This window comes from Podarcis muralis, chromosome 2 (genome assembly GCF_964188315.1).
Source record: "Podarcis muralis chromosome 2, rPodMur119.hap1.1, whole genome shotgun sequence".
Taxonomy (NCBI): domain Eukaryota; kingdom Metazoa; phylum Chordata; class Lepidosauria; order Squamata; family Lacertidae; genus Podarcis; species Podarcis muralis.
This window is the reverse complement of record NC_135656.1, coordinates 45319874-45391962: the sequence shown is the minus strand read 5'-3', so window position 1 is coordinate 45391962 and position 72089 is coordinate 45319874.

The following is a 72089-nucleotide window of genomic DNA, read 5'->3' as shown; positions in this document are numbered from 1 at the left end:
CACATTGTGGCTGCCTCTGTCTTGTTTGAAGCGCCTTGATTTCCTGAGAGATGTTCCCTTGGAATACCATGAGGGATGCTTCTCCCCTGAAGGACTTTGCATAATTAGAATCTGCATAATCCATAAAGAATGGTGCATTGTTTTGATAATGTGTGCTGCATAAATGCTGCCCATGAAAAACACTGTTTTTCAATGAAGCCATTAAAATGCTAACAAGCTTGCTTAAATAAAGTAAATTTGTAGGCACAAAGTTAACAAATATTTTAGGATAGTAAAGAAGTATTTCTTTCAAGAAAAAATGAAAAAATATGCAGGTCCAGTTCCTTCTCAAGTTGATATTTAAGTCTATCATTCTCAAAAGTATTATGGAACAAAGCATTTAATACACGTGAACTAGGCTAGGTGAATTTCCTGTAAGATCAAACCCTGGCTAGCTGCTCTCTAATAATCTCCCCCTGTCCCCTTCCTTTTTTTATTTTCCTGCTTCAGATGCCACCTCTTGCTGTTTCTGGTTTTTGTTTGAGCTCTGAACATATTGCTAAAGTGCAACTAATTGCTCAGCGTCTTTGTCCAAATCCAGGGAAGTCACCAGGGAACACAAAGAGGAGGAAATAAAGGTGGCACAAATCTATCCATACCTTTTAAAATTAATTTACAGGGAGGTTTCAAAATACTCTTTATATTATTGCTGTAAGCTTTATGTTAGAGGATAGGCAGCGGTGGGTGGCGTCCATTGGAACTGGTAGGGTGGAAGGCTGGGAGGTCAACCGTTGGTGAAGCCACAGGCAATAACAGGAAGAACCAAGTAACTCTGGTTTTGACCCCATCCTCCTCTCTGCTGAATCCTAGAAGGGCAGCACACATTAAGAAGGAAGAGGTTGACAGTCAGAGCCACCCAAGGAACTGGCTGGTGGATGGCTGGTTCAGATAGATGTTGGTGTGTCAGTGTCTCATTTGCCCTAATGGACCAGCTTCCACTGGGGGTAGGGAACATCAGGCTCACAGGCCAAATGCAGCTGTCCAGGTTCTCTATCTGGCTCCCAGGATTCTTCCCAGGTAATGTGATTCACTAGCCTCCCTGGGTTCCTTTTTCTGGCTGGAATCTATCCTTGAACTGTGGTGATGTCTTTTGGTTGCCTGGGTGAAGGATGGAGAGATGCATATGAGTGTGTAGAAGCCCAGGAGCAGGTGGCTTACCTTGCCAACCAGCAGGTGGGTCACTGCTGCTTACTGGCAGGGAGCCAATATGCACAGCAGTGACCTTGCCACTGACTTGCCCCTTCCCCTCTCTCTCCTGATAAGTAACAGTGACTCTTCTGCCAGGAGGTCATGGAAGCACCACTGCCCTGCCCTATGGTCAACTACTGTAGAAACCTTTGACTTTGGTATGGCCTTCTGTAAAAAGAGTGACCTCCATTGCTCCACCTACTTTTGGTTCTAGCCCTAATTACTTGGCCCCCCAAAAGGTCACCCACAAAGACATTTATTAATTACTTTATTTATTGAATTTATATTCTGCCCTATACCCAAAGGTCTCAGGGTATGCAGTCCTCAGGTAAAAAAGGGTCCCCCAGCCCTGCCTCATGTATATTATTTAAAATAGTAATAATAATACTTATGAAGCATCTAGTTTTCCAGGTGCTGCACAAACAAGACTTTCAGAAAAAGTTAGTCCTCTGCATTAATTTAAGAAGATCAATGTATGTTAAGAGAGAGAGAGAGAGAGAGAGAGAGAGCGCGCACAGCAAGGTTGCTTTAGGCTGTCGCTTTGCATAACGCAAGGCAAATAAAGAAAGAGTTAATCAAAGTAAGATTTATTTCAGAAAATAAAGGATGAGTTTCTGGATTTAGTTTCCTAAGAATTCCCAGGTTTCTACCTGATGAAGAGATAGATACTCCTGAGATGGTTTTGCAGGTAGAGCATATGCACGGCAAAAGCTGACAAGGCTTAGAGAATAACTAATGATTGCATTGGGTGATGGGTCATTACGCATGGTAATTTGTATATCTGTACCTCAATATATTACGAAGATTAACATCCATCAGTTTGAGGCTGATGGTGCTCACCTGTCTCAGGAGGACTGTAATCTTTTTTTTCTTGTACATTTACATGGGCCTTGATCAGTTTGTTGACAAATGGTTACATTTTTAGCATTTAGCATTTTGCTTGGTGCCAGGGATCTTCCTTGTCCTTAGTGTACTAATCGGAGATGACCAGGGAGAGAGTCATTCATGAACTGGAAGTTTCAAAGGCAGGCAGTATTGATTTCCAAACCAGAGGGACTTGCAGCACCCTTCCCCTCTAGATGTTTGGTGGCTTTGAGGTCAGCACAGTGCAAATGCACTAGCAGGAACTCCAGTTTGCCCCTGTCATTGTGCTTGCACAGTGCAGAACTCCCCCCTGCCCCTCCCTTCTCTCTACAGTTCCCTTTGGGAAACCAGCAAATTAGTTTTCCAATGATATCTAAAAACCCAGACCTTTGTTGCCACCTAAGTTCACTGCAATTTTGTTCACAGCAAAATATTTTCCAGTGCAAAGAATGCGAAGGAATGAATCCTAAACTAATTAAGTAGATTTTTAAAAAGTGAAAATAGAATATATAAATAATGAAATAGTGTAATTAATGTTATGATTTTGCTGAGGCAAAATACTTTCATAATTCATCTTTATTTTGATATGTATTTCTAAAGTTGTCATTGAATCCATTTTTAATCACTTCCTGCCTAGCGGTTTCTGATTGCACTTGACTCTTAAGATCACCCTTCCTGATTATAAAACCAACTTCATCAACTCAGAAATAGCTGCCTGAAGAACATTATCACAAAGATTATTTTTGCGGGGAAATGAAATGGGCAAATAAAATGCCAAGAGACTGTCTTTGATATATCCTTGTAGTAAAAGCTCATTTATTTTGCTCTTGCAAAATACTTCTATGATTTATAACATTGTTCGGGGGCCCTATAATTTAAACTCTTAAGAGGAGACATGTTGTTGCTTATTGTATTTCTTTCATGTATTAACAAGCAGTTTAATCTCACTCAAGATGCAGAAAATTAGCAGGTCTCTTTGGTTAAGTAAAGAACTTTTTCAAAAGCAGAAGACAGCTGCCTAGATGATCTACAAGCAGTTTATCTGAGTTCAATAGACTTATTTGTCTTCGGTTCATACTTCTATGTTAACCACACATTAGAAATATGCACAAGAATTTTTTTCCCTCATAACCTCTTCTGGAACACATTTTGAAGTTTTAACAGGTGGGAGGGTACCTTATCAGATTCACAGGACTTTTATTCAGTTCAGACCAGATAGCAGCTATGTGTAAGCAGAGAAGGCCTGCAGAACTTTGGACTCACCAAACCAAACACTATCTAGGGATGATGTTCCTACTTCCATTCCATTGCAATTTTGCTGGTGCTCAGTCATATAGAATTCATTAGAAGTCTGCTCATAAATTGTATGCACTTTGTATGGAACTTTTACATCAAGCGAACATTTTTCAACACACCTTCTCTGGAAAAACATATCTATTCAATAAAACAGTATTTTGTGTGCATATTTTGTACAAGAAAACAGCATATTAAAATCTGGAGAAATGCACAATCCAACTGGGAGTTGTTTTCTGATCTGTCAGCAACTATGAGTTTGACCCACTGTAAAACAGCAACAAATTTCTCCTCCACCTCTAATGCTGTCTACCAGCCACGGATGCAAACACTAATAATTCAAACCTTCAGTGGTTCAACATTTGTTGAATTATGAAAATAAATGCACAGTGAAAATAAATGGGTTGTACACAGTGTAAGATCCACTCAGAGTAGACCCATTGACATACCTACTCTGACTAAAACTTAGTTGAAAACAACCACTTTCTATAGTTACCAAAGCCTCTAATCAGATTATCGCCATTAGCTGCTCACAACAAGCAACAAAGGAAGCAAGCCCAGGAAACAATGCATTATTTGAGTTTTTCAACAATGCACTACTGTCTTCAGACTGGTGTTTTGTTTTTCTGTGAGTGTATTTGCAATGTCATTTACCCAATAATAGTGCTCTAATAAAGGATTTATAGGGACGCGGATGGCGCTGTGGTCTAAACCACTGAGCTTCTTGGGCTTGCCAATCAGAAGATTGGCGGTTTGAATCCTCGTGAAGGGGTGAGCTCCCGTTGCTTGGTCCCAGCTCCTGCCAACCTAGCATTTTGAAAGCATGCCAAAAATGCAAATAGATAAATAGGTACCGCTCCGGCGGGAAGGTAAATGGCATTTCCGTGCACTGCTCTGGTTTCGCCGGAAGCGGCCTAGTCATGCTGTCCACATGACCCGGAAATACGGTCTGCGGACAAACACCAGCTCCCTCTGCCTGTAAAGTGAGATGAGCGCCACAACCCCAGAGTCGTCTGCGACTGAACTGTCGGGTCCTTTACCTTTACCTTTTTAATAAAGGATTTATACTGCAACGTTGATGCATCATTCTGCTTTTTAAGTTGTTCTGCAGTGCTTCCCCAATGTTATCACATTATTGCCACCTGGAAGGGCACTCATGCACTAGAGCACAATAAGAGAAGGACAAAAGATAAACTCAAACATTTGTGGTATTTAAGTCAGTGTTTTAGCAGGACATGCAATGATAGGAAATGAAGCAGTATGTCCACCACAAAAATTTTGCAGGCACAAATGGTATTAAAAGCTGGAACATGTATAAACTGACCAAAATGAGCGCAAATAGTCAGGAATGCACAATAAAAGAAAGGCTGTCTGGTGGGGCACCTAGAGTTTATTATGTCAAGTCCTACTAGATTAGCCATTTCAGACGTCCCACTTCTGACAATGCACATTTTAAAATACATTCCTAATGTAATCATCGCCGAAAGATGAATAAAGCTGTTCTTAAGCATGAGTTATAAAATGTTATGAGTGAATTAGAAGACTACCCAACCCTTACCTAGATGTGTTGGTTATTTCTGACGTGATGCTAAACCAGGGTTGCTTTCTAAAAGTGTCTGACTTCAGATCCCATTGGCCGAATCAGGACTGCCAATGGTCAGGGATGATGGGTGTTATACTTCATAACTCCCTTCCCAACTCTGGATGAAGGTTGAGTATTTGGTTGATTACAATTTAAGGACTGACTTGTGAACAAATCTTAGTGCTTATTAAAAAGCAGTATGAGCAACCCTTTTCTGTTCCTTGTTTCATTTTCCACGCCTTTCAAAATTCTGCAAGTCATTATCTGACTCTTCCTGTTTTTCAAAACATAAAAGTGCCAACTTCTTCAGCATATCTTCATAAGGAAGTTGCTCGATTCCCCTGATATTTCTACTTGCTTTTTCCTGTAACTTCTCCAGCTCTGCAACATTGTGTTTGAATTGACAGCACAGATAAGATCCAAGAAGCTTTCTGATTTAACTGGGTTGTGGGATTTGGCCAGGTCTTGTGACCTGCAGCCCAGTTAAGGTAGAGTATTTGTATTTAAGCTGATTCAGCACCACTGATGAACAGATCCAAATAATCCTACTTATCTGGGCTGTGAATTGGACTATAACTCAGTTTAATTCAAGCACCTGTCTTAAGTAGGTTTATTGGATTGTGGCTGCTCACATACTTCATGGTAAATAAAAACATGGGAAGCAATCCTTTGCAAATCATTCACAACCAAGTACTCTTCAAATTTATGGGGCTTTCATACTGAGAAGTAGCACAAAATTGCAGGCATTTTGCTTTGCAAAATGTATGTGGCATCCCCATTAAAAACAAATCAACTAGAAAGGAAGTGGAGAAATATTCATAGGAAGAGCATGTATTCTCTGAGGAAATATGACAAGAAAGGAACATTGCTAATGGAAATTTTTAATTCAGCTACTGCATTGGATTCATAGCCCATTCCACCCTATTTTTTTCTATTATATCCCTCTTGATTGCCGAACATGAAAAACCAATAGGACTAAAAATGTCTCCTGCTACTTCAGGAAGGAATTCATCTGGGCTTTGAGAAGTCACCAGGGCAAGAAAATTCCATACTTCAGGGGCTGCTACCTAGAATGCTACCCTGTGCTCCCTGGCAGAACTTGGACTAGATGGTTATCTAAAGAGAATGTTCCAGGTCAAATGTAAAAGTCATGATAAAAAGAGGGAGACAAAAACGGCTCACTTTATTTTATATTTTGTTTTTTTTTAAATAACCTAACACTTTTTTGACTGTGCATTTTCCTTTTGCATTGTCTGCCTTTGTGTAGGAAATCACACATGTATTTTAGGCCAGTGATATACCAAAGCTGTCATGAACAGTCAACTTGTCAGCACCTTGGAGAGCTCACAGTAACCAGTGCTTGCTAGGACTCAGTCAAAAAAAGCTGTTGCCTCACTATCCTGCTGATGCTTTGTGCTGGCTGGGTGACCTGAACTTTGTCTTTTTATCATATATATACTGTGTGTGTCTGTGTGTGTGTGTGTGTGTGTGTGTGTGTGTGTATTGCTATGAACTGCCCTGAGATCTACAGATGAAGGATGGTATACAAATTTTTAATAACACTAATACTAATAATGATAATGATAATAACCCCCATCCACTCTGAAGAGCTGACTGCTATTTTGAAGGGCCATTGACCTATTCTGCAACCACTGGCTCTTACAGTGTAGAGGCAGTGAGTTAGTGGGTGATAATGCTAAGGATGTGGTACTAGGAACTGGGAGACCAGAGTTTGAATCCCACTCAGCCATGAAGTTTACTGGGTGACATTGGGCCAGACACTCCCTGTCAGCATATTTTACCTCACAGGGTTGTTGTGAGGATGAAATGGGGAGGAGGGGCACCATGTATGCCACCTTAAGCTCCTTGGAAGAAAAACATGGTGTATAAATTTAATAAATAATTTAGCTGAAGGGGTGTCCTCCAAGCTGGAGGAATCTGATAAGCCACATCTTTGGGCCTGGAACATCTGGGAGCAGGGAGGAATGGCTCCCCAGGTGCTACCTCCTTTCTTTCCCTCCATGTCTGTCTCTGAGCCGGGTAGAGGAATGTAGCCACAGAACATGGCATTAAGGAGACAAGCAGAAAGACCTAATGGCAATTTTTTGCAGATCTGTGCCAAACAGTAAAATATTATTTAACTGTTCTTTTTGTCAAGACAGAATCCTACATGGGCCTCACAAATGTCCACATTATACATTACAACATCCATCCATTTAACACACAGAGAAGTGTGTACACACACTGAAAAACTGGCAAAAGACCAGTGACACCCACTATTCCCCCTACTCTCCCTTCCCCATGAAAGTTAACAAAACAAGTCGCTTGCCATTTTCTTTGAAAACATCTCTGGTGTCAAGGATGCCAATTATATGCTGCGCTAGCAAAACATGGAACTTTATCATTGCAGTGCAGAAGCAATTAGCATGCAAAGAAGTCTGTGCCCTTTTAGGCCATTTCTTTTTGAATCTGCTTCCATGCAAAGCCGACTCATGCAGCACTCCTTGGAGAATATTTTAACTTCTCAGATAGACAATTGTGGCATTTAGGGTTTCTTCTGCTTCCACCTCCTGCCCCCGTTAAAAATTACAAATACTTAAAATAAATAAATAATGCATAACAGCTGATTGTCTTTATCTTCTGTTAAATAAAAGGCATCCAGATTTGAAAGGGGTCCAGCAAAGGTTATGGAAACAAGTTCAGAGAATGGGTGGAAGAGATTGAGGCAGCCATGTCCATCACTATCAATCACCTGGTACGAAACAAATTCCAGTTGCTCCAGCAGGGAGGTGGGGATAGTGGGCAAAGGAGTAATGAAGAAAGTCATGTCATGTCCAGCTAAAACTAGGATGGTTTTATTTATATTTAATTGTTCACCTAGGTAGCCAAATTTTATCAGAATGGTTGCTGTTGTTTCTCAGTAATGCATACATATATTCATTTAAAACATGACCTATTAAGGAAGGACTTTTAAAAAAAGGTTTCTAGCAGTTAAAGACTCTTGATTGGTTATTAATTTATAGTTGTCAACCAAGTTTGAATGGGCACTGCTTCTGTGAAAAGATTTTCCCCGCATCAAGGAGGCTGTATGAGGTGCATTAAGCAACTTACCTGTGAGTCCTGTAAGACCACTTGCTGCTTTTTGGCCTGTTTCCACCTGGCCTGCTACTACTACGGAGGGGACCAGATACTGTCTTACCTGTGAGTCCTGCAAGAACTGCTGCTCAGGTAGCCTGGACACTATCAAGGTGGGGTATTGTTTAGGACAGGCATCCCCAACCTTCGGCCCTCCAGATGTTTTAGACTACAATTCCCATCATCCATGACCACTGGTCAAACATCTGGAGGGCCGCAGGTTGTAGGCCAAAACATCTGGAGGGCCGCAGGTTGGGGATGCCTGGTTTGGGAGTTTCTACTAGGGTCAGTATTGAATTTTGGAGATGGCTATTTTTTGCTGTTATTGGCATTGTTTTTGTGTTGTTATTGTTAGACCAGTTATGAATTATGAGGGGGTTTATTTTTAGTATCTTTATTCAGACATTTTCATTTATTGTTTATGGCTTCTTGGTTTTTGTCATATTTTTGTAACTGTTGGAGTAAGTTATGGCTTAACATACAAAGGTGGCATACAAATAAATGATGATGTTGACAGTGGCCTCCAAGCATCATGCTCCAGCTCTCACCACTGGTCAGCAGCAGCAGCAACATTAGGCAATGCATTCCTTGGAAGGTGGCTCTGTTGCCCCTATGGATTCTGCTACCTGAGGTGGTCATTTCACCTTGGCTCATGGGGGGTCTGGCCCTGCCATTGCCCAGGCAGCTTCTCCCCTCCTCTGCCATCCCCCATAAATTATGCTTTACGTTAGTATGAGCACAGACTTCGCAGAGCTATTGGAACTGGGCAGGGGTAGAATTCCCTGCTAAGAATAGGTGAACTTTAGAATCTTCATGAAATACTGTGAATTGGTCTAAGGGATCAATTCAGAACTTACAACCCCCATATGAAGTCCAATCAAAAATATGCTTCCACATGGAAACCATAACATTTGAGAGCTATTTTTCTTTTGCTTCATGAAGTCTTTATGCCAGCATAGTACATTCCTGGCAGTTACTTGGAGGGGCTGCAGCAGACATCTCCAGTGTAAACAGGGCAAATGACATGTTAAGTACCTTGCTAGTGTTACAGCCCCTGAGTGGAGCTGTTGCCACACATTTGCATTTTTCAGCAGTTTCCATGCGGGGACTGCAAATTAGTATTTGGCACTGCAGTCTGGAGATCAGCACAAATCACGACAGCTGCGTGTATAACATCCATATGGCAAGACAAGCTTATGCAATGTCATGGAGACAACGAAGGCTGAGCTGGGTTTGAGGCTTTGGAAGCTGTGGAAATATTGTTCAATGCTGGCTACCTCTTTCTGGAAACCTGATGTGGAAGCAGTGGGATTTTCTGCTGGAGTGTGCTCAACCTTTGTATTTGTAAACAAATATCATAAGCCTCCAGTGACCTCTTCCTAAAAGAAATGAAGCCTCTATAAGTGCTGCACCCCTGAAGCTTCTCAGAGCTTGGGAAAGTGAAAGAAATGCAACACTATGGGTTTCTGCATCTATTAATACAGAGAACAGAAGAACAAAAACAACAATCAAGTGTGGGACCAAGAGGCCCATGCCATCCACAATATCATTTCTGTGTAAAAGCCCAAATGTATCTAAAATGTGCAGAGGGGCCATTCAGAACAGGAGAAGAAGAGGAAGAAGAAGAAGAAGAGGAGGAGGAGGAGGACGAGGAGTTTGGATTTGATATCCCGCTTTATCACTACCCTAAGGAGTCTCAAAGCGGCTAACATTCTCCTTTCCCTTCCTCCCCCACAACAAACACTCTGTAAGGTGAGTGAGGCTGAGAGACTTCAGAGAAGTGTGACTAGCAGGTCACCCAGCAACTGCATGTGGAGGAGCAGAGACACGAACCCGGTTCCCCAGATTACGAGTCCACTGCTCTTAACCACTACACCACACTGGCTCCACAACTGGAGTAGTTGGTGATAACACAATCTTGTTTTAAGAACATAATAAGAGTCATGTCAGATCAGTGTAAAGGCTCGTATAGGCCAGCATCTAGTTCCCACTGTAGCCACTCAGATGCCTATTCAGATGCTTGCAAGCAGAACCAGAGTCCAAGAGCTCTCTCCCCACTTGCGATTCCCAGCAATTGGCATACAGTGGCATATTGCCTACAACAGTGGAGAAACAACATAATCATCATGGCTAATAGTCCCAAGTTCACTATGCTAACTTAATGTCAAAGGTGGTTGAGAACTCCTCTGTTTCATCTCAGCTCTAAACAAATAAAATCAACTGTTTTGTAGTGGAGTCCAAACCTGAAGTTAGTTGTTTGTTGAATACTGGTGATTTTCAGGTGAGCAGCAGAGTATCTGAGAAGACTCAAAATGTTTCTCGCTGTGTTCCCCCATCCCCGCCCTGGATGCTGCCATCTTTATGCCCAATTTGTGCCTGTTTATTCTTTTGATGACCCGTTTGCCCTGTTTAGACAGAAGAATGGCAGTGTTGTCATGAGATGCCTGAAAGTATTTGCATCAGATTGGAAGGACACATACTAGTCAGGAATTTGAAGCAGTTGTGGGGACTCATGTGCATTTTTTCAGCACTCAATCCAGGTATGAACATTAAATACAAACAGAAATTAAATGTGTTTAAAAGGAGTTTTAAACACAGATGAATCTAAGTTACAATATATACAATCATGGAGTTAATTAACCGCATTTATGATCATCATGATCAATAATGTTCCTTTTGTAGGAAACCCTGTTTATGAGACAAAACAGCCATTTGCAACAGGCCAGGGATAAATACCAATTACCAAGGGTGCATTCAGACATGGGGGATGTTGCATTAGTTTTCCTGATTACAATGCTAGGGCTTCTGTGCCATTTCCTATTTTTAATTTAACACTGAACCGATATACTGGCATGTCATGAAAAATTTCATTCACACCAGTGGCATAACAGTGGCTGTCACTAGACAACATCACTATTCCCTCATCCTTTCCACACATGCATGGTTCCATTCCCCTATGATTCACCCATGAAAACAGCAGAAAAGAACTGCATGCTGCTATATTCCCTCAGATTTTGTCATTTTACTCCAGTGGTTTTCAGGGGTGGCAAACGGATTTTTTTCTAGAACCAATAAACATGGAAATGAATGCTAAACTTCCACTATATTCAGCTAGATTTCCTGAAGTGCCTTTTACATCACGTGAAAGCTCAAATGTAATGTGGAAATTAACAGTTTGGGAAATGTGATGGGGGGAATGAAATAAACTGCTGTGTGAATGCAGCCTAAGACAGATTTACAGAGCAATCTTCCACATAGTAGCATTGTAAGAAAGCAATGTGGTCCACAGATGCCTGAATCAGCTTTGAAGAAGTTAGTTCAGGTTGAAAGAGGTGAAGAATAATCTGCTCAAGTTACCATGGTAAACAACAATGGTGTTGAAGTGCTTTCTGTTCCTGACAAAGTAATTTAAGTAAAAGAAAATATATTGCATTTTGAATGTAACCATGTGAAAAAATAGTTGTCTGCATCACAGGGTTGGCAGAGGCATAGTTGTGCCTTCACTGCTGGGGTTAGAAAGAGTGGGTGCCATTCACTAGGTAACAAAAGCTATGAGGCAGTCAGTGCAGGGAGGATGGGTGTTTTAAAACAGCTGCATTGGCTGCCATTTCATTTCCAGGTCCAAGTAAGCTTCTCATGTTAATGTTTAAAACCCTAAATGACTCAAGGCCCAAAATATCTGCAAGGCCACCTCCTTCACTATAGACCCACTAAGATCAGCAATAGGGGCCCTATAGCTTGTTCCACCAGCCTCAGAATCTCAGTGGGTGGTAGCCTGAGAGAGGGCATTCTCTGTGGTAGCCCCTAAGTTGTGGAACTCCCACTCTACTGAGGTGAATCTGGCATCTTCATTAAGCAGCTTAAACACCATTACAAAGGATGGTGGTAAATTCTTAGTTGTATTGCATTGTACAACATGTTAATATCAAAAGGTCCACCACACTCTGTTTTTATTTACATCTTCACATTTATTATATATCAACATTTATTTATACCTTAATATTGATTTATATCTACCCCCTTTCTTCCATTGTGGAACTGAAGGTGGCATACTTGTGGGTTCCTGGAGGTTTCCCATCCAGCACTGACCAACCCCAGTCCTGCTTAGCTTCAGCAAGGTGGTGGCCTGATGCTCCTTCAGACCATTTCCTGTAGTCTGAGTAGGTCTGCTATGCAAATGTCATCATTCTATTTTGCTTCTCAGATACAGCCCAGACTGCAGTGCCAAGGCTTATATACACAACTCATTGTACCTGTGAAAAGTAATATATATATATATATATATATATATATATATATATATATATGAATGCACAATTCCATTATGTGGTGTTCACAGGTCACAGCTGTAAAACTCCCAGTGAGGGGTTATATCTGATGACATGGAGTTAATAACACAAGTTAACTGCAATTTACTATACATGCAGTTAAGCACTGCCTCTGATTATGTCTTATTGGATTTACCATTTATCACAAGCTCACAGCTAAAGTTAGGAACCAACGAATAAGTTTGTGCTCACCAGTTCCTTCATACATTTCCTCCCATTGTCATTACACCTTCTAGTTCAAGCACTATATCTTCCTTAATATGGCACCCATTATTAGAGAATAGAGTGTCTCATCTACTCAAAAGCTACACATCGTAAATGCCATTATTTTTCTTCTACCTAATGATTAGTGGCGAGAGAGTATATTCTAAGTCCTTTGCTTTTTCTGTGTAACAATTAACAATTATGAAGTGTTAGCATTATCTTTAAGCACCGTCCTGGACCTTTATGTCCTTCAGCTGATATTCAAAATGCCTCAACTAATTTTGCATGCCTCTAAGCTGAATGCCAGCAGACACTTGGCATTTTTAAATGGCTGTCTAAATCCTGCATAATCCTTTTGGTGTCATCCTAGGTTATTTGATCAACTGCTTAGTATTGTGTTATCAGCAAATGTGTACATCTTTTTATTGATTCTATCAGCTAAATTGTTTTGGTAAAGAGCACAAGGACAAGGGATGGGACTAAAAATACAAAGCAAATTGTTAGGAATATTATCTAAACACTCAAGTGTATGCTTCATTATACACAAGGCATAAATTAACTGCAGTTTTATTTGTAGATTGTCCAAACAAAAGTTTTGCAAGCACAGAGGTGACTCTTAAGAAAGCACCTCATTCTCCTAATACATAAACACAATGTATGTTACTGTCCTATGTAACTACAGCACACAATATGACAACAGGCACATCTTATCTCCCTAACCCTTCATGCCTGTTGTGGCACAAGCAACAATTTTACCATGAACGCTACCAGCCTTCCACGTTGTGTTAGATGAGGTTGGAAGACTTTCCCATTTGTTTCTTTCAAAAGGCTGTGTTGGTTACAAAAGTTAGACCTGTAGGTCTTAAGCTAAGGTGCAGAGCCGTCCTTCCCATAGGGCTTAGTAGTGCGTTGTGCCAGGGCACCGGCCTCTCAAGGGCGCCCCAGCAAGTGGGGGAGCTGTGCAGCTTTGCCAGCAGCCTCCCCTTTCCCTGCACGCCCGCCAGCTGCGCCCCACCATCCATAAGGCTTCCACCAACCATAAGCTTCCCTCCCAAGCCTCCTCGGGAGGAGAGCGATCCCCACAGAGACTTAGGGTGGAACCTGTGCCCCGCCAACCATATGGCTGGTGGGTGCACAGCCTCTGTGGGGATCGCTCTCCCGCAGCGGCATGGGGGAGAGTTGCACCCACCTGATGGCTGGCAGTGTGCAGCTACAGCCACCCCAATACTATCTGTGGTAATTTGGGGGCGCTGGGTGGATATTTGCACCCCGTTGCCCCATCTGCTAAAGACGGCCCTGGGTGCAAGTGGTAGGTTGATGCAGTGCAAGCAAACCAGTTTGTTTCTACTGCTGTCCCCACACCACATCAACCTCTCCAGTACCTTGCTACTCCCTGTAAACAGCAGCATCCCCATTGCCAGGAAGCTAACACTGCAGCTTTAGCCCACTGGATGAGCCACTTCTGCATTCAATCTGGTATGATAAATAATAAGAGTGTCAAGCAGCAGCAGACTGATATGAGTAAAGCTCACACATCTTTAAAATTTAGATGGTTTGTAAAGAGAAAGTAATATGGTATATTGGTGTCCTAGTACTGCATCATAGTGCAGAGCGCTAACAATACAATGGTACCTCAGTTTAAGAACAGCCCTGTTTATGAACTATTCAGTTTATGAACTCTGCACAACAGGAAGTAGTGTCCCGGTTTGTAAATTTTACCTTGGTCAAAGAATGGAAGCTGAATGGTGGAAGGGCACCAGCAGCGGGAGGCCTCATTAGGGAAAGCACGCCTCAGTTTAAGAATGGTTTTAGTTTAAGAACGGACTTCCAGAATGGATTAAGTTCATAAACCGAGGTACCACTGTAAAGAGGAAATAGGATTATTAAAGTGGAGTTGGAAAGTGGAAAGAAATTACATTTTCTTCCCAATAATCTCAGGACTGTACTAATAAACTGATAGCAAATTGACCTATTATAAAAAGCAGACTAGGTTAAATGTGAGGTGCTGTTAATTTCTTAATAACAAGAGGAACGTGCAAATATAAATATATAAAGTGTTTTCTGTGTGTCAGCTAGTGTCAAGCCATAGGGATGTGAGATTTGTAAAGCCACAGAAGACTAATTAATACTCATCAATCACCCAGGCTGCCCACTATTTCAGCTGTGAATTAAACTAGCTCAAATCTATTCTGGAACATTGGTTCACACAGAAAATAAGACGTCTTTCAGAACTTCTCATGTTTCAAGTACCGTATTTTTCGCTCTATAACACGCACCAGACTATAACACACACGTAGTTTTTAGAGGAGGAAAACAAGAAAAAAATATTCTAAACTAAATAGTGGATATATGATTTTTGTGGTTCATGCTATGGCCACAGACATGTGATCTGACAGTGAGTTTGGAGTAGCCCAATGCAAAAATCCTGAGGATCCATGTGGATCCATGCTTTGTAACCACGGAGGAGAGAAGGAAGGGGAACCATGGATCCTCTGCTCACGACTGCAGTTCCCCACCACCACCACCCGCAGGTATTCGCTCCATAACACGCACAGACATTTCCCCTTACTTTCTAGGAGGAAAAAAGTGAGTGTTATGGTGCAAAAAATACGGTATATCTTATGCATCATGGTACCAGGAAATGAGTCAATGGAACACTCCTCCAGCAGAGGTCCACCATCAGATAACTCCTCACTGAGGAGTGGTGGGTACACAGCAGCCAAGAATCTCTCAGCAGCCCTCCTTTGGAATTTAGGATTACTCTCTTGCTAGGAATAATCCCCTCTGAGACAGTGGGAGAACAGTTGCTTAGAAGGTGATCCCTATGCAATTTATTCAAGGAGAATTCTATGAGTGAATATTGGATTTTCATTAGTTCCAGCTGGCAAGTTGCAGAATTATCTTGAAGAAGATACACGGATGGCTCATGGTGACATTTTTTAAGTGCCATATATCCATGCTAATCACTCCCTCAAGCCATCCCTGTGGGTGCAAAACAGTGCCTTAGGCCCAAGTCTATTTTCTGTGGGCTTGTCAAAAATTATTACCTGTCTACCAGAAATTGCAGATAATCTGTCCCTAACAGTGGGGTCATTTTAAGAAACTTTTGGACACTTCCTGACTTATTTAGGGCTCTTTTATCAGAGGGTTTTCCATAAGCCCTATTTCAGATGTTGTTCCTGTTTTATAAAGGTTGGAAGCTCCCTGCCATCCCAAAGAGATTTACCATCTCTTTGGCAGACAATAGTAAACTGCACTCATCCTGCTTTGTTGGGAACTGCTATTGCTCATTTGCAAAAAATTAAAAAAATAAATAAATTTCTGATGCTTCAGACAACCTGCTCAAAAATAAGTATTCCACTCACTAAAGGTAAAGGTACCCCTGCCCATACGGGCCAGTCGTGTCCGACTCTAGGGTTGTGCGCTCATCTCACTTAAGAGGCTGGGGGCCAGCGCTGTCCGCAGACACTTCCGGGTCACGGGGCCAGCATGATGAAGCTGCTCTGGCGAGCCAGCACCAGAGCAGCACACAGAAACGCCGTTTACCTTCCCACTATAAAGCGGTACCTATTTATCTACTTGCACTTAGGGGTGCTTTCGAACTGCTAGGTGGGCAGGAGCTAGGACCGAGAGACGGGAGCTCACCCCGCCGCGGGGATTCGAACCGCCGACCATACAATTGGCAAGTCCTAGGCACTGAGGTTTTACCCACAGCGCCACCCGTGAGTATGTTAAATGTAAATCAGGCTACTGAGAAGAATTCGCAAAGGAGGGACAGCAAATTTCCCCCACCCCAGTCTCATATCCAGACTTGGTTAATGACCCAGAAGGAAAATTCTTATAATGAGCAACAAACTTCTGAAATAATTCGCCAAGGAGAGCAGCACTCCAGCAGCCCTTCACTTTATAAGGTGGGTAAGATAGCTCCCAGGAAGACCAACACATTCCTCTTCTAACTACAGAAGCTGATGCGAAAGAGCAGCTCATAGACATCAAGGGTCTTAGAGCTGCTAATCATCCAGGATACTGAGCATGTCCAAAAGGCAGTACTGTAGTAACCTTGATGAAAAAGCTAGTACAGTTGGACTTGGGCTAGGCAGAAATGCAGATATGTTGCCAATGGTGGTGGTGAATTCTAATACTGCATAGCCCTTTTCCTAACTGAACAAATTAACCTTCCTTATCCTGAATCAGGACATTGGTTCAACTAGCCTTGTATTGTCTTCTTTGACAGCAGCTCTCCAAGGATTCAGATGGAGGTCTTTCCAGGCCTGCTACCCTGCTCTGTCACTGAGCAGTTGTCTTCTCCAAAGCAGGGGAAGAACCATTCAGGAGACAAACGCTATGTGGGATCCCTCTTCCACAAGGGCCATCACATGCTCTCTCCATGCCACTGTTGTACAATCATATCAAGGGCCAATCAGTGAGAGCAGCTGTGCTTGGAGTCAATGAGATTTAGTTCATTTCCCCTTTTTCTTTTATGTGCATATTATCTTAATTGTCTATTAAGGGACCACGGAACAGTGACTTGAGCTATAGTCATGCCTCTCACAACTCACACAGTTGGTCTCCCTTCTCATCGCTTCCATATTTTATTTTTACTGTTACAGGGCTTTTTAAAACAAGATTCTTTCAAGAACGTTATAGCTAATGATAACAGGAAGCAATAAAATTTCATTTAGTGGTTGGAGCCAAATTCATGCCTGGGGTTTGTGTGCTTATAAACTTGCGTGCTTTTAAACACCTAATTAAAACTATCATAAAAAGCTTACAATTAGTAATTTTACTCTCAATCAGTCATCTGAAAAAGCAGATTTTAGATCCTGGCCAAATCAGCATAAATGTTCTGTGAATGATCCTTAATGATTCCTTAATTCCAAATAGAAAGAAAGAGAGGGAGGGAGGGAGGGAGGGAGGGAGAGAAAGAGACAGAGACAGAGACAGAGAAAGAGAGAGAGAGTTCCAGGTCAGCATGACTACTGTTATGTTTAGTAATATGCAACTCGTTGTTGTTGTTGTTGTTCTTTGTTGGATTTTCTTCAAATTGTTCATGGTAGCATAACATATTCAATGCTGCCTTGACCTAGTGCTAATCATTATCTGCTTTTAAATCTAAGCCATGGATGAAAGCCTCAAGTCCAGGGACAAAATGTGCCCCTCCCAGGCCCTCAGGATTTTCTCCAGGCCATACCTATTCCAAGGCCACACCCCCTTTCCCCAGGCCACCCCCTTCAGTGTCTTGTTCTGTACCCTTTCTGGGTGCTTTTGCTTGGCTGGAATGTGCCCTTGAACTGTGTTAATGTCTCTCGCTTGCCTAAATGCAAGACACAGAGGTGGGAGTAGGCATCTGTGTGTAGAAACTTCTATCTTTAACTGTACAAATGTCTCAATCACACGTGTTGCTCCACCCACTCTGGCCCTGCCGATCACACGTATGTGGCCCCTGAAAGGTTGCCTGTGAGGTGATATGCTGCACAGACTGAAAATATTACCCATCCCTAATCTAGGTGAACAATTCATTTCCCTGCACTGGGAGGCATCGTTCTGAGTTTTGGTTTCTCACAATTACTGTCACTCATAAACAAGATGGCATCTACAGTTACTGCATTTTTACTTCCAAGTGATTTAACTGTTATAGGCTCAACATGCATGGCAGAGGGTGGGGGGTAGCATTGTGGTGACACTTTGCACCTTTGACTTAGACATGTTCATTTCCAGGCCAGACTCAACTAACTGATTCTGCTAGCGAAAGCCAGAACAAGGACTCTTGCTAAGACATTAGGGCTTTCACCCTCCCACAAAGCCACGCTGGAGGGTTGGAAGATCCCACATTGTGCGGGGGTGGGTGGGTGGTGGAGCAGAGCAGAGAGATCATTCCATTGGGCAGACAGAAATGATTGCACCAAAGGAATTACAGTGTTACCTCGGGTTACAGACGCTTCAGGTTACAGACGCTTCAGGTTACAGACTCTGCTAACCCAGAAATAGTACCTCAGGTTAAGAAATTTGCTTCAGGATGAGAACAGAAATCGTGCTCCGGCAGCGCGGCAGGAGCAGGAGGCCCCATTAGCTAAAGTGGTGCTTCAGGTTAAGAACAGTTTCAGGTTAAGAATGGACCTCCAGAACAAATTAAGTACTTAACCCGAGGTACCACTGTATCTCCTTAGTGCGAAGCTGAACTTCACCCTCTGAAGCTTCAGTATCTGTAGAAGCAGCTCTATATGGTAATTCAACAGTTACAAATTTCCCCATGTCTACTGTGCATCAGAATTTATTTTTGTCTACCATGCATAGGTATCCCAAGACACACCTGGAAGCCAAAATGATAGGCTGCAATTATCTAAAAATAATCATAAACGTGTGAGCAGTTAAGAAAATGCAAGGAAATACAGGCCCAACAGAAGACAAACTAGCAGAAGACTAAATACTGTTTCTTTCCAGTCCATTCTGGAAAACAAGATGTGAAACACCTCCTGTCCAGTGATCTAACCACTGCAGCCTTCCATGCCTTATGTACAAAAGAATATTGCTTCCTGCGATCATGATTAGTAGCATTTATTCTTGCGGAAATGTGGTGCTGAGATTTACTTCCTTCACCATTCATTCTGCAGAACCATTCAAGGGACTTTGTCCTTTGGTTGCATCTGTTCAACCTAAAAATATTTCCATTGCCTGGCAATAAAAACAGAATGGGCAGAGACAAAATCCTTTGCTCTCACTGTACCACAAATTTAAAACTGGTTCAGTTCTCTAAGCCCAGGCAACCCTGAGAATTCACATTTTTTGTGAGGGGTGTGGTCTAACAATCTTAATTAAAACAACAATGAGAAGAAGAACCCCAACTTAAAAAAAAAAAAGTTAAAAGGCAATTAAAACAATTTTGAACATTTTAAACAATTTGGAGAAATGATGTTATGGGATGGCCCTTGCCCTTGCCTCCTCCTGAAGCCAGTCATCCCCTTCAGGGATGCTGCCACTCCCATCAGCCCAAGTCTTGAGGTAGCCCACCCCCCTTCCCTGGTACATTGAGCCCAGGTGGGCTCTCAGTCAGTCAGCAGGGTGCCAACCAAAGGTGCAAAAAGGCTGGCTTTCTCAAGAAAAGGAGGCATTCTGGAGGTAGGCCAGGTTTACAGCTCACTTCCTCCACTGATGGTTTCTGGCTGCTGTGAAGCCTGAGAGCGGAGCGTCAGCTCATTCACTTTATTTGCAGGGAAACTGGACCAGTTGACTCTAGTTCTGCTCACTGTTTTTGTGTGCTCTGGTTTCCGTCACGGTGTTCCATTGCACCAGAATTGGTTTAGTCATGCTGGCCACATGACCCAGAAAGCTGTCTTTGGACAAACATTGGCTCCCTCTGCCTGAAAGCGGAGATGAGCGCCGCAACCCCATAGTTGTCTTTGACTGGACTTAACGGTCCAGGGGTCCTTTACCTTTTTACCTTACTGTTTATACATGGCGAAGCAGTTCCTTGGACACTCATACCTGATGATAGTAAGTTCCATCCTTTCTGTCCTCTTCCAAAATTCTTGCAGTGTTCCTTTTTCTAACTTTGCAAAAGGCACTTTATTGGCCACACAGCTCATAATTTTCAACATGCACTTAGCAATTTATTCAGGGAAGATTGGTATTTAAAAATTCAATCAATCTGTCAAGTCTTATACTGTTGTTAGAAGATTCCTTAATGAGTGATATGGTATACTGATCTGAAAAGTAATCCTTTAAGTCAATTATTAATATAGCTCTCACTGTCTCCTCAGTTTGCAAAGGGTCAGATCAATATTTTATTTAGATCTTTTAAAATATAAATCATGCTCTTTTAAAATTGATTTTTGGAACCAAGGTGGGGATTGGCTCTAATTTGCATTGATTAGGGCATGGTGTCATTCCTTTGGTTTAATCCTAATTTATATTGAGAGATAAGAAGAATTACGTGATTTAATATAGTTTAGTAACAATGGAGGGGAGTTATGAAACAAATATGCATGCAACTCGTCTCTACATATGTGTTGCTTTCTCTTCCAGAGAAATAACTGTAGAAAGAAACAAAAGTATAATTTGCATATGAATAAAGGGATATGTTTGATTTTTTAAAGGTTCCGGTTCTAAACACACATGCTAGGAAGTAAGTCTTGTGACTGAACATAGTGAGACTTACATGTCTAGTATTGTGCTATTAGTTATTCTCAGAAAGTCAATGACAACATGGTGATTTACTTTGTTTCAGACCCACCACATACATATGAAATGCCCTAAACAGCAAGACCGCAGGGGTCATTTCAGTCATTATATCTTAAAGATGTCTCTGCAGGAACAGTCATGGGGAAAATATTTTTATTCCATCTACCTGGTGGTTGTGGGCCTCTACACCCTGATTCTATGCATATTTATTTGTACTTAAATTCCATTTAAATTCATGGTACTTACTCTCAAATTCTTGTGTGTAGGCTTGCAGTCATCACTGAGCAGACCTTTTATTCATTTTCCTTCGAAAGAATGCAGTGTATATGGCTTCCTTGCAAAATCTAAATTCTGCACAACAAAGGTCTTCTCTTCAACCAACCCAACACAAGCACAATGGTGTGATATGATACTCAAAAACATAATAATCCAATACAGTATAAGTAATTATTTCTATAAACATATTGTTCTAACAATTGCTTATGCTGGAACATCCTATTTCTGAGTACAGTAATAGTATCATATTAAAAATATTAAGGTTTTGTGTCTGTATTGCGTTTATTTGCAAAAGATCCATCAGTGATAATAGCCTCTTCAAAAATAGGTAACACAAGAGGCTCATAAAAATTTTAAAGTGGTGGTTGCTACTGTTTCTAAAACAAACTTTATTTACCCCACCCCACCCATGGTTGCTTTACAATGATGTCCAACAACTATCTGTTTAAGGATCTTTCTACACTTACCATTTTTTGTGGTATAGTTGCTGATTTTTTGGCATGCTGCTTTACAGTATGATTATTTAGCTAATATTCCAGGAAAATGTGCTTTAAAATGCTTTTTCTTCACACACAAAATTGACATTCGTGAAAGATTCAGAATTGATCCTCGGTAGTTTAATTTGTGCTGCATGTGTACAAGCACCAACCTGCTTTCATTAAATGCTTTTTCCATATTCACAAAGCTGGTACTTTAAGGATAAACTGTTAAAGCAAATTTAGTCAAACAAATCTGGGTACTGTAGTTTAAGGATTGCTGGGATTTGTAACTCAGTGTGGGATAAACTACAGTGCCCAGAATTCTTTGAGTAAAAGAATGTGATTCAAAAGTGCTTTAAAGGTACACAGCGTACATGGCCTGAATGTTTATTTTGGCCTTTAGTATGAGCTGAGCAGTAGAAATTTGAAACACCGAGGCACTCAATAAAAACCATCATACAGGAATTTGAAACAGCTCAGGTACTAAATCTTAGGGCACTGCAATGTCAGCAACAAATCAACTGTATCTAACTCTTGAGAACCTTCTGAATTGAGAGTTTGGGGGACTAAGTGTGCTGGGAGGGGGTGAGGCAGAACTTTCTGCTGAAATGGTTGCTTGCTTGTAACCAAATACTGTTTTGTTTTTGTTGTGTGTTTTTTAAAAAAAAGATGGAATCCAACTATACCGTTTGAGAGTGTAAGATTAAATTGGGAAGAAGGGAAGAGAGAGGGATGTGGACAGTGAGCAAGGAAACCATGGGCAAAGAAACACAATCCCTGTGGGTGGTATGTTACACAATTTAGGCACAACTCATTCTGAAGGAAATCAGCCCTGAGTGCTCACTGGAAGGACAGATCGTGAAGCTGAGGCTCCAATACTTTGGCCACCTCATGAGAAGAGAAGACTCCCTGGAAAAGACCCTGATGTTGGGAAAGATGGAGGGCACAAGGAGAAGGGGACGACAGAGGATGAGATGGTTGGACAGTGTTCTCGAAGCTATCAGCATGAGTTTGACCAAACTGCGGGAGGCAGTGGAAGACAGGAGTGCCTGGCATGCTCTGGACCATGGGGTCATGAAGAGTCAGACACGACTAAACAACTAAACAACAACAACATTCAGTGATTTATGGTATGGAAATTTGATTGTCTTGTAAAGCTGGGCTGAATTACAAAGAGAAAGTGTCATTGCCCTGAGAGGTTATTCAGCTTGGAATGGAGATATTAAATGATACTCTTTCTTTCTTTCTTTCTTTCTTTCTTTCTTTCTTTCTTTCTTTCTCTCTCTCTCTCTCTCTCTCTCTCTCTCTCTCACACACACACACACACAAACACCTACCTTCCTGTGTGTTTACCAAATGCATGAGGGGTAAGGAGGAAGATCACACTGTTAGGCTTTGTACCTGGGCAGACCACAGCTGGGGAAAAGTGTTTCTGTCACAAGCATTGAGGATGACAGGGCTGCCTTCAGATGTCTTCTAAAAGTCAGATAGTTGTTTATTTCCTTGACGTCTGAAGGGAGGGCATTCCACAGTGAAGGTGCCACTACCAAGAAGACCCTCTGCCTGGTTCCCTGCAACTTTGCTTCTTGCAGTGCTGGAACCAACAGAAGACCCAAGGAGGGGGACCTTAGCTGAGCAATGAGCGATGAAGGCGAGACGCTCTTTCAGGTATACTGGGCTGATGCCATTTAGGGCTTTAAAGGACAGCACCAACACCTTGAATCCTTTAGGACTGGTTTTATATGGTCCTGGTGGCCACTCCCAGTCACCAGTCTAGCTGCTGCATTCTGATTAGTTGTAGTTTTTGGGTCACCTTCAAAGGTAGCCACACGTAGAGTGCATTGTAATAGTCCACGCAGGAGATAATCAGAGCATGCACCTCTCTGGTGAGACAGCCTATGGGCAGGTACGGTCTAGCCTGTGTACCAGATGGAGCTGGTAGACAACTGCCCTGGACACAGAATTGACCTGCACCTCCATGGACAGCTGTGAGTATAATGACTCCCAGGCTGTGTACCTGGTCTTTCAGGGGCACAGTTACCCCATTTAGGACCAGGGAGTGATTTTACAATGTTCTTAACCCCACATTAATTCTAGATTTTAATATCTCAAAATAATGTAAATTTATAACTTGTACTGGGTATGTGTTTTCTGGATCTGCTAGTTTCAACAAAGGTTTTTCTTAAACATATTTTGCTTTTGTTCTCCTTGTTTGCGCCTCAAATAGCAAGATAGTTTTGCCATTGTTGTGCATTTTTCATATCATTCTCTATTCAAAGCTATGGAAGACACTGCCTCCACTTTTTTGCATATATTATTCCAGCTATTGAATATGTAAAAGACAAATTATTTACTCCATTATGAAAGAAAACTGGATGTAATGGTATAGTATATCCTAAAATATGGATTATTTTTATTTCCCTCCCAATTTTTTGTTTTTATTTATTCTTTTCTTTGCTTTTTTGCTTTTTGCTTGATCAAGGAACTCCAGGGTTTTGTTCATTTGTTGGTTTGTTGGGGGGCGGGGGCGGAATACCTTGCCCTTCAGTCAACAAAGACTCCCAAAGTTCCCTATGTAGAATAACCATAACGAAAAGCAAGACGCAGGGTAACAGCCTAAAAGAGGGTTGCCACATTTTGAAGAGCAAAAAAGAGGGTGCTATAATAACTCTTATTTTAAATACCCCTACTATATGAAGGCTATAGAAGCTGTGATTTATTGCTGAGGGAGACAGGAGAAGAGAAGAGAAGAGAAGAGAAGAGAAGAGAAGAGAAGAGAAGAGAAGAGAAGAGAAGAGAAAGCAAGTCTTCAACCACCAGTTATGTCTGCAGGTATGTCTCATCCAGAAAGTATAGCAAATTTTGGCAAATTTTAAAAAATCCACCCGGACAGAAAAGTTACCCCTGAAAAAGAGGATGTGTCCTGGAAAAAGAAGGCACATGGCAACCCTAGGCCCTAAAAGACACAGTAGCAGATAGTGTAGTTTGGGCAGCAGTGCTCATCTGATCTCCAGCTGATCTTGTCACTGCTCCTTACTGGGAGATAGAGAGAAAGGGACAAGGTGACAGTGAGGCTGGTGTTGTGTGAGGTAAACCACCAGAGACTCTATGCTGGAGATCCAAGTTGCATACACCTACAAGCCACACCCCCACTCCTTCAGGTGTGCATTCATAGGAAGTGTGTGGAAACCATTTCACATTTCTACCAAATGTAGAGGTTCCAGGAGCATGAAGATCAGGGATCCCAACCACAGGAAGGCTTCTAAGTGTGTACAGCCAAATGTAGCTAGAAGTCTTGGTCTGAGGTAGAGCCAGACGTGAGTGTAATATTGCGGGTGGGGCTTGCATGTGCACCCCCTTTCCAGCTTAAGCACTCGTACATGTACTCAAATGACTGAAATGGGCTAACATTGACACAAAATGAATGTGGAATACTAGCAGCAATAACTTTATTCGGAGATTGACAGGTTGGGTCCTTCCAAATGTCATTCTTCATTGACCATTGGTTATGTTGGCTGAGGCTGGTGGGAATTAGAATTCAACAACATCTGGAAGGCCACAGGTTGCTCAAACCTGCTTATATATCTCTGCTAACCAAAATTTCCCAGTCTTTAAAGATTACCATTCCAGCACTCTTTTCAGCAGCAGTATATCCAGCTGGAGCTAAAATCAATGTCCCATTATGGTAAGAGCACCCCCATCACGGAGCCAAGGATTTAAAACTACCTTAGCCCTTCTGAAGTTCCTGGTTGCCCGATGAGCTAAGGAGATAGGCTCTAATTGTTCTGCTCCGCTTGATAAAGAAGTGTTCTATCAAGATAAAGTTTGCTGTAAAAGGAATTATCTCAAAATAAAATTAAATATGATAAAAACTCAATTTACCTTGATACAATTTATCAGTGACTCAATGATAAGGACAGCAATATCAGGAGAGGAATGTAATGAGCTTTGGGGAGTGCTGCATTACAGATAACTCAGTTTGGGGGCAGTGCCTTTGTGTGCTGTAGGTACTCAATGAAACCCCAGATGTTGGCTGAAATAGCTGTTAGTGTGGTGGCATGTGGGCAGAAGAGTGGTATCACACTAAGCAGCCACCTAGAGATCACATTGAAAAATTGCTGTCTTTGGAAATTCCAGAATAGCGCTTGTACATTTTCTACTTCTTTCAAGGTTTAGTTCACTCCCACTTCAACTCAAAAATAAAAAGCAGTGGGAAGGGGATCCTCCCCTGCAAGGCTTATTTGTGAATATGAATGGTTGCTGCACAAGAGCCCTACCAGATTCCTTTCTTTCACAGCTCCTGTTCATTTCAATTGGATTCGCCCATGAGATTATTCCTATGTCTCCTTTTATTTCAAATAAATAATAATATTAGAAAAAACCCAGTGTAGCTCAGTGGGGACTGAGCATGCTCAGTGGTCATGGAAAGCTGTCTGACTGTGGTCAAATTGGGGATGGAGGGGTGGGGAAGGCCATGGAAAATTGAGGAGGGGAATGGAGTAATGATTGGAATCCTGACCAGGAGCACTCCAAATGTTGCTGCAGGTTCCACTGGTACTTCTTGTACCGGGAAGGATGGCACTATGGTCTAAATAACTGAGCCTCTTGGGCTTGCCAATCAAAAGATCAGTGGTTCAAATCCCCACGATGGGGTGAGCTCCCGTTGCTCTGTCCCAGCTTCTGCCAACCTAGCAGTTCAAAAGCATACCAGTGCAAGTAGATAAATAGGTAACGCTGTGGTGGGAAGGTAAATGGAGTTTCCGTGCACTCTGGTTTCCATCACAGTGTCCCGTTGTGCCAGAAGTAGTTTAGTCATGCTGGCCACGTAACCCAGAAAGTTGTCTGTGGACAAATGCCAGCTCCCTTGTCCTGAAAAGCAAGATGAGCGCCGCAACCCCATAGTCACCTTTGACTGGACTTAACCGTCCAGGGGTCCTTTACTTGGCTGCTCCTGTATAGATATTATGGGTGGTATTCAACTAGGTTGACGGAAGAAGACTGATCGCCGAAGAATTGATGCTTTTGAATTATGTTGCTGGAGGAGACTCTTGAGGGTCACATGGACTGCAAGAAGATCAAACCTATCCATTCTTAAAGAAATCAGCCCTGAGTGCTCACTGGAAGGACAGATCCTGAAGCTGAAGCTCCGATACAGTACTTTGGCCACCTTATGAGAAGACTCCCTGATGTTGGGAAAGATGGAGGGCACAAGGAGAAGGGGACGACAGAAGACGAGATGGTTGAACAGTGTTCTTGAAGCTACCAGCATGAGTTTGACCAAACTGCGGGAGGTAGTGGAAGACAGGAGTGCCTGGCGTGCTCTGGTCCATGGGGTCATGAAGAGTCGGACACGACTAAATGACTAAACAACAACATTCAACTAGGTTTTACACAGAGCAAACCCAGTGAAATTAACAACCATAACAAAGGTAGATGTTTTCACCTCAGTGGGTCTACCACCCAATGGCCCTGCCACGTAGATCTCCCATCATCTGAAACATGTCCTAAAATAGACCCTGGTATATAATCTCTTCATAAGGTAGATGCTGATTACACAGTAAATAAATGAGCTGCTCCTGTCTCCTCCTCTGGTGGTTCTTTGAGCATCCAAACCTTAGAAAGCATCTTAGAAAGCATTGTACAGGCTACAGTCTTCTACCCATGTACCTGAGAGTAAGCCCCACGGAACTCGTTGGGATTTTTTTTTCTGAATAGACTTTTATAAGTGATACGCACTTGAATAAAATGAACATTTTAAAGTTTAGATTGGGGCAGGGAACTTCAGGATCAGAGGCCCAATTTAGCCCTCCAGGCCTCTTCATCTGGCTCCCGAGACTCTCCCTCAGGTTACATTCCCTCTTCAGCTGCTACTTCACACTCTACTGGAGTGTTTTTACTTGGCTAAAATGTGTCCTTGAATTCTGAAAATGCTTCTTGCTTGCCTAGATGGGGGGGAATAGAGAGGGACATGTGAGTTTGTATAGAAACTGGCCTACTATACCAAGGTAAAATTTGCATGTGCTGCTCTGCTCACTCTTGACTCTGGCATGTGGCCCCCAGATGGGGTTACCCACAGACAATGTGGCCCTTGGTCTGAAAAGTGTCCGTTCCCCCCAGCCCTGGCTTAGATGAATTCAGTTCTCCCTCCATTTTCAAATGTTTTGGAAAAATAAAACTTAATTTTAACAACAAGGGGGGGGGGGGCCAAACCTCAGCCCAGTGAAACAGGTGCTAATAATTCTAATGCCATCAAAAACAGACTTGTCAAATTTTTCATTAACTTAATCAATATTTGATTATACAAAAATGGTTTCTTGCGCGTCATTTGCTTTTCCCGCAGGATTAAAGCAGGCAGTGGCTGCGGAGTGTTTGCGAGGCTAGTTTCTTGGCACAGGAAAGTCATCTACTTATCAAATTAATGAGTATGTGGGAGAGTTTCCTGAATGGGTAAAGTGGATGAATAATGAATCTTCTCCCATGGCAAAAAATAAAAATAAAGAAGAAATTGCAATAAATCAGTTACAGAATTATGTCTGAGTGTAGAACAATAAAAAATTAAGGGAACTGGGAGGCTAAAGAAAAACAAATTACAAAATCCTAACCAGTTAAGCTATGTAATTGCTTTTGTTACAGCACTACTTTTCTGTAATAGAAATCATCATTACACTCTGTAAAATAAAGCAAGGTAGTCTGCATTAAATATGATCATGGAGATGGTCTTTTACTGATGTTCCTGATTTCCCTCATTGCTGGCTGTGGGTGGGGAAACTTTCTTACTCATTGCCCCTAAAATAGAATAAACAATGCCATAAGCATGCATAGTGTTGTTGTTTTCTTTGTAGCTCAATATTTCCACTTTTTCGTAGTCTAAGGGACATGCACTCCTTGGTTATTACTACTGCACACTGTCCAAGAGATGTGAATATTATATGACAGAAGGCTGTGCTTCTCTAAGCTTCCTCGTAGCTGTTAAAGCATAAGCCTTCAGTATTCAAGGGCCAAGTCATGCATTACGTTTGTATTTGGGGCGCCATCTCTGACAAAGCCATTCCTGCTTGTAGGTTGGGGTGGGAATTTGCCTCCATCCCACGCCTCCTTGCTAAGATGGGCTGGGAGAAACTCACCTCTGATGGGAGGGGGTTGGAGTGAAGAGCCACATGGGCTGCAAAGCCCAATAGGAGAGGGGTTGGAGTCAGCCTTTTTATGCTGTCTCTGCCCAAAACTAAAGCTTTGTCTCTCACACAGCTGTGCTCATTCTTTCTCTAAAGCAGGGGTCAGCAACCTTTTTCAGCCGTGGGCCGGTCGACCGTCCCTCAGACCATGTGGTGGGCCAGACTATATTTTGGGGGGAAAATATGAACGAATTCTTATGCCCCACAAATAACCCAGAGATGCATTTTAAATAAAAGCACACATTCTACTCATGTAAAAACACGCTGATTCTTGGACCATCTGCGGGCCGGATTGAGAAGGCAATTGGGCCGCATCCGGCCCATGGGCCTTAGGTTGCCTACCCCTGCTCTCATGCAACGTGGTCTGTGCTAGTCACCTTTTATGGGTCTCGTGTTTTTACATCTGCTTTTAGCTCCAGAGATGTGGTAAGTTCTGGCTTGCTGTAGTTTTTCCCCCCTTCACTTTTAATGATTTACTATAAACATATTATATTTCTTCCCCCTCGCTCTGGTTAATGGTTATTGAATAGATATGCAAAATGAAAGTCAAAATTTAATGCAATCAAGTGTGTCCTAATATTCAGTTCTTTTGTAGCATACATTAATTATTAATTATTGCAACATTTTCCCTAAAATAGAGATCACCGGGGGCAGGGCGGGAAGAGTGATTTGCCCACAGCTTTCATTCAGTCTTCAGAAATGTTGTTTATAGAGCTGGTTTCATTAACATTTTTTTCTCTTCATATTGTGTCAAAGGCAGTCATTTTTATGCAGCGAATTGCTATGTTGACTGTGCTGCTGTTCCCACATGTGACATCGTCAGATGGATGAGGCACTTATGAAAATGGCATTTTAAGCTTTGGGAGATTGGTGTATCCAGCTCTGCGGTATATGATTTCTAGAAGTAATGTCAGGCAAACCTGGCAAAAGATGTGCATAACTTTAGCAGAGAGATTGTGCCTGCAATCCCATACTTACCTGAAAGTAAGCTCATTGAGCTCAGTGGGACTTAACCTCTGAGCAGACATGCTTAGGGGTTCACTTAAAGTAATGACCTTAGTAGAAAATACCTGCTGCTTAATTCCCCTCCCCCCAGCATAAATGGAATTGTTGCAGTGTGGAATCGTTGCAGGGCTGTAGGGAGCCAAAGGGAATCTTTGGAGTGCTGAATCTCCACCCACCCACCCCTATGATATCTGATAAGGAAGGAAGGCTGGTTTATTTATACCAAAGCTGCAGAGATTAATGCCTGAGAAAATATGGAATGTTTGTTTTGTGGGGTTTTGCTTGGGACTTGCTCTTGCTGACCACGGTGGCCACAGACATCTCATGATTCCACACTTGAGTGTCTTGGCCTTACCCGGATAGGGCAATCTAAACTAACACACAAACAAAAGCCCCACACAGTTGTGTTACATAAATTCACCATACGTAATCACAATCCAAGCAAACCGATGAGGGATGGGCACATTCCCCTCAGCAAAAATCAAAGAGGCTGTTAATAGAAGATGGCTCTTTCCCCTCAAATTTCAGTTCCAAACTTTAGACCCTGTCACACCTCCAATGACATAAATGAGCCCATGAAGCCCAGTGAAACATTTCCCACTGCCCCCTTCCCACTTACTTGGTAGGGGTGACAACGAGAAGAGGTGTGGCTGGAGGACTTTCTGTGGGTCTCCATACATGTGGTGCAAAGATCTCTGGGAAGTGTAATTTCCTGGGTAACCACCGGTCACACTTGGGGACTCAGACACCCAGGAGAATTACATTCACCAGAGTCCCCCTTAGTGCCTTGGACATTTACAGGATTCAGGAGAGCAATGTCCAAAGGCAAGTGAGGAGGGATGACATTTGTGGTAGCAGTGCCCCTGGATATAAGGTCAGTGAATTAGATGCAAGCCAGACTTCAAATTTGGAATTTGGCACGGCTTGTAATTGGTTCCTTTTCCCGCCAGGTGGGGAGAATTGACCATTAGAAGGCTCCATGTTTCCTAATTTCAGCGCCATCACTTTTTGAAATCTCTTCCTGCATTGAAATCAACTCTTGCCCCCCACTCTCCCCACTGACATATGGCTCCTTCTCTTCTGATGTTTGAAACTTTTGTTGAAATATGTCCCTTTGGCTCTGTTATCGTCACGAGCTGTTTTCGATAATAATAATAATAAAAAAAACATTCCACGAGGCTGTTGGGCACACACACATAAATTCCCATGTTTTGCTCACACCCACATAGATATATAATATTCCAAGAGAAGTGTGCTGAAGCGAAGGCTGATGCTGATTACTAGGAGGGCAGGAGGGAGGGGAAGTAAAGTGATCCCAATAAAAAGCAATAGTACAGAACTAAAAAGCATAAATACAGACAGGAATCAATGAATATTTGGCAAGCCATTTTCCTTCTTAAATAGGTGACAGAATGCATTACAGAAGTATTTTCTCTCTCTGCCTCTGCTGAAGTGTACTAAAAGCCTACCTTATTGGCGCTAACCCAATAAGCTTATTTTTATAGAGGGAAAGATAGACATAAATCTAGAATAATTCATTGGGAGTTCTTTCTCAGAACCTTTAAAACAGAGAAGCAATGTTTCTTTTTGGTTTGGTTTCTCTCTCCTCTCCCTCTCCCTCTCCCTCTCCCTCTCCCTCTCTCACACACAGTTACACAGCCATATTAGTGGGGGAGTTTTCCTTTAGCCAAGAGCAGTGATGGCTGAATGAAACTCTCATGTACAGAGGCAGTCTACCTCTAAATGCCAGGTTCCCAGGGACAAATAGCAGGAAGACTATCACATTCATGTTCTGCTTCTGAGCATCCAGAAGCATCAGACTGGCTCTTATTAAGACACAATGGTGAACTAGAAATATATTGATTTGACCAAGCAAGTCTTGCAACCTTGTTTCAATTAAACTATCTCATAATCTAGGATGTAGCCTAGTTTGGCAATGCTGGTGCGTGCATGATGTCCAGGGGTGTTTGTGTGTGTGTTTTGTGTGTGTGTTTGTGTGTGTGTGTTATTCACTGTTTATCCTCATTTGCCCTTTGCATTCTGCTTTCCAATGGACATTTTCCTCTCAGCAGGAGGGGGAGAAGGAACCAGACATGCCCAATAAAGAGATAACTTGTCATTCCATCTCACCTGTGGCCATTCATCCAACAAAATGTCTCTTGCACGTGAAGGAGCTGTGAATGGAGGCAATTGTTGTATTATTCAACACTATGTACAGCATCTTCCCCATGTGCCGTTTATGTCTTCTCTGTTTTTGAAACTGTCCCAATCCTGGTTGCATGGAATTGCAGGGCTGAGCAGCAGTCAGGAGAAGATCTTGCTCCCTTCCCATCTGTTCCAATTGTTTTCAAGTACTTCAAGGCAAATGGCAATAGGCCTGTGCAAAGAGTTCAAATCAGAGCCAACATGAGTGCCAGCAGAATTGTGCTGGCAAGAACTGGAAGGATGGTGGTTGCCCTCTCTAGAGTAGATTCCCAGTAGATTTTGGCAAAGTTGTTTTGTCTAAATCTATGCCCAACAAGCTGCTTCGCTATTGTTTTGGTTCCATTCAACTATGATTGAGAATGTCCTTACACAATAAGGAGTTATGAAAGGGCAGGGGAAGACTTTGGATAATCCTTCATGAAACATGTCTTTGCTTTTAAATGAAGAACAAGGTTTTAGAAAACAGCATGCATGACATCTAAAAAATTTAAAACGCAGCACTGCAGGTTTAGGTGCAAATTCTGAGCAATCTCATCAATGGCTTCTAATGTTACTATGCTCTAGTAATTTGGCTTCTCCCAAACAGGATCCACATTGTGTAGACAAACACACACATTGCTTATGAGAGCCTGGATGATGTAGTGGGTGGAATGGAAAGCATCCACTGAGGAAATCTGGATTCAAGTCCCTGTTCAGCTATGATGGTTACTGGGTGTCCTTACTGGGTGTCCTTTGATTAAATGTTCTGATAAGGGATGAGGAACAGTATTGTGGAGAGAGGATTGGGCGCATGGTCCTCTAACCCAGATGACTTCAATCCTGCTTTCTACAGGGGAACTTGGTCAAAGAGCTAGCTGCATCTCTACCTACCCCACAGCTAATGTCACATGTGAAGTTACAATGTGTGGCAGTTGGGAATGGTTTGGGGGAAATGGCCTTGTGGTCCAAATTGGGATCCATGCTGGGCTAAATTAGGCCTGTGGATTGGAGGTTCTCCACCTCTGTTGTCATGAGTAGATCAAGACTAGGGAATATGTGGCCGAGATGTTGTTGAACTACAGCTCCTATCATCACTGACCATCAGCCATGCTGCCTGGGGCTGATGAGAGTTTGAGAAAAGCAACATCTTGAGGGCTGCTGGTTCCCTAGCCTGGTACAGATCATGCTTGTGCACTTTGGGCTCATTATGAAAACATAATTACTCATGTTATCAGGGTTGCCGCTTACACATTGCTCCAAAGAAGAAATCAATCACCAAAGAAAGAGGGTGAAAGAGTATACAGCAGGCATAGGCAAACTCGGCCCTCCAGATGTTTTGGGACTATAACTCCCACCATCCCTAGCTAACAAGACCAGTGGTCAGGGATGGTGGGAATTGTAGTCCCAAAACCTCTGGAGGGCCGAGTTTTCCTATGCCTGGTATACAGCAGAACTCATCATAATGAAATAGGCTGTGGCCATGGGACCAGTGTGCTTGCTTAGTTTGCTTCCTAGATGCTGTTGATGTGAAACTCCAAGTCCCTTCTCTCCTTTCTTTATCTTTACACCAGACTTCGTTCAAACAGCCCTTGAAACAAAGTGTCTCTGTTAAGTAGGGCACATGATCAGGCTAACATGAAGTCATTGTGATGGTGTAGCCATGTTGGATGGAGAGAGCAACTTTGACCAAATGTGTCTATGACATACCTTTTAGTCTAAGGGGATGTTCACAAGTTACATTAGATGATGGTATGGACTATGTGCACAAACAATTAAGTTGTACACACATATAGTAATTCACATGTAATGTTTAATGGGTGGTACTCTCTGTACCTGTGTACACAACAGTTCAACTGAACAGGTCAAAGAGTGTACACTCTTCCACACAAACATCTGTACATGTGTAGAGACAGCTTGTTATCTGTGTTCAGTATAATGTGTGAACAAGTTCTAAATTACCTAAGAGGAGGATAAAATACAGATAACCCCTATGTAAGTCACCTTGTACTCTTCGGAGAAAGGATGGGATGCAAATATGAAATAGATAGATAGATAGATAGATGATAGATAGATAGATAGATAGATAGATGATAGATAGATAGATAGATAGATAGATAGATAGATAGATAGATGATAGATAGATAGACAGACTATGTTTTCTGTGTTGATTTTTATTGTACAAGATGCTTTACAATGCTTATTTTTTTTATTCTCACAGCTCCTATGATATGGTTTGGGCTGAGAGACAATGACTTGCCTTAAACCACCACATAAGATTGGCTGCTCAATCCCCTCACTGAAATGAAGATGTTTAAGGGCGGCTTGTATTGTATTGTATTGTATTGTGGACATGTATTGTGGCTCAGCTGTTGGTTTCTCAAAAGAATGCCTCTCGAAAAGGCCTCATCACCTTCGACATCTTTTTCATTCATTCACATCTGTCGTCAGGTTCTTTGCCAAGCAAGCGAGGGAATGCAAAATGTCACCATGAGTTGTACTGTAAAGGCACTTCAACACATGAAGCTTCTGGGATGAAAGCATCCAAAATGCTAAGTCAAGGCTTAATGCTCACCAAGGCCATAGTACTCTGTGATGTCATAAGCCTGAGGCAGTTATTTCAGTTGGTACAGTTATGGCAGTTATTAACAGCCTGCCTCAGAGTTAGTCCATCTGTAACAGTTTTTGTCTTAGATACAAATCTATGTAATATGTATTAGTACCATAAGTAACACCTGGCTTGTATATTTAATCAAACAAGTGCAAGCACACTGAGCAAAAATGATTTATTTAAACTTACTGTCTTGCATAGTTTTTATAGGAGGGAAAAGGGAACTAATTAAAGAGTCAAATGACCTGGGCTCTGTTCTGCAGAACTCTGTAAAAGGGAATGAGAGTTTAATTCCCACAAGGCCTAGGGCTGCTTGTCTGTAATCAAAATTTTAAACCTATACTGGCCAAAATGCTCAGCTCCCTCACCTGTACAATACCCTCTCCTTTTCTTCTTCCCTATTCACTTTTGTGTCAGCCATTCACACAAATATATACTTAAGACTCAGTGGTGAACATCAGGCATGAATTGTGAAACTTATATTTATTTGGGGGCTGAGATGATGGTGGCGATGATTTACTGGATTATTTTTTTATCTGCCTTCCACCATAAGGTCCCAGGACAGATAAAAGTACAATAATAATAATACAACATTAAAATCAATTAAAACAATTTCAAATAAGAAAAGTGTGTGTGTGTGTGTGTGTGTGTGTGTGTGTGTGAAGGTGCCAGACATACCTCTGCAGGACATACCTCTGCAGGATTCCACACCTTAAGGCAGTGATGGCCAAACTTGGCCCTCCAGCTGTTTTGGGACTACATTTCCCATCATCTCTGACCACTGGTCCTGTTAGCTAGGGGTGATGGGAATTGTAGTCCCAAAACATCTGGAGGGCCAAGTTTGGCCATCACTGCCTTAAGGAATGCCCTCTCTCAGGCCATTCTCGTGTTCTGACTGTGGCAGAACCACCAAGACCTCAGCACCTAAGACAGTCTAGAGGTGGTACTTCAGATGTTTGGGACTTAAGACATTTACGGCTTTAAACACTAACATTAACAGAAATGAACAGACAGTCAAGTGCAGCTATTTTAAAATGGGGTCTGTGTGAGTTCTAAATGAAACCTGGATCGATTTGGGAGCAAGGTGAAGACAGAAGCACACATTGGGCTTATCCACACTTACTGTTTGCCCCGCGGTTTCTAGGCACAGGGCCAAGCTTTAAAGTGTCTGAGTGCTCTTTTAAGCTGAAGCACAACAAATGAGAAATTGGGTTTTCTGTGCATTTCTGTTTGCTCCAATTCAGCGGTAAAGAGTGGGTTTTCACAGGGAAAGCACCAGAGAGAGAAACACACACTCAGACACAGAGCTTTAAATTCCAGAGTAAAGGTAAGTGTAGATAAGCCCATTATGGTAGTGTTGTGATTCCCTTTTGAGCTGGCACAGAAGAGAAGACTTACATCTTTCCCTAGTGCAAATTTCCCACCAAGAATCCAACCACCAACTCTATTTACACTAGTTGAGATAAAATAATAATAATAATATTATAATAATAATTTATTATTTATACCCCATCCATCTGGCTTGGTTTTCCCAGCCACTCTATAAAAGCACTTGCAGGAGGAATTTTCAACAATAAAATGAGAGGAAAATTTTCAACAATAAAATGAGAGGAAAAGCCATTAGAGACCTCCTACACCAGTCACTCAATTCAAATTTCAGCCATAACAACTGTTTGTTTTATTTGCTCCCCCCTTTCCTTACTAAACAACCACATTATTCTGTCCCAAGTTGATGAGAAGACACAATCCTTTGACGTTCATAGAGCAATTCCTTAGTTTGATGTGCAAACATTTTTTGTATTGCTTCTGTCTAATATGGCTACTCTTTTGGAAGTTCTTATGACATTCATCCTGCTCCCATACAATACTAAACCCATGAGCTCAAATGTAAACAATCAAAATCCATGGCCCTTTGCCCTTCCCAGAGAGCTTTGTACTTTAAAATATCAAAAAACAGAAAGGGATAGAGAAAGAACAAAAACTATACTTTCCTTTTATCACAGGATTATCAAGGCTTGGCTTGTGGCTTTAGTGCATCTGAGATTGGCATCTTAATGCTAAGCAGGTAAGAATCAGGCTGTGTGGAGCATTCACATATTGGATTCAGCCAAGAGAGCCATATAGTTGTAGGTAAGCTATTGACTTTTAAATATCTCTTAATGTTACATTCATTTAGAAATGTGCTCTTAAGCAATTTCGCTGTAATCCACCAGGCCTTCTAGTTTACATTTATCTGTATAGGTAAAGAGGTTTTGTTTGCATTTAGTAATGATTCAACCATTAGCTTGATTGAACAATGGCTAGGTTTTAGTTCCTCCTGGCAGTTATTGGGCAATTCATTTGACCATTTCTGAAAGTGTGGCTATCACTCCAGCTTGTGCAAAGGTGAGGATTGTGTGTCCTCTCGGAGGTGTACTGGAGGAGCAATCATTTCCTCCAAGGCTGCTGCATGGAGCAACAGACAGATAAAATGCCACAATTGAAAATCCAAGCTGCAGCAGAGTGGGAGATGAAGATTGGCAAGATTTATGAGGCAACTGCATGAGATAGAGAGAGAGAGAGTCCAGGCAAGACGGCTTCACTGATCTCACTGATACCACTAATTGAAAGACTGCTGCTACCTAATTACTGGAGCCTTGGCAGGACCTTACATATCTAAACTGCCTTGAACTGGTATAGGACACTGGTTCTTCCAGCTCAGTATTTTCTAAATGCGCACTGGCAGTGGCTCTTCGGGGTTTCAGAGAGAGGAATTTGCCATGACAGGTGCATGACGTCTGTAGCTGATGCAGGGTGAATCAAAAGAATGGACTCCCCTGATTGGACTGGTGGGTGAGGCCTGCCCTGACTGGAGGGTCCAACATGGCTGGAGGTGGATGGCACCAGGTGGCCATTCCCTTCCCCAGCCATGCAAAACCAGCCATGGTTGCACTGTGTGGCAAACACACCTTCCTCCCAAGGTGAGCGGCTATTCCTACTTGAAGATGCCAGGAATTGAACCAGAAACTGCCTGCATGAAGAACACATGGTCCACCAATAGCTACAGTCACTTCCTGATCATCCAGCCCCTGCACTGAAGTGGATTGTTGAGACACTTCCTGGCTCAGTGGATTGAGTTGCAGATGACCTGTATTATATAGGATTCCCAAGGTAATGTTCGCCTATAATATAGAGGACATTTTCAGGGTAGAAACAATATGCGGTACTTAACATTTCCCTGGGTGCTATTTTTCTTGGCAAACCCTTCTCTCTATTTCTGAGAGGAAAAACAACCCGGGATAAGGTATTTTGCGGAAGAAAAGCAATATATGAGAGAAGAGTTAACTAAACCCCTCCTGTCTGCTACTTTTCCACTATGAACACCCTCTCCACTTTGCATTGGAAATTCTGTATTTTGTCACCAAGCATCTAATTCCAGCCTTAATGGATATTTTTGAAAGTCAGTAAGTCACCCCAGGTGTTATATTGAGGAAATGTATGGAACTGTTGAAGGAATAGAGACACAGAGAAGCATATGTACAAAAAAGGTTAATAAAGTAAGATATTTCTTTGCTTATCTTTGTTATATTGTCAAGGTTTTATTTTGTAGGCTTACATAACTGGTATTACAACTATCCCTGTGACAATAGAAGGTGGTAAATTCAATAATGACTATTCTTCCTGAAATTGTTTTGCCCCACACAGGAGATGTAGCATTTAAAGAGGAGCAGATACAAAACTGTGACTTCTATAGCGGCGTTTGGAAAAGCAATTGCAAAGGCAGACAATGTGGAATTGAACAGAATGTGTATTATCTTTTAATAAGTTAGAATGGCATATGGACTCACTGAAATTTCTTATACACCCGGAGTTTCATGGACGAAACAGACTGTTTGGTGAGCTATAGGTTTATATGTGTGCACCAAAGTCTACACTGGCAGTAAAGTTTGCGCTGGTGCAATGTTTCCAAGGTGGTTGTCAGGAAGGAGGAAGACCGTCTGTTATCACACAAAAGGACTAATATTCAAATTATAGGTACCTAATAATAATTGTAATAGTAAAATTTTTATTTATATCCTGCCCTCCCCAGCCGAAGCCGGGTTCAGAGCGGCTAAGAACAATAAAATTAACACAGAATTCTAAAATAAATTCATTCTAAATCTGTTAGGAAGAACCTGCCTTATACAGAACTAGACAATTGGTCCATCTAGCTCAGTATTATCTACTTTGCTCAGGACCACAATACCTCAAGGACTGCCTTTCCCCATATGAACCAACCTGGACACAGTGATCATAATTTGAGACCCTTATTCACGTGTCTCCTCTATGAGAGGTCCAGAGAGTGGCAATATGAGAACGGGCCTTTTCTGCCATCACTCCCCACTTGTGGAATGCTCTCCCCAGGGAGGCTCGCCTAGTACCTTCGTTACATATCTTTAAGCAAAAACATTCTTCTTCTCCCTGGCCTTTGACTAATTAAGCAATCTGTGGCCTTTTAAACTTGGGGGGGGGGGTATTTTTTGTTACTATGATATTCATTTTATGGTTTTGTATTGTAAACTGTATATAAATTTAATAATAATAATAATAATAATAATAATAATAATAATAATAATAATAATAATACTCTGACTAGCGGTGGTTCTTCATGTTTCAGATTTTCAGATAAGGGGCATTCTCAGCCCTATCTCGAAATGCCAGGGACTGAACCAGAGATATTTTGCATACAAAGCAGATGATGTACCACTCTTGGAAAGATAATGTTATAGAAGACTCTTCTAACGCTTTATATAAAAGCACAGCTCCAATAATGCATCACACTTACGCTTCCACCTTACTCTTCTGCCTTTACACTGCCATCCCAATATGAAGAACTAAAGCCCTTGGCATACTAGCACATTGCTTAGCATATCATAGCTATAACAGGCATTTCCAGCTTTCAAGAGACTGCGATCTACTCCCACGCACGGCGGAGGGGGAGGGTCAGGATCCCATGATCAACCCGCAGTCGACAACAGGGACCCCCACCCACCCGTGATTGACCAGTAGATCGTGATCAACCTGTTGGACATCCCTGCCCTATAATAGTACTAAGAGGATTTTCCATAGCACAATTTCCTGTGTTTCCTATCAGGCCACAATGCTCAGTTCTTCCCTTTTGGAGCTGATCCACTCCTACACAAGGGACTAAGTGGAGCATATTAATTGTGGGCAGCTGTCTGAATTTGTCCCCACTGAGTTCATTGTGACATGCTCCAGGTTAATGTATAACGGATTGCAGCCTTCGTCAAGAAATGTCTGGAAAACATATTTTCTCCTTCTTGTCTCAATGATCTGGTTGTGACATCACATTACATGACCAAGCCCCAGGCTGATGCAGTCCCACTTTCCCTTCTCCAGCATGTAAGGAGTGGATCAGAATGTATCACTGTCATTTTCAGTTAAGTACAGTTTAATGTTTTGTCTGAAACCTTGTTGGCTTGTTTCAGTACGTTATAGTTAAGAGCAGCGATATAAGAAGGCATTGTTTTACATTTTGCCCTGTATTCATCACATGCAGCACTGCTTCTGCTCTGCTACAGAACATCTTCCGCCCAACACTACAGTATTCATTTTACTGTCTGCTGTGGTGAGATTATGGGAATTACATAAATTACACTGCTATCATGTTATTCTACCCCATTCATTTTGATGCAAAGGAGACACAATGCAAATGGTGGTGGGAGGGATAATCAGTTATGCAACATTTGCACACCAAAATCAAACACTGATCAAATTCACTGGATTGATTTTGTTCTGGATATGGGATGAATAAGAGAACATCAACAATTTCTGTTCCCATTTCTGTTTTCGTCCATATTCTCCAACATTCCTGGTTAATCTAACCAAAGTTTCCTCAGCTTTTCACATAATGATAAACTGCAGTTAATTAAAAACAAAAGAAAACGTATGTAAAAGCTTCTCATCTCTTCCTTGTGTCCACATTGGAGGATGCTGGTAGGCCTTTGCTCATGCACATCAGGCTAAAATATAAAACTCTGTCCAAACACAACCAATGAATGGTCTGCCAAATTAATTTCTGATTTCCAGCCTTAAACTATTTAACAAAGCAAACAGATGTATTCTTATATAAAATTCTTAATTGTAACCAGATGCTCTCACTATCTGAAGGGATGTGATCATTTGATTCAACATGAAAATGTCACTATTAATCAATAAAGATTCTAAGCAAAGATATGTGTAGTGGGGTGCTTAACTAGATTAGTTTGCAAACCCAAGGCAGATCTTCTCCATCTTCTTTATTAATAGTAAAGGTAAAGGGACCCCTGACTGTTAAGCCCAGTCACGGACGACTCTTGGGTTGCAGCGCTCATCTCGCTTTACTGGCTGAGGGAGCCAGCGTTTGTCCGCAGACAGCTTCTGGGTCATGTGGCCAGCATGACTAAGCCACTTCTGGCGAACCAGAGCAGTGCACGTAAACACCGTTTACCTTCCCGCCGAAGCGATTACCTATTTATCTACTTGCACTTTGACGTGCTTTTGAACTGCTAGGTTGGCAGGAGCTGGGACCAAGCAACGGGAGCTCACCCCGCTGCAGGGATTCAAACCGCCGACCTTCTGATCGGCAAGCCCTAGGCTCTGTGGTTTAGACCACAGCGCCACCTGCTTTATTAATACCTGAAGGCTAATCATACTCCAGAGATTGGGTGAAGAAAGCAAAATTTGTACAATATCCAGGGATCTTAAATTTGTCTGCATTTTATGCAATGGCGCATTCTTGGTTTTTTGAAAGCCATTTGCAGAATTAAAGTAATTTCTGTGACACATGTGCAAAGCAGCAAGAACAGACAATGTGTTTCCCTCCAGATGATGGGATTTGGAATCCAACAACATCCCTGACCACCGGGCAGCACCAACAACTTTTGGAGGACAACATGCTGGCTACCTCTGCACTACAGAGAGTATAAGAGAACAAGATACATACTGCAACATAAACATTCAGTCAAATTAGGCAAAGAACAAGCATCAAGTATTTCTTTAGTGTTTATCACCAAAGTGAGGAACCTTGTAAATAAGACTTTCACAGCAGGTACAAAAACTAGATGTGCTTGTCCATATAACCTCAGAGCAATTCTTGTGGCATCAAGTGCATCTTCCAAGAAGCAAACAGCTGCTCCTTTGTATGTCATAAAAGGAACTAGTTGAGTAGGCGGTAGATTTCTCCTTGACCTCTACAAAACTATTAAAAATAAAAATAAAAATCAGGAGTTGGGTTACATAAGAGGTCAAGAGTTCATTTCTTCTTATTTTATTATTAGTAATTTATCGTTCAAAGGGCAATGGGCCTCAGCAGAAATTAAAACTTTAGTTGGACACATCTCTGAAGGACCAGACGGAATTACCATTTTAAGTGGAAGCAAATAAGATGAGAGGCAGACATAAGAAGTCCGTTCATTACAATCTCAGTGATTAAGGAAGCGAGACTTTCACCAGAAGAAAGAGCTTTGATGACTGAAGCCCTTATTCATCTACGTCATTGTGTAATTTAAGCTGTAAGCTTGCATCAATCTGTTATACAACAGGCACTTATGAAAAGACTTGCTCCAGAGTCCACCGGCTCCCAAGCCATTTTAAAGAGTTACTAAAAGGCTTCACACCAGGAAAAAAAATGTTCCTATATTTTCCAAGACTGAAGGACTGTGCTAGGACATGTATTAATTTTGCACAAGAAAGAAATCATTTAAAATTTACTCTTGCCTTCAGCAATAATTAATGATGAAGTAACTATTAATGGGACCTTAGTGGAGTATATATCCCACCTGTGATTTCTAAATTCCGTATTATGTGTAACGTCTTAAAGGAAACTCATATTCTGAAAGGCAACTGGCAATTTTTGTTGGAAAAGCAGAAACATGGGGATATTTCTGTTTTGAACTATATGATTAGCAAAGATTCCTCATAAGATACTAGGAGAGAAGAGTAGCATGAGCTGCTTTTATGCCCATATGAGTTTTAGCTGATCTAATAACCATTCTCTTAATTTCAAGGTACCCCAAATCTGTGACTCTATTTTCTTCTCCATATCCAAACTCATCTCCACCTTTCATAGGGGACTTTATGTTATCCCCAAAGGACCAGAGATGCTGATGGAGATGGGTTTGAATGAAAACTTGAGGGACTCATAAAAGCTCACTTCAAGTGAGAAGAGAAATTACTAGCCCCAGACATCTGCTAGTCTGCTTAAAAGTCTTCCCTGCCAGTCCCTGACTCCCCAAACACTTCCCTTTACTTACCTGTCAAGAAGTAGCAGCAGGGAAAGTGGAGGAATGATACTTCCCCCCTTCTCTTCCTCCTCCATGTCACCATGATGTGCTAACTTCTCAGTAGTGAGCAGTGGGTTCCTGAATCAGTCAGAATGCTATCTCCTAAAATGAGTTATTTGGGGATACTCAGTACATGAATTAGCCTCAAAGCTCACACCATTCTGAGTTTCAGGCCTAGGCCTGCTCCAGATACATGGTGAGGCATGGAGGCCTTACAGATCCCTCTGCCATCTTCATTTTACCAAAACTTATTTTCCAACAACAGCAACACAGAAAGAATGGAAGCACTTCCCCAAGGGCCTTTATTAAGTGCTTCTAATTTTCTCAACAGGTTTTGTGTAGACACACCCAGCCACCCCCTCACTGTGAGTTAGAAAGGCAAAGTACTGGAGGGGTTAGAAAATGGGAAGTTTTAACATGAACTAATTGCAACTCTTGTTTCATTTCAAAATGTTACTGAAGTTATAGTTTCTAATCCTGAACAGCAAGTAAAGACTATCAAGAGTATCTTATCCAAAGCACTTCCTATATTATAAGCACTCACCTGTTCAATACTCCCACGTCCTCCAATCAAGTATCACTGTAGGGAGTAATCAACACAACTCAAGTTAATTTAGGACATTTTATCCATACAGTATTAATTGCCACTACAAACAGATTAGAGATAGCTACTTGATAAAACTCATAGATCACTTTGTTTCAAGATTAGGGGCATGCATGCGTTCTGCCCAGGGAATAGAAATTACCCTTTCTTTGCCCTTATACATAGCACACAAATTACTCTTCATGAAAAAGATACACTCTGCTCTATTTTACATTGATTTATGGCTCTCTCTGCTTGGATTTCTTTTTAAAAATGACTTATCTCTAGAATTATTTTTGGACAAGAGAAATCCTTGTTGGAAACCTGGAGCTTTTGATGCATGGGTTAGCATCCAAATGAATGACCCCATTTAATGAAAACTTACCGAGAAATGCTGTGGAAGGGTTCTTCTACAACTTGTCTTATCTAAAAAGTTTGTGAAAAGATAGGTAGTAAGAATTAGTAAAAACTGCAGGAACAAAATGCAAACTCTCCTGGCACTCAGCTGAGAACAGGAAGTTCTGGGTTCCAGCTCTTTAGCCGAGGGTAGTCCTCCCTAAGCTGCTGCTCTCCAAATGTTCTTGAACTGCAACTCTAATCTGTCCCAATGGTCAAGGATGATGGGAGTTGTAGTCCAACAACAACATGGCACTGGATCAGGGAAAGCTGGTCTTGGGACTCAAAGTGAAGGTGTATAAGGGAGGGATTGAAAAGGATGAAGAAAGAAACAGCAGTGTGATCACAGTGACTGGAAAGGATAGCAGCTCAGTGCAATACATGCTTTGTTTACAGGGAGACCCAGGTTCAATCCCTGTCAATACAAATTAAAAAGATTTCAGGTAGCAGGAGCTGGTACTAGTCAGAGTAGACGATAGTGGTCTAGATCAGAAATGGAGAACATGTGGCCCTCCAGATGTTGTTGTGCTACAACTCTCCTAATTTCTGACAATGTTAGCTGAAACTGGAAGGAGCTGGAGTCCAAGAGCATCTGAAGGACTACAGGTCCCCCACATCTGAGCTAGATGGAGAAATGGTCTGTCTGGCTTAGCACAAGTAAGGTTCATGGGCCCAGACAGATAGTTTCTCTTGGGCCAGACAGTGAGGCAGGCATACATTCCTAACTTAAAGTTCTCTCTCTCTCTCTCTCTCTCTCTCTCTCTCACACACACACACACACACACACACAAAGACAAGAGTGGAGTGGGCTTCCTTACATGAATGGAATTTTAAAAAATAGATTCATCCCATTCTGTCAGAGAAGCCACATATACTGGTCCCAGAACTAACAGTCTGTAAAATGCAGAGCTAAAAAGGATGAAAGAAAGATCTAACAGGATATTTCATGTGTGTTAGTGGTTGATTTTAACATTTTTAGCTGCTGCTTTTAGTGTACCTGGGCTGTTTTTTAATTTGTGGGTTTTATTTGCTTTAGTAGACACAGGTTGTATATGTGTAAATAATACCATATATCATAAAGGCATCGCAGATTCTGCAGTGCCTCATTGTCCAAAAGGGAACACAGTCCCTGGTAAGTGCTCCTGCTATACCTGAAATTTCACACTGCTCAGAGATTGGGGTGGCATGTAAAAATATGTTTTAAATGCCACTCCCCTGAGGGAGAGGTTCCTGTCTGTGTCCAAACCAAGGTAGGGATTTTCCTTCAAGTAGGAGGTCACAGCCAGGAGAGGGGGGACATCAGTTGGGACCATTCAAGTACTCCTTTTGAATGCTTCAAACATTCCTCAGGGTTTTTCAGATGTACAGCAGGATTAGTTAAAGGGCACCACTGATTTTTCAGGATGACCACCAAACGATTCAGCCATCTCTAAAAATGGTAGAGGTGATACTCTCCAGACTACTCTTTAGGAATCACTACCCCATACAGATGTGCCAACACCTGTGTTTTGATCATGAGGCCTCTCGTTACAGCAGCACTTCCTCTTTTTCACAGCATCAGCATCTCTTAACAGCCCTTAGGTTACCATTGTAATTCCATAATACAGGAAATCACTGCTGAGAGCATCATACTAAATACAAAAAGGGAGAATAATTGATAGTATTTATTTGTTTGTAATAGCCATCTCCAACACAGTGGTATACTGATTAGAATGAGTTATGAGCTGCTCCTAAGTTGTCTGATTATTATTATTTTTTCCTTTGAATTCCTCTCTGCGTACAAGTGCCTTGCGGCATCCTATCAGCAGGATCTAAAGCATAGCAGAGCTTCACTCCTTGCTTTCTGTAGCACTGCACACAGTCAGGTCTGCGGGGATTCTGTCGAGATAGATGTGATGAGTTTTTCTCAACAACAAAACACAATTTAGCATTTTAAGGTGGCTTAGGCGGAGGAAGTAGAGAGCAACAGAGAAGCTATGTGATGTAATGTTTAAAGAACTAGGGAGGGCTGGGTTCCAAAGCCATCAAGCTCATTGGGTCACCTTGGGCCAATCACCCTAGCAAGATTATTGTGAGGATAAAAAGGTAAATTCCTGCCATCCTGAGATCCTTGTAGGAAGGCTGAGATAAAACTGTAATGAACAGAAATGTACCCATATTCTCTTCCAGGAGATGCCCAGTAACAAAATTAATATTGTTGTAATCTAAATGACAGGGGCCTAGCTCTGCTAACCCCATTCTTTGTCTTGGACATTAGTTAGTAACTAGCACATGGCTATGTATCTTGTATTTGATCAGGAAAGCTATATTCACTTCAACAGTTTGGGTCTGTGCAGAATTTGATATGTCTAGCACCATTAATCAGTGTGTTCAGGTGTGCCTAAATGAATAGAACCAAATGGTGAGTGGCTTTCCTCCCTCTTCTCTTTCAGGTTCCAGCATCTCAGTGGTCCATACATTTGTGGTGTGATGAGAGAGAAGACATATTTTTCTCTTCTTCCACACTGTGAGCAAAAAGTATCACATTGCTGGTGCTGCATGATATAAGAGTCACTCCTGATTTGCACAAACTTTTCCCCTTTGGGGATAAGGGATGGTTTGCATATGTCACCCACACTTTAAAAACAAACTGCAAACCAAATTAAACCTAATGTTTATTTCCCAGTTTGTGACTAGGCAATCCATAGAGTGTTATGAAAGTTATCCTAGATGGAAGAAAATGCATTAATTCTGTGATTCTGAGAACTCACCACCACCCCTCTCCTTGGAGAAAAGCTGAATCTAGTCCACTAAGAAAACATACCGGCATACTGTAGAGACCAGCAAGGTCTAAATGGACCTTGGGTTTATTAGATCCGCAGTAAAAACCAATATAGCTTTGTGTTTCTATGATATAATGCTTAATAATTATTTTCTATTAAACAACACAAAATTAAAAATAATGCAAACAGAAGCTGTTGTTGTTGTTTTAAAAAAGTAAGCACATCCTATATACTAAAAAACTAATTTTCCAATCATGGATCCTAATGATTGCATCATCCCGCCCAACAAGTATTATCAGGCTTGGAGAAAACTCCAAGGTTAGCAGAAATACTCTCAGTCAAAAAATCCTTGGGGAGAGGGGACTTCCAAAGCAGCCCAATGAGGGCTGTGTATGCTCAGTGGTCATGGAATGCAGCTAAGTACCTTATGGAACATAGGACACTGTCTCAGGCAGCATCAGACCATTGGTCCCACTAGCTCAGTAGGGTTTACAGAGGCTCTCCAAGGTTTCTGGCAGAGGATGGTTCAAGCCCTGGAGAGGCTGGGATTTGAATCTGAGAGCTTCTTCATGCAAAGCAGATGCACTACCATTCTGCTACATCCTTTTCCTCAAGAGCCCTGTCTTCTCTCACATCTGGTTGCCTTAGTTATAATTGTGTAGGAGGAATAAACACTATACATTTTGGAGGAACTCACAATGAGAGCTAAAGTATTCCCTGATATTACTTTCACCAGTAATTCATTGTAAAGAAAAATGTGGATGGAACTATCAGAAAAGAGATCCAAATATTTCCTAAAACAAGCTCTTTTTTAGAGGGGCTTTGAAGAAATGCTTCACTGTCGCGTTCTATATATATATATATATATATATATTTGCTTTCGTAGATTTTCACGGGTACAGGAATGCAGGTTTTGGTGTCCTCGGGTATCTTCCCGTGTAAAAGTTGGGGTGTCTAGGCGACGTTTCGACGAGGTCTCACTCGTCATCTTCAGGCTGGTGCTTTCGGCTTCTTGTTACTGGAACAGAGCAGGATCTCAGTGTTTGAGTTCCTATAAATACTGTAGAGGAGGTATGGTGTATAGCCTCCAATGTTCTGGGCAGAGAGGAAGTTCCCAGGCTAGTGTGCCTTTTCTTCTTTTGTTCCTTAATTGCTTGAGGGATATCTTGAGTGATTTCTTGAGTGATATCCTGAGTACCACTTAGGTGGGTCATTAGGTGTGGATTAGTTGCTAAAGCCTTTGTGTCTTGACCTCTTGAACTTTGTGAAGAGTTTTTCTGAGAAGATGGGTGTACTACATTTAGTTGTGCTCTGGCTTGGCTTCGTGTATAGGGGCGAGCTGTGGTTTTGTGGCCTGTGCCAGCCAGATCTGTGTAGGGATTGCAGGGGGGTGCAGCATCCGGAGGTGCCACCATGGTTTGGCTACTGGATGGTGTCTGTAATTTATCTGTGGAGAGGGTCTGGGTTTGGGTCTGGTGTGGTTGATTGGTGATGGCGTTCTGTGTGCCTCTGGATCTGGTGTCAGTTTTTGTGGGGAGGGCTAATTTCCAGATGTCTGGCAAGCGGGATGTGTCGTCACGCTTGTTCATGTTGTGAGGGTGTTTCTCTATCTCGATGGCTTCCATGATTATTCTCTTGTGGTGATGTTCCATGTTAGAGAGCAATTTGGAATCTGCAAAATTAATTTCGTGTCCTGTTTCTTTCATGTGTTGGAAGAGAGAGGAAGTTTTTTCTTCTTTTTTGACGGCATTCTTGTGTTCTGCGATACGTGCATTTATTCGTCTGTTTGTTTGTCCAATGTACGTGGCTGGGCAGACTTTGCAGGGTATTTCATAGACCCCTTGGTTTTCCAACTGGATTTTATCCTTGGGGTTTCTGAGGATATTGGCTATTTTTTGGTTGGCGCAAAAGGCTGTTTTGATATTGTGTTTATGGAGGATTTTGCTAATTTTATCTGTAGTGCCCTTGATATAAGGAAGCCATCGAGATAGAGAAACACCCTCACAACATGAACAAGCGTGACGACACATCCCGCTTGCCAGACATCTGGAAATTAGCCCTCCCCACAAAAACTGACACCAGATCCAGAGGCACACAGAACGCCATCACCAATCAACCACACCAGACCCAAACCCAGACCCTCTCCACAGATAAATTACAGACACCATCCAGTAGCCAAACCATGGTGGCACCTCCGGATGCTGCACCCCCCTGCAATCCCTACACAGATCTGGCTGGCACAGGCCACAAAACCACAGCTCGCCCCTATACACGAAGCCAAGCCAGAGCACAACTAAATGTAGTACACCCATCTTCTCAGAAAAACTCTTCACAAAGTTCAAGAGGTCAAGACACAAAGGCTTTAGCAACTAATCCACACTTTGTGAAGAAAAACTCTTCACAAAGTTCAAGAGGTCAAGACACAAAGGCTTTAGCAACTAATCCACACCTAATGACCCACCTAAGTGGTACTCAGGATATCACTCAAGAAATCACTCAAGATATCCCTCAAGCAATTAAGGAACAAAAGAAGAAAAGGCACACTAGCCTGGGAACTTCCTCTCTGCCCAGAACATTGGAGGCTATACACCACACCCCTCAACAGTATTTATAGGAACTCAAACACTGAGATCCTGCTCTGTTCCAGTAACAAGAAGCCGAAAGCACCAGCCTGAAGATGACGAGTGAGACCTCGTCGAAACGTCGCCTAGACACCCCAACTTTTACACGGGAAGACACCCGAGGACACCAAAACCTGCATATATATATATATATATATATTGCTGCGCACACTGTCAACAATTGATAAGCACTAACAATATAAATAATCATGTCTAGCCGAGTGTGAAAGTCACACATTTGAATATATGTTTGCATATGCATAGGGGATTTCTGGCTTTAACTCAACAGAGGGCAGAACAAAGTTTCAGAACTCACGGAGAGATTTGCAAATCTTTGAAACAGCTGCTTTGGAAAAGAATTCACCAGGAATTTTCCATTCATGTCAAGTGGTTAGATAGGGAGCACACACTTTGTGTAGTCACAATTTGCCAGTTTGTGTCACAAGACTCTGGAGTGTGCTGCAGTAGTTTCTGCTCATCTTTGATGCTAACAAGGAAGGCAAAACAAGAGGAAGGGAAACCAAATCAGCAGGCGTTTCATGTAGAATCAGTGGTGGCACCAGGAAAAAATATATATGAGGTGGGGCTTAGAAAAGACAAAGTATATTTTTAGATGGGTGAGCTGTGTCACACACATTAAGATCTCTGAAAGAAAATAGCACTATATGTTAATGACAGAAGCCAGCAAATAGGGGCAAGCTCCTTGTTTGGGGGGCACTTGCCCCCTCTGCTTCCCCCTAGTGCTACTCATGTGTATCCATCCATTCTCTGGAGCCTGTCCAGGAGGACATGATGATCAATGGCATCAAAAGCCAATGAGAGATCAAGAAGTAGGAATAAGGTCACACAAGCCCTATCTACTCTCTGCAAAGGTCATGGATCAGGGCAATGAACTCATTGAGATTAATTTTCATCTCAGCCAGTGGAAAGTGTTGCAATTAATATATGTCCCATGGACTTTCTAGACAAAAACTGATCCAGGAAACCAGCCTCACATGAAGATTAAATTTAGGGACTGAACCTGGAACCTTCTGCATGTAAAGCGGAGGCTCTAACTGTTGAGTTACATCTCTTAGTCCCCCTAGGTATGGATTGGATCCTAGAATCAGCACATATCCACCAGTCATTGAGTTTTAATTCTAGTTTAGGATTCCTGTTAGCAGTTTCTTCCATTGGGAAAATCCTGTGTGACTATGAATTATGAATTCGCAAATGTGATTTTTCTCGAATGAGAGGGAAGGATATTAGCAGAGTTTCCAGTCTGATTCAGTTTGTGGCTCCAAGGAAATAGCTGGGTGATCAGCAAGGGTGGCACATTATACATAGGAAAGAAGCAATGCTTCATCTTTCATCAACTTACCGCCCCCCCTTATACCTTCAAATGTGGTTTCCTGCATATTTATATTTGTGCTGAACATCTGAAATGCCAAAACAGAGGAAGCAGCATGCTGCTGTACAAACAAGCTCTAGTTAGAGCTACTGAAAACAATGTAAATGGGCATATTCCAGAGAAAGTTAGGTATGGTTCCTGCTACTGTTACAATTCTGGTGGCTTCAAGGGCAAGGATGAGAAAGATTTTTCCAAATATTCTAGCCACAACCAGAGGGATAGTGTTAGTTCCATTCATGCTGGAAGACATAATTCTCTCCTCACCATGATTTGGTGAGGATGCCCTTTTGCACACCTGTGATTAATAGAAGTAAAAAGAATAAAGCAGCTATATGGCATGCATTGAGTGTAATGTGTACTTGGGTAGCTAGACTTCCATACTGCTGCTAGTTATCAGATACTCTCATTTTCTTTAGCATTTAGCAATCTCAGTGTCAAAACACAGCATTCAATGATTCATTCATTTTACTTGTATGCCACTTTCCCACACACAAATTCATGCTCAAAGCGGCTTACAGCAAAGAAACAAGGATGCATTTCAGAGAAACACCACAAAACCAATTTCATAATAAGATAGCAAAATAATAACATAGTAATGATTTCATAACATAGCAAAGCAATACCATAGTAACAATTTCATAATAATGTAGCGAAGTGCTAACATAGTAACGATTTCATAACAACACAGTAACAATTTCATAATGTAGCAAAGCAATAGCATAGTAACATTTTCATAACATATTACCAACAATCGGGGAGTGGCAGATGAAGATGCTGGAGTATGTCTAGTTGGCCAAGTTGACCGGTAGAATTTGGAACCAAGGCGACCAAAAATTTCAAAGAGACTGGAGTAAATTTATTTGTTATATGAATAATTATTGCAAAAATGTGAAGACACTAGTAGGATTGAAATAAATCCTGCAACGATAAACTGAGGAACTTTTCATGATCAGAGAAAAGGAGATGATGTCAAATTTATTAAGATCAAAAACCTATAATTTAAAGTGTGAGTGTGTTTATTTGATAATAGAAAACCAGAGGAAGGGATGGTGGGAAGTCTTACGCTCAGCAGAGCAAAGACTATATGACTATATTGTTGGTTTGTTAATGTAATGTTTGAAATGTTTTATAAAAAAGAAATTATATATATATAACAATTTCATAACTCCTGTCTTCCACTGCCTCCCGCAGTTTGGTCAAACTCATGCTGGTAGCTTCGAGAACACTATCCAACCTGCTCGTCTTTGTCGTCCCCTTCTCCTTGTGCCCTCCATCTTTCCCAACATCAGGGTCTTTTCCAGGGAGTCTTCTCTTCTCATGAGGTGGCCAAAGTATAGGAGCCTCAGCTTCAGGATCTGTCCTTCCAGTGAGCACTCAGGGCTGATTTCCTTAAGAATGGATATGTTTGATCTTCTTGCAGTCCATGGGACTCTCAAGAGTCTCCTCCAGCACCATAATTCAAAAGCATTAATTCTTTGGCAATCAGCCTTCTTTGTGGTCCATAGCAAAACACAAATGTACATTTTGATTCTATAAATTTAACAAGATTATATTGTGACATGCAGCATCCAATAGCAAAAATAACATGGGGCATCAGCTTAGTCCTAGAAATACTCCTACTGAGATATTACTCATAGTCCCTGTCTTGTATCAGAAACATCCCTTCCAATATGTTACTCAGAATAGCCAGCCTGGTGCTGCAGAGCCTCCCCCTCAGCATTAGTATTGCCATAGCTTATTTGCATGGAGCTGGGGAGGAGGGGAGGAGGGCAATGAGGTTGTGGTTGCATGGATGCCCTAGCACTGGATTAGCAATGCAAGTGTGAGGAAGGTGGTTCTGCCCCAGCATAGCAGCCGTTATGGTCAAAAGTTATGAAATGCATTACACCTATTTGCCAAGAATGCAAATAATGTTTACAATATGATTCAATAAATGTCTACCTCTCCTAAAGGGCTCAAGCCTGGTAGCAATAGAATATGGGAAAAATTATAGTATTCTAACAGCTAAACATGCAAAGGCCCAAACCAAGCAGCTTAACCCTGGCTCTTTAAAACCCATCAAGATGCAAGGTTCTTGGAACATATCAAAACAAGTTATTTAGAACACAGCTTAAAACTCAATTGCAGGAAAACTGGGAATTCAAAAGTGGGTGCATTCCAATAAACTGCATAACCTGATCTTTGCTCAATACCGTGTTGCCGATTTAATGGTAAACATAATGTATGAAAATGCAAACTGCAGTGGGCAAAACAGCAAAGTAGCCATTGATGTGATGCCTGGAAGCCTGCCCTCTGCACATCCTTTAAACAGATATGACTGATGTTGTTTTAATGCGTCTCTTGGCACAAGAGCTCCTCCTATTCAGATAGAAGCCTTTAAACAAGAAGAAATACTTCTTGTTTCTTTTGCACCCACCTCTAAACAATTTCACAGGAAGGAAGGAGGAATACAAGATGGCCATGTTTCAGGTCACCTTTGAGTGGTCTGTTAATTCACTGTATCCTAGAAATTCTTTTATTTTTTATTTATTTTTTTTTCATTGTGGATCATTTCCCAATACTCTTTTTTTTTTTTTTTATAATATATTTATTAAAGTTTTCACATAGAGCATACATTAGAAAAACACAACTCATCATTGTCCATTTAACATCTCTCAGTTGTTACATAGGACTCCCCCACACCTCCCGCGTACACTTGCATCATTATTAAATTAATTTCAAACAAATTATCATTTTACTCATAATCTTAGTTTTTGTTAGCATATAATTCATCCTTAAATCTAATTTAGTGATAGACAATTATTTTCTACTCTGGCATCCGGTTCAACACTCATCCAAATTACAATATTTTTGTAAATAAATCTTAAATTTCTTCCAGTCTTCTTCCGTCCTTTCTTCTCCCTGGTCTCGAATTCTGCCGGTCATCTCGGCTAGCTGCATATAGTCCATCAGCTGCATCTGCCATTCTTCCACAGTGGGTAGCTTCTGAGTTTTCCAATTCTTGGCAATCAATATTCTTGCTGCTGTTGTTGCATACATAAAGAATGTTCTGTCCTTTTTTAACACACTCTGGCCGACAATACCCAAGAGAAAGGCCTCTGGTTTCTTAGTAAAGGTGTATTTAAACACCCTTTTTAATTCATTATATATTGTCTCCCAAAAGGCCTTCACTCTAGGGCAGGTCCACCAGAGGTGAAAAAATGTTCCTTCATTTTCCTTACATTTCCAACATTTACTATCAGACGAATGGTATATTTTAGCTAGTTTAACAGGGGTCATGTACCATCTATACATCATTTTCATCACATTTTCCTTCAACGCATTACATGCAGTGAAGTTCCGCCCAGAGGTCCACAACCTTTCCCAATCTTCGAACATAATATTGTGCCCGATGTCCTGAGCCCATTTTATCATTGTTGATTTTACCATTTCGTCTTGTGTGTTCCATTTCAGCAGCAAGTTATACATTTTTGAAAGTACTTTAGTCTTAGGTTCTAACAGTTCAGTTTCTAACTTTGACTTTTCCACTTGGAATCCTAACTTTTTGTCATTTTTAAACACTTCTTTAATCTGAGCATAGTGTAACCAGTCTCTCACTTTATCTCTCATCTTTTCTAAACTCTGCAATTTCCAGTTGTCCCCATCCTTTTCTATTATCTCCCAATATTTTGGCCAATTGGCCTCCATATTGGCTCTTTTTCGAGCCTTGGCCTCCAGGGGTGACAGCCACCTCGGAGTTTTATTCTCCAATAAGTCTTTGTATTTTGTCCAGACATTAAAAACTGATTTTCTGACAATATGGTTCTTAAAGGCCTTATTTATCTTAGCTTTGTCATACCATAAATAAGCATGCCATCCAAACGCATTATTGAAGCCTTCCAAGTCCAAGACATCCGTATCTTCAAGAAGTAACCAATCTTTTAGCCAGCAGAACGCTGCAGCTTCATAATACAACTTTAAGTCTGGCAGGGCAAAGCCCCCTCTTTCTTTCACATCTGTTAGTATTTTAAATTTGATTCTGGGCTTTTTGCCCTGCCAGACAAATTTAGAGATATCTTTCTGCCACTTCCGAAAACACTCTGTCTTGTCTACAATCTGTAGTGTCTGAAACAAAAATAACATTTTTGGCAGTACATTCATCTTGATGGCAGCTATTCGGCCTAACAAAGAAAGTTTTAGTCTTGACCAACTATCCAAGTCTCTCTTGATTTCTGACCAACATTTTTCATAGTTATCTTTAAATAAACTCAGATTTTTTGCTGTTATGTTTACCCCCAAGTATTTAACTTTCTTAACCATGCTTAGTTCTGTCTCTTTCTGAAGCTGTTCCAACTCAATATCTGTCAAGTTCTTCCCCAAAACCTTAGTTTTTTGCTTGTTTAACTTAAATCCTGCCACTCGACCAAAGTTTTGAATCAGTTGTAATACTCTTTTCATACTAGATTCCGGCTCCTGTAGTGTCAAAACTAGGTCATCTGCAAAAGCTTTAAGTTTATATTGTTTCGCTCCGACCTGGATCCCTTCCACCAACCGGTCCCCCCTAATCATATTCAGGAGCACTTCCAGAACCGAAATAAACAGTAATGGGGAAATCGGGCAGCCTTGTCGTGTACCTTTTTCAATTTTGAACCCTTCTGTAACCACATTGTTAACTATCAGTTTAGCTTTTTGTTCTGAATATATTGCTTCAATCCCATTCTCAAACCCCCGTCCCACTCCCATTTCTTTTAAATTCCCCTTCATAAATTTCCAGGATATGTTGTCAAAGGCTTTCTCCGCGTCTATGAAAATTAGAACTGCTTTAGTGTTTATATTTGTTTGCAAAAGTTCCAGTATGTCTATAATGTTCCTTGTGTTAGCAAACATGTGTCTGCCCGGGAGGAAGCCTGCCTGGTCTTTATGGATTATCTCACTTAAAACTTTCTTAAATCTTCGTGCCAAAACATCTGCAAATATTTTGTAATCCACATTTAAAAGGGAGATGGGACGGTAGTTCTTAAGTTGTGTCTTTTCAGTTTCCGACTTTGGTATCAATGTGATAAATGCTTCTTTCCACGATTCAGGCGCCTTCTTCCCCTCCATTATTTCATTACTGACCTCCAACAATGGTTGTATCAAGTAGTCCTTCAATATCTTGTAGTAGTTAGAGGTCAGTCCATCTGGCCCTGGTGATTTGCCCTGTTTCAAACTCTGGATGGCCTGCTCAATCTCTTGTCGTGTTATTTTGCTATTCAAAATTGTTCTATTTTCTTCTGACAGCTTTGCTAATCCATTTTTCTCCAAAAATTGTGTAATCTCTGTTTCATTTTGTGGCCCTTGAGTGTATAACTTTTTAAAATACCTCTGGAAGCACTTTCTGATCTCTCCCGGGTTCTGAATGTTCCTTCCTTCAACCTCTAAGTTTGTTACTGTATTCAGTCTTTGTCTCCTTTTCAACTGCCAGGCTAGCAGTTTCCCACATTTATTAGCCGACTCAAAGGTTTTTTGTTTCATTGTTTTGATCTTCCATTCTATTTCCTGGTTTATCAGTTTAGAATATTGTGCCTGATGATGTTTAATTTCTCTCAGAATCGGTTGGGACTTCGGGTTAGATCTTAACTTCTTCTCCAACTCTTTGATTCTTTCCAAAATTTTGTCTTTCTTTTCATTTTGCAATCTTTTCTTTAAAGAATTCTGTTGAATCAAGAACCCTCTCATCACAGCTTTGCTTGCATCCCAGATAGTTCTTTTTTCCACCGTGGTGCTCAAATTAATCTCAAAGTAGTCCTTTAAAGTTTTTTGGGCCTTCTTTACAATTCTTTGGTCTCTAAACAGGCCATCATTCATCTTCCATCTAAAGGAGCCGGTTGGGATCAGTGTCATGTCCATTCTCAAAGCGTTATGGTCGGAGCATGTTTTGGGGCAGATTTCCACCTTCCTCACTTTAGGTGCCAGACTTCTAGTTATCCATATTTGGTCGATTCGTGTCCAGGTCAGTTGGGCTTCAGAAAAGAATGTTCCTTCTCTCCCCAAGGGGTTTCTAACTCTCCAAATGTCAATCCAGTCCATATTGTCAGTCATTTCAAAAAAAGTCTTAGGTAGTCTTCCTTCTTTGGTGATGTTTTGGTTCTGTGACTTATCCATATTTGTTGATACGACCCCATTCATGTCCCCCATCATGATGACGTTGTTGTAGTCCAGATAATCCAGCATGGTCTCATGCAACTTCTTGTAAAAATCCGATTTTCCTTCATTTGGAGCATAAATTCCTAATATCAAAATTTTTTCTCCTTGATGTTGTACTTCTATTGCGAGGATTCTTCCACTTTCGTCTTTAAAGAGAAATTTTGGTGAAAGGCTCTCTTTTGCATAAATCACTACACCTCTCTTTTTAACTGTATCCGATGATATAAATTCTTGACCAAGCCTTTTGTTTATTAACACCTTTCTGTGGAGCCTAATCACATGTGTTTCTTGTAAACATATAATGTCCAATTGTTCCTTTTTTAGAATATGAAAAATTTTAGACCTTTTTTCCAGGCTGTTACAGCCATTTATGTTCCAGCTCAAAAGCTGCAGAGACATCCTGGATAAATCTGGTTATTCTTTCTGGGGTGGTACCTTGTTCTCCGGTCCTTGAGGATCCGAGGGGGCAGGCTCCCCTGGAGGTTCTGGCGCTGGCAGTCCAAGTCCTTTGTGGAGGTCTTCTCCGTGTGCTCCCAGAAACTTGTCTCTATCTTCCACTGTTTTGATTTTGATCTTTCTCCCTCTGTAGGTAAAGGATAATCCTTGTGGAAACTCCCACCTGAAGATAATTGCGTTGCTTCTTAACAATCTTGCCAATTCCGTGTAGTTAGATCTGAGGTCCAGCAACTGTTTAGGGATGTCCTTGTAGATTTCAATTCTCTTGCCCAAAATGTCCAGTGACTTTTCGTAGTGCAGGCCCAAAATCTTGTCCCTTTCCTCCTTTGATCTCAGTGTTATCAAACAGTCTCTGGGCTTCTCTATCCTTCTGACTCTGCCAAGCCTAAAAGCAGATACTATTTTAAAGTCTTTTTCCTCTAACTTCCAAAACTTGGCAAATTCCTTGGTCAGAAATTCAATAAGATTATCTTCTTCCACCTCTGGTATTGACCGTATCCTCAAGTTGGTCTCCCTGTTTCGCAGTTCTGTCATCGAAAAGTAAATCTGATGTTCTCCAACTTGTTTACTGAGTGGTCTTACTTCTTTCTCAAGTTCTTCCAATCTTTGACTAGTATCTTCAGCCAATTTCCGATTTTCACCTACAGCCTCCTTTAATTCTCCAATAGACTGGACATTCTGTGCAACTTGCCCAGTCAACTTATTCAAACTTTCTGTGTTCTGTTCAATTTTAGCTGTATGCAAATCAGCCTTTTTGTCCAAAGCCTCTAGTTTCTCCAAAATTCTCTCCAAGACAGAGCTACTTGTCCCTGAAGCCATATCTTCCAGGTGTAGCTCCTCCGTCTCACCCTCCCCTGCCTGTATTAGGGAGGCCGCCTCTATGTCTGGAGGCAAAGTGGAAGGCAAGGCCGGCACAGATGATCTACGCTGTGAGGCTGCAGATAAAGTTAGAGTTGTTTGTTTAGTTCTTCCTCTTCTCCTTGCGCCACTCATTCCAAAGTTATCTGTAATCCAAGGTCAGTCCAAGTTGTTCCCATGAGAAAGTGAAGTCCCAGATACAATAGTCAAGCAGAAGCCGGGAAAGGGAAAGTAAAACAAAGTCACTGCTGTAAGTCCAAAATCCTCTAGAGGGAGCTTAATACGTCTTCAGGGAAAAGATCAAATCCAAGTCAAACTTATAAATTTAATTCCATGTCCATCAGCCTCCACAATGTATTATTTTTAGCAGAGTAAACTTAAAGCAAAACAGTGTTTCTAGCAGTGCCTTGACTGCAACAGTTTCAAAGTGTCCAGTTCCAGCTCAGAATGTTTCAAAACCTGAATTCAATGTATCCAAAGTTGCAGACTGGTGCTCAGCCAGGCAGCTCCAGCACCAGAGGTTCTTATTTATTTTGTACTCCACTAGTACAACAGAAGAAGAATATCATTGCACCCCAATGTGACCAAAGAAAACAGTAACTCAAAGTCTTTCACTCAAAAATCTGCTTTAGCAGGGTGCCAGCAGTTGGTTAACACATAACTTTTTGTCTCCACTCCTCCTGCTCTTTGCTTGAGGTTCAGTATAGCGGGAGGCGGGCTTCCTGCTTATCCTCACTCCGTTTTCAGCCAAATTTCAACTTTTTAAAAAAAGTTTTAAAAGTTTCAGAAAGTTCTCAAAAAGTTTCAGAAAGTTGTCAAAAGTTTCAGAAAGTTCTCAAAGTCCAAATTTACTCACGGGTTGTAGTTTCCAAAGTTCAGAAAGTTGCAGGAAGAAAGGACAGCGCTGACCGGCAACAGCAACGCGGCTTCACTTCGCTGTTTGCGCAACGACCCACAGCGCCGCTACCCCCTCCGCAATCCGGAGCCCCTTACGGGGTCCCTTCAGTGTTTTGGGGGCTGCTTCTGGCGCCCGCCGGGTCCCAAGACCACAGGCTTCTGCCACCTGTGGTTTTCCTGATTGGGTCTCCGCTTCGCCGTAGCGGACGACCCGTTTACAGCGGAGCTCCCTTCTCCTTACTCGGAGAAGGCAGCCATTACCGGTCGCGCCGCCTCCGGAACGGCTCCTAGAAATTCTTTTAAATGGTAAACCGCAGCACATGAAAAGCACTAACCTGATTAAACATTTCCTTGGCAGTTATTTCCACTGGATCCAGGGAAATGTATGGGGAAAAGTGTGCCTCTTGCTATTAATTAACTTTGTAACAGCTGTACCAAGTGTATATAGCTAATCTACAATAATGTAATGAAACAGCACTGTCATCTTCTTGATGCTAAACACAAATATTTAACTGCCTTCCGCTCCTTACCCCTACATTGTAGGTTAGCATAATGAGAGGCCTCTGACAGTCAAAGCAGTCTTCAAGAAACCCTTTTCAAATGGGTGGAGGTGACCAATTTTGAGCTGTGCATGCAGCCATTTCAGAACATGTGCTTATTCCCTGAAGCACTGTGATGTTTGAAGATAAGAACCTAGGACAGAAATCCCTGCTGTGAATGGATGTGTGGAAAGTGGAGGTAATCAATCATATACTGTTGTTTGCTGGGTTTTGAGTGTGCATCCTGTTAATCTAATCTGCATTTCTTGTATTTGTTTTCTTTGTGTTGAAATTGTTTTATAGGTTGCATTGTATTTGTTCATTTCATTTATTTTATAAAGTGTGCAAAGGAACTTGGTTGATGGGCAGTCTAGAAATGTAAGTCATCATCAGAACCATCTTCCCAGCTTGCAATTGATGCCTATAGCAGCTAGTGCCAGAGGCATGAAAAATAAGTTTTGCAATGTTAGTTTGGACTAACGTTCAAGGGGATGCCCATCTAATGAACAACCAGAAGTTAAGTGCCCAATTGCCAAATATAACAAACTTAAGTTTTGTATAGTTTACTGTGGGCTGTTCTTCTTTACACAGCTGCCCAAATCTGGTTAGCTTTCTTTTATGGTCAATTTTATTAAAGGAGAGTAAAGCCTGGTGATTGGCATTGAGCAATATGGACAACTCATGATTTCCAATGGAAGGGGGAAAGAAGGGGAAGCCTTAAAGGTAAAGGTAAAGGGACCCCTGACCATTAGGTCCAGTCGTGGCTGACTCTGGGGTTGCGGCGCTCATCTCGCTTTATTGGCCGAGGGAGCCGGCGTACAGCTTCCGGGTCATGTGGCCAGCATGACTAAGCCGCTTCTGGCAAACCAGAGCAGCGCACGGAAACACCGTTTACCTTCCCACCGGAGCAGTACCTATTTATCTACTTGCACTTTGACGTGCTTTTGAACTGCTAGGTTGGCAGGAGCAGGGACCGAGCAATGGGAGCTCACCCCATCACGGGGATTCGAACCACTGACCTTCTGATCGGCAAGTCCTGTGGTTTAACCCACAGCGCCACCCGCGTCCCCTGGTAAGTGGAACCCTTACCAGGAATTAAATCATTAATATATAAACTAAATAGAAAAGGCACCCAAATACAGCCTTGTTTCACTCCTCACTTGATAGGAATTCCCTGTGATAATGCATCTTGCAGGCCTAATCTCACTTGCAAGGAATTCTCTTGGCATAGTACTGAATGAGCCAAAGTATTTATCGAGTAGTAGGTCCTGTTTCTTCCATGCATGTCACTCCCATGAAAGTAAACATATTTCAGCTTGGGTGGATTCCATGGAAGGAAAAATACAAAACCAAATTCTCCATTTGGAGCATCTTCTTGACAACAGTCCTACAGATTTTTGTTTTACAAAATAAATCCACATAAAATTTAAGAAGTTTTGGCAATGTCACCATGGAATGGTGCTGTTTCCCAACCCAATGCTCATTGTTTCTCCAGGGAAGCTGAAATGGTGACCTTGGAACTCGCGTTATTTCATGAAATCCATCAGGCTGCCAAATGCAGTTAGTGAACAGCCCTATCATCTCATAAGTCTTGTATGACTTGTACAAAGTTTTGAGCCCCTATTCTCCATATTTGGGGAAAGCAATTATAGGACTGTCACGAGGATGTGAAGTGGTGCATGGAAAGAGAGAGGCTTCAAGGAGTTGGGTATTGCAGGCACGTCCTGGCTGGGATGTTTGAGTGTGCAGGTTTGATAATCCTGCTGTTCGTTTCAAGCTGAGTTTGCTTTTTGCTTATTTGTTATTAGCTGAGACTGCTATTTTTTCCCCCCTGGCTATGGCTATCTGACCAGGAAAAGTGTGCAGAAGAAATTGATAGATTTGTAAGCAAGTGCAGTGGAAATCATAATAATCACTTGCAGATTGATGCAGGTTCTTCAAAAAGCGCTACTTCAAAAAGCAGTGATGAATGTCCAGGAAGAAAATGAAAGGTTTGCTGCAAGAAAATGTCTATTCAAGGGAGTTAAGGGAACAATTTTTTAAAAATGGGAACTTTCCTGCCTCAGTTCCCAAATGCTCAGAGACATAATGAAGCTTACCAGATTTCTTAAGAGGCAACACTTCTTCATGTATTCATCAAACAACAATGTAGATGAGTGACTTGCAAACACTTGTATTATGGAAATGATGCGTTCAGCATTGAACCGTACCTCATATGTTTGACAAAACATAAAATGAAATGTATTTCCTATCTGAAGAATTAAGAAAACAGTGTTTCATGGAAATATTTTTTCTTCCAAATTCATTGCTCACAAGCATAATATTTCCAAAGGATATATAAATTCAGTGCAGGCACACTGAACGCAATCCTCTGACGATTAGTTGTGCTTCAAAAAATCAAGTATTCATTTCAGCCTCATTGATTGTGCCCTATCCATTCATTTTTAAAAAATAATAATCACCCAGTGAGAGATAATAGTAGTGCTAAACTAGAATTACTGTGTTTCCACAAACATTTCTCCACTAGCACCATCTAAAAGCATACACTTCCAACAGTTTGTGAGTGGTTGCTTTGAAGCTGTATGTTCAGGAAATATTGCTCTCAATCTGGATGGATTTCATTCACACTCAGTCGAAATAAATTAATTTTTTTTTAAAAAAAATGTCCAGTAGCACCTTAGAGACCAACTGAGTTTGTTCTGGGTATAAACTTTCATGTGCATGCACACTTCTTCAGATACACTGAAACAGAAGCCACCAGACCCTTATATATAGTGGGAGAGTGGGGTGGGGGTTATCTCAGAAGGGTAGTAGAAGATGGGTGATACACTCAATGGGTATGGTAAACCTGTTGATGACTGTCTAAAGCTATTTTTGGTCATCTGCATACTATCCCTTGCTTTTTCCTGTAGAACTAATTGCAGTCGTTAACAGTCGTCATCTCGGGACTATTTAATTGCTCATCGTCTAACATTGTATATGCCATCAAATGCCAACAGTGTCCTTCAGCTCTCTATATTGGACAAACAGGCCAAACCTTACGCCAAAGAATAAACGGACATAAATCTGACATCAAGAATCACAAGACAGAGAAACCAGTAGGAGAACACTTCAATCTCCCAGGACATTCTATACAAGATCTCAAAGTAGCTGTTTTACTACAAAGGAATTTCAGAAATAGACTGGAAAGAGAAGCTGCTGAATTGCAACTTATTACCAAACTTAAAACCATGGAGAGACCTGGTCTGAACAAAGACATTGGATTCTTATCTCATTATACATGACAAAGCCATTTTTCACCTTCTCACCCCTTGCTTTTTCCTGTAAGACCTATTGCAGTCGTTAAGAGTCGTCAACAGGCTCATCACAGCTATCTGCCAATCACCCATTCCCACCACCCTTCTGAGTAATACCCCTCCCCACCTTCTCACTATATAGAAGGATCTGGCAACTTCTGTTTCAGTGTATCTGAAGAAGTGTGCATGCACACGAAAGCTCATACCTAGAACTAACTTAGTTGGTCTTTAAGGTGCTACTGGAAGGAATTTTTTTGGTTTTGACTATGGCAGACCAACACGGCTACCTATCTGTAACCATACCTATTGAGTTTATCACCCATCTCCTACTACCCTTCTGAGAAAAACCCCACCCCACCCTCCCACTATATAGAAGGGTCTGGTGACTTCTGTTTCAGTGTATCTGAAGAAGTGTGCATGCACATGAAAGCTTACACCCAGAACAAACTTAGTTGTTCTCTAAGGTGCTACTGGACAATTTTTTAATTTTTTTATTTATTTTGACTGTGTCAGACCAACACGGCTACCTACCTGAATCTATTCACACTCAGTGATATTGTGAGTAGACTTGAGCCAAACCATCATTGAGTTGGTACTCTGAGGTGAATTGGGGGAATATGGAGCACAAAATTATCCCCCTGCCTCACACCCTAAACTTGTCATTAATTTTCTTCTTTTGTGGCTGTTTAAAACTTCATAATTTTCTTCTTCTGTGGCTGTTTTAAAACTTCATAGTCACAGAAAGAGCAAGCCTGGAGGCACTGCTCCACATCTCCACAGGGAGATACCACTGCAGCTTCAGAAATAAATTTGTCTCCTCCCAGTCAGCTAGTGCATGCATTTTGATTGTGATTTGTTGCATAGAATATAGCTGTACAACTACCACAAGCTCCTAGTGGATGGGCATGCCAATGGCGGGGGGGGGGGGAGTGCTGGGCTTGAATGAAGCAGACTAGGATCCAAATGGTTGGTGAGCTATAACCTGTATCTCTTGGCTATTGTTGTCCTGGCATAACATGGTAGTTTCTACATGTGCCATCCAATCTCCTTCAAAGAAAGTGCATGGTGATAAGCAATGGGTAATTGTCTTCAGTGGTGTGCAACACTATCGCTCACATATCCACTGCTGGAACTAATACATGCATGCATGTGACACAATGTGAAATCAACTGCAGTTACATTCCCAAGAAGACTGGCAAAGTAGGTGCTACTTTTCAAGGGTGTTCTTGTGCCGTGTGAGAACAAGTGACTAAAAATACGCAAGGTACTTTGTTAATGTTGCTATCACCCTGTTCTTGCTAGAGCTTCAATGAAAGTGAACCTGATAAGTACGTTTTCTAATCATAGGGTGTAAATGAGCATCCAGCTGAGAAGTTCCCATTTCTCGAGATGTGCTACATCTGTGGGAGCTGACTCAATTGCCAGAGACTTCCGTTTGCTAGGGATCCTAGAAGGTCGTCCTGAGCTGAAGCTGAGTGCTGCTCATTCAGCCTCATCTACAAATTGTGATTCCCAGCACTGAAATAACCGTGCGAGAGCCCAACATTATGTTTAAGTAAATTAAACTTCAGCTATGTCAGATAAGTTTAAATTAAACTAATACCCATTGTCAAAAGTTTCCTTTTGCAGAGCTAATGTAAACTTGCTAAGAAGTTAGGAAGGCTCTCAAGCACAACACATTATGCAGATAGGACGGATTCACTGCCATGGTGAGCATTTCAAAAGCAGAGATTTAACACTTTGGGACACACACTGGACTGGACTGGATGATGTTCCCCCCATCCCAATGTGTGGAGGGTACATGTGAGTGCGCTGGATGGGAGGAGAGGGCCATTGTGCTCATGAAAGTATCACCCAATACAGCATGTTGGCTTGAGAAACCTACAGCAGGAGTGGGATGTCCTTTTCAGCCTGAGAACTGCATTGCCTCTTGGGAAATCTTCCATGAGCCACATGGAAGTGCTGGACAGGGCCAGAGACAAAAGTGGGTGGAGTAACCCTTGTATAATAGGCTGCATTGCAACGGATGATAAAGGTTCCTACACACATCTCTCTCCATCCAGGGAAGCAAGAGGTGCTATCGCAAGGCAAGGCAGAGGCACCTGAAGAGGCTGCAGAGCATGGACCAGTGAGGGGTGGGGTCTCAGAAGAAGGGGTCCAGTCTGGAGATGCAGCACTGCCTGGGGAAAGTCCTGAAGGCCAGATAGTCAGGCCAGAACTGAGGATCCTACCCCTGACCTAGAGCAAAGAAGAAACTGAAACAGATGCAACATTTTAGCAATGGCTTCTTAGCTAAGGGTGGGACTTTTTATCACTTAAATACAGTCATGCAGAATATTAAAACTGGGGTGTGTCGGTGGTACACTTTTCAGCACAAATGCTTCCATCTTACATCAACATTATGCTGCACTTAAAAGGCTACAGGTGAATTGGTTTGGCACAGTAATAATCATAAACATGATGTTATTATTTATATGCCACCCATATGACTGGGTTGCCCCAGCCACTCTGGGCTGCTTCCAGCAAAATATAAAAACACAATAACACATCAAACATTAAAAACTTCCCTGAATAAAGCTGCCTTCAGATGTCTTCTAAAAGTTATATAGTTGTTTATCTGTTTGGCATCTGATGAGAGGGTGTCCCACAGAGCGGGCGCCATTACCGAGAAGACCCTCTGCCTGATTCCCTGTAACTTCACTTCTCGCAGTGCAGGAACCACCAGAAGGCCCTCTGGGCTGGACCTCAGTGTCTGGGCTGAATGATGGAGGTGGAAACACAGAGGTTGCTATGGACCAAGGCCTAGCAATTACCATCTACAGCTGCTGCATTATTTTGTTCAAACTGGCCCAAGAATATACAAGGACATAAAAAGGTAAAGGGACCCCTGACTGTTAAGTCCAGTCCCAAACGACTCTGGGGTTGTGGCGCTCATCTCGCTTTACTGGCTGAGGGAGCTGGCATTTGTCTGCAGACAGTTTTTCCGGGTCATGTGGCCAGCATGGCTAAGCTGCTTCTGGTGAACCAGAGCAGTGCACAGAAACACCGTTTACCTTCCCGCTGGAGTGGTACCTATTTATTTACTTGCACTTTGACATGCTTTTGAACTGTTAGGTTGGCAGGAGCTGGGACTGAGCAAAGGGAGCTCATCCCATCGCAGGGATTCGAACCGCCAACCTTCTGATTGGCAAGCCCTAGGCTCTGTGGTTTAGACCAGTGTTTCCCAACCTTGGGCCTCCAGCTGTTTTTGGACTACAACTCCCATCATCCCTAGCTAGCAAGACCAGTGGTCAGGGATGATGGGAATTGTAGTTCAAAAACAGCTGGAGGCCCAAGGTTGGGAAACACTGGTTTAGATCACAGTGCGCCATGCATATGGTGCTGTCTCAAACTGTCCTGTATGGACTTCAGCAAGTTGCTTGCCATGTTCCTTTCAGAAACAATAAGGCCAAATGATACAGCGTTGCATGGCGCTCACTGGTTTATACTTCTTTGCTAAAATATGATTGCTCTCTGGATTAAGTGGTGCCGAAAAGGCTTTCTGCTGCCAAGTCTATCATCAAATTAAGATGTAAGAATATTGCTGCTTTATTCAACTGGATGAGCCAGGCCTGGCCCTATCCTTAGTCACTATGAATTGAGATGCCTCAGGCTAAAAGCTTTGGGCACCAGTGCTTGCTAAAGAATAAACTGCCAGTAGTAGTTGTTGTTGCTGGGAGAGAAGTGGGAATTAGGATTTTAAACCTCAGTCCTGAAATGCCTTGTGATGTGGCATCTATTCCAGGGGCAGTCAACCTTTTTACACCTACCGCCCACTAATGCATCTTTCTTGATGGTAAAATTTCCTTACCGCCCACCAGTGCTCGATGGAAGGAGGATTCAGCTTGTGCCGTAGAACCCCCTACTGCCCACCTAGAATCCTGAAATGCCCACTAGTGGGCTGTAGGGACCAGGTTGACAACCCCTGATCTATTCAATCTGCAACAATGTCTTCACAGCATGCACAGAAAGAACTTTTGTGGTATGCAGAGCTACTCATGAAACATGACTTCGCATCTGTAGTGGGAAGTGGTTTTGGTTTCTTTGGCTCTTTTGCCCTGATGAGCTTTTGGTTTTTTCCCCTGTGTGAGATAAGTTGCTTATTTGTTATCTGTGAATTTGAGCCAACTGAGTGTCTTGTTATCCTTTGGGCAGAAGCTCAAACATTCGTTGCAGGGCAAAATGAGAAAGGCTGCCTGCAATCAGATACATACTTAAGGAGGAATGTGCAGGAGGGCATAGGATTGGAATGAAATTCTTGTTTCAAAAGAGAAAGCCTTCACTGTCCTGTTCCTGGCGTAATTGTGCTCCTGCTGCATGAAAACAATACCATTAATTACAAAATAGGTGGCAAATTCTGCCAGCCAAATAAAACCTCTCTCTCCCTCTCCCTCTATCCTCTACTCCTGCAGTGTTTTGCATAATTGTTATTCCTTTGACAAATTACTATAAACACATTTACAAAGATTTGCTGTTGTTTGTTTGTCTTTATGGCCAGTTAAAAGAAAACCTACTCTCAATGCTTACGTGATTTCTGACTATCAACTGTGCACATACAGTGACTCACATATTTGATGGCGCTCCAGACCTCAGGAGTCTCCCCAGGTCAGCTCTCACTACCCTGGCCTGCCCCATCTGTTAGTGGTTTTTCCTGGAGAGGATGCTTCCAATGCCTCTTGTTTGACCAGATGGTGGATGGAGTGTGTGTGTGTGCACACGCACGCACGCACGCACACACACACACACACACACACAAGCTGAGTCACATCAGTAGTCCTGCTCATCTGCCCCTCCCATCATTGGCATACAGCCCCTCAAATGTTACCCAAAAGGGAATACAACCCTCTTAAGAAAGATTCCCCAGCCCAGGGCTGTATGAAGAGTTGCTTCTGATCTGTTACATTTTTTTAAAAAAAATAATAATCCTATTTCTGGCGTGACAAATTGACCTGGCTGCTCAGCCATGCTCATGCTTGAGCTATTTTGATATGAGATCATACCTCAGCCATTGGACTCTTTTATCAGGCCCTGTCCAAGTGAACTGATCTCTTATCAGTCATTTGACTGATTAATTCATTGTTAGCATTGTCCAATCAGCTGTTCCACCTTCTGTGCTTGTCACTTTTGGATAAGCTGTTTGTGCAATTAGTAGTCCTTTTTACAGCCGTTTTACCAGGCTAACTGCTCAGCCATCACCCTTGATTGGCTCCTGTCAGAATATAATTGATTGCCCTTTCCCATTCTTCATTCTTACAGTACATTCTCTCTCGCCACCCTGCTCCCTCTCGCTTGCAGTCTAGCTCTACTGCATTCTAATCAGGACCTTTGGCTGCTTTCTTCTCAGGTCTAAAAAATTAAGCTTCTTTCTTTGGTTCTTTTGCTCTTTCTTTGCTCTCTTTTTTGGACGTGAGGTAAGTTGCTTATCTATTAAAAACAATGTGCAATTCATAAAGGATTATATTTTCATACAGTATAGAAAAGGTCAGAAAACAACAACAAATTCAATCACATTTTAAATCTGAAACTCAAGTATGTTAAAAGCTCTTTGTAAATAATAAACTTTTAACTTGACAGCAAAACAAATAAATAGGGAAGCTCAGTATATTTAGCAAGGTAGCCCGTCTTGTCTGTCTAACCTGTTAACCTTTTCATGCAGTCAGATTATTCTTTAATGATACCAAAACACACCTTTGTCAGCAATGGTAATGTTATTCTTTCTTTCTTTCTTTCTTTCTTTCTTTCTTTCTTTCTTTCTTTCTTTCTTTCTCTCTCTCTCTCTCTCTCTCTCTCTCACACACACACACACACTCACACATCATCATCTTCAGAATCTGTGCACTCTACTACATATACATTCACCAGGTGGCTTATGATAATTCAACTAAATAATTCTATGTTAATAAACTATCAGCCTCTAAAACTGCACCTAAGTGGCTCTTAAAGTTCAAAGAAAAGTCCTTGAGCAGATGTTCCATGTACACAGAACTGGGCCCAGAGAAGTGTGAGAAGAGTTCTATTTGTACAAGAGCATTTTCCCAGTCCTTACTCCCCACAGAAGCCTTCTTGCCTCCCCCTCCCCACATTTTGTCAGGAAGGTCAGGGGAGAAAGAAAAAGCACTGGACGTGGGATTCACTGGTGAACTGGTAGAATTTGAGAGTCTCCATTTTCTTTGAAGATGTGGGGATTCCCTTCCAGATCCAGAGTGTGCGGCTGGGCCTTGAGCAGGCTGGGTGGAGAAGGGCGCTTGGGTTGACAAGCAGGATCTGACCTTCTGAAATCCCAAGGGTGGGGATACTGCCAGGCAATAATCCAGAATGGAGAGTCACTGGAGACAGGGCACAGTCTTTGGCTGTTCCAGAGAGGATGTTAATCAGGTCCCCTTCAGTGCTGAGGGCCACTGCAGGACCCTATTCCTCTTCTTCTGAAAAGGTCTGGAGACTAAGCACTGGCAGGACCTGACACTTAGGCAATATTCAAAAGAATTTTGGTTCAGATAAGGAGGAAGTGACTTTTCTGAACACACACACACACACACACACACACACACACACACACCATTCTGAAACTTAGAAACTTCACAAGTTAAGACTGACTCCCATCAGTTCATCAATTAAAATCTTAGTTGAACTGGTTGAAGAAATAACAAATCTATCAGCTGAATGAATGAATGAAGGAAGGAAGGAAGGAAGGAAAGAATGAAATAAACTGCAGTCCTATATGAGTGGTATTCAGTTGTGGTGTGTGCCCCACTTGCCCCGCAGACCACCTTTGGATCTTGTCCCAGGTATTTGCATAGACCTATGTATGGTAAACTTAAGTCTTTATACAAAAGCTCCCATACATACAGGTCTGATTGATACTCTCACCCCTCAAATATTGCAGCTTTTCAATTGCCTTTATGTGCTTTGCTTTCTGTTTATTTCTCTTGCTTTTGATGCTTTTCTTAACTTTTACATCTCCAGTTTCAACCTTCTTCCACCTTCTTCCATTGAGTGGTTCTTGGTATCTAATTGTTCTATATCCTGCCTGAGCCTTCCTCAGAGAAATCCCCCCTCCCCACTTCTGGATATTGGTACTGCTGTTTCCTTCAATATCTTTGTTTCACATTTTCCAATGAATGAGCTGCCCACTTCCTACTGCTGCAAGCTCAATTGCCCTTTTAGTCCAATCTCCTGCTGGCTAATCACTTGAGGGCTTTTTCTCTCTGCAATCCTGTTATTATCTGATCAGTTACATCAATCCGCCAGTTTTGCTACTAGATTATTGTAGTTCCTGCTGTCTAGTCATTCTATTGAACTTGAATCAATTCCAGTTCTCTTCTTAAATAATCAAACCAAGATAGCAGCAAATATTTCAATCTGACTGAATTCCTGGCAACAGCATTAGACTGCAAAGCATTTAACAGACTCCATTTTTGTTGAGCCAACATAATTTATTTCAATGCTTAAAGACACAGATATCGAATAAAGTTTCTAATTTTGGTAAATAAATTGAAAGGAGGCTATAACGCAATTTCTGCCGAATAAAAAAACTGGACTTAATAGTTTGCAGATAAAATACATAATGGGTAATTCTATAGCAAATGATGAAACATTTGTCAGCTTCTTTACATAATATTTTGTGTTTTAGCTAATATCACTTAACTCTAATTTATATTAAACCACCGTATTTTTCGCTCTATAAGACACACCAGACCATGAGACACACCTAGTTTTTAGAGGAGGAAAACAAGAAAAACAATATTCTAAAGAAAGAGGGAGAGCTCACATTTGTGCGTGCCTGTGGTGGGTAGCTGCCTTGCCTCGGAGCAAAAAGAGGAGGAGGAGACGCCGGGGCAGGAGCCGTGTAAGCGGCTCTCCCTTTGCTTGAATTACACACGTGTAAAGCAAGAGCTGTGCAGAGCGTGTCAGCGGCTCTTGCTCTGGTGGCTTCACAATGAGCCAGATTACAATCACAAGTGTAGGATGGGTCTTAAAACAGGGGTCAGAGGCAAGGGTAGAAGCGAAGACACTTGATTCAGGCAGTGGATTTGAGCCTCTCCCCTCCCCTGTCTTTGTACTGCTGCCAGCCCCACTGAGGCATCGCCCACATTCCCCACACAGCCTCACTGCTGTGTTGTGGTGGCAGCTGGCACAGCCACAGGTGTGGATACCATTGCGGTGATGGGGCTGGAAGCAGTGCAGGGGCAGGAACAGGGAGGGGACCTGGACCTGTGGGGTGGGGTGGGTGTTGTGGGGTGGAGGTGGCAGCACTGGGGAGGTGGTGTTGGGGCTTGATCCTGCTGCAAGTTACCTGCACAAAGTCACTTTCCAACGGGGCTGCCATCCGTCCCTCCTTCCACCTCGCTGTAAAGCCAGCAAGAGCCGCAGACACGCTCTGCGTGGCTCTTACTTTAAAGCGAGAGCTGTGCAGAGAGTTTCAGCGGCAGCGGCTCTTGCTGGCTTTACAGTGAGTCAGAAGGAGGGATGGACGGCAGCCCCGTCCATCCCTCCTCCCGCCTCACTGTAAAGTCAGCGAGCGATGGACAGGAGCCATGGCTCCGGCTGTGGAGGCATCCCTCTGCTCACGACTGCAGAGGCAGCCAAGGGATCCCTCTGCCGTCCGCTGCATTCGCTCCATAAGATGCACAGATATTTCCCCTTACTTTTTAGGAGGAAAAAAGTCTGTCTTATAGAGCAAAAAACACGGTATTTGTTTTTAACTGTCTTGATCTTTCTTTTACATGTTGTCCTGTTTCTTTCTTATTTTTTAAATATATTTTTATTAAAGATTTCTTGGTTTACAAAAGTATGCACAATGTCTTTTTCAAATTACGTTTTCTACAGATCAGTTTCCTTTGCTGAGACATTAGTGTTACATTAGGAAAAAAGGGGGAAAGAGGTGGAGGGGGGCATGGTGAGCGAGGTGGGGTCGGGTAGCAATGCTGAGATAAAGCAAGTAACCTTCAGCTCTTTTCTGAGTCTGAGGTGATTCCTCTTCCCCCCATTTCTACTGTAAATTAGGGGTGAGGAACCTCTGGTTTGTTAGAAATTTTTGGCCTACCAAGACTCTCCCCTTTGGCAAATGAGGCAGTTTTGGGAAAGCCCTGTTCACTCACCCTACACCTGATATCATAAGGTAAGGGTGGGGCTTGACTGAAAGGGTGGGACTTGTCCCAAGCAGCTTTGCGCAATTCCTGACAACCAGCTAGCTCCTCCCTCTATCTCTTCCAAATGTTTGCGGTACAAAACACAGAAAGTTGGATGGAA